At 32.0% G+C, this 72,089-nt stretch overlaps 2 protein-coding genes and 1 pseudogene across 9 annotated transcripts in view; all 3 read right to left on the minus strand.

Moving 5' to 3' along the window:
* ROT3 (Cytochrome P450 superfamily protein) overlaps positions 1 to 2,695 on the minus strand; it is an 11,862-nt gene extending 9,167 nt beyond the window's left edge. For 2 of the 7 annotated variants that reach the window (XM_079031049.1, XM_079031048.1), the window contains exons 1-2: positions 2,332 to 2,695; positions 1,194 to 1,258 (exon numbers count right to left, since the gene is read on the minus strand). The gene's annotated coding sequence lies outside the window, so the exon portion shown is untranslated. The remainder of the gene's footprint in view (positions 1 to 1,193; positions 1,259 to 2,331) is intronic. The other 5 variants (XM_079031053.1, XM_079031052.1, XM_079031051.1 and 2 more) reach the window with 3 other exon arrangements.
* A 3,190-nt stretch (positions 2,696 to 5,885) lies between these two features.
* LOC145093018 (3-epi-6-deoxocathasterone 23-monooxygenase CYP90C1-like) lies at positions 5,886 to 29,990 on the minus strand (annotated as a pseudogene). The gene is made up of 7 exons (XR_013702730.1): positions 29,675 to 29,990; positions 8,294 to 8,633; positions 7,391 to 7,540; positions 7,041 to 7,322; positions 6,857 to 6,946; positions 6,496 to 6,681; positions 5,886 to 6,227 (listed from the first exon to the last, which is right to left on the minus strand). The product of XR_013702730.1 is annotated as a 3-epi-6-deoxocathasterone 23-monooxygenase CYP90C1-like (transcript).
* A 9,495-nt stretch (positions 29,991 to 39,485) lies between these two features.
* On the minus strand, positions 39,486 to 42,844 carry LOC145093019 (Methylthiotransferase). The gene is made up of 3 exons (XM_079031056.1): positions 42,470 to 42,844; positions 41,122 to 42,179; positions 39,486 to 40,111 (listed from the first exon to the last, which is right to left on the minus strand). Exons 1-3 carry the CDS (start codon positions 42,763 to 42,765, stop codon positions 39,603 to 39,605), a joined length of 1,863 nt encoding a protein of 620 aa, XP_078887182.1. The 5' UTR covers positions 42,766 to 42,844; the 3' UTR covers positions 39,486 to 39,602.
* Between the last annotated feature and the right edge of the window lie 29,245 nt (positions 42,845 to 72,089).

The following is a 72,089-nucleotide window of genomic DNA, read 5'->3' on the forward strand; positions in this document are numbered from 1 at the left end:
GATCCTCGGGGCTTCCTTCGGGTGCTAGGGGGTTTACCTAGGCTTTAGGGGGGGTTTGGGAGGCTAGAGAGAGAAAGTGAATTTGGGAGGTGTGAAGAAGAGGCTAGACCCGGCACCTCTATTTATAGTGAAAATATCTGATGGACTCGCTGAGTAGGGGGACCTAATCGCCGAGTTGGTGCATGTGGTGGCCTTCTGGTGGTGCCACAACTCAGAACAAAATTGGAATCCGAATCAATTGTGTCTCTGTTGGCAATGGCAAAGGCCAAGAAAGGTATAATAATCATACCTAATCGATGGAGAAGAAGCGAAATTGGAGGTGTGATCGTTGATGGAGAAGAATCAGTCCGTGTAAATAAGGGCAATTAAGGAACGTGAAAGAATTTACCGCGTCCACACCTTTTATTCTGAGGACTAAATCAGGAGAAAACCCCCGACTGAATCCAATTCTTCAGACCGAGTCAAAAGAAATGCACCAAACAAACACACGGACTGAAGATTGTGGACCGAGTCCAAGCTTCTGGCCCAATTAGAAGGCTTATAAAAAAGGTATGGTTCTTAGGCTGATTTCAATTTTCGCCATAGTTACAGGGAACACAATTTTGATGATTCCTTTTTCCAAATAGAATTTGAAATATCCAAAATTAGCAGGCGCTAATCCTGGAAACTATTATTCTCAAACAAAATTGGATATTGGAAGTAAAATTGTAACTGGGTAGGCACTATGTTTTGATACAAAAATGAATGAACTTGTAATTTAATATAGTAGTTTGGTATGTTAATGAAATATTTAACATGTATGGAAATTAATATTTTCATGTGAATATGTATATATATAAAAAAAATATGTACCTAATAAATATGTCATATATAGCATGTAGGAAAATGACTTGTCAAGGTAATTACCTTTTTGTCCTGTTTATGTTTAGGTAACATTTTTTTTGGTACACATTTGACCATGTAAAACACTCAATCTAACATGGCCTTATCACACATCACACATCAAACAGATAAGAAACTAGCATGCATATATCCTAGATTCACTTACACATAAAGCAATACAAGATCCATGACACAATACTCAACACCAAATGGGGCACATACATTCTAGGTAACTAGGTTCATCCCATTCCATCTAAAGATATATGGGATTCTCCTAACAATGTGCTTTAAAAACCAGAAAATTAAATTACCTTTGCCAAAAACGTGTCCTCTCTACTCTTCAAATATTGTATGAACTGAGGTATCAAACCCTTACCTAGTGAAACACAAATAAATAAATTACTAGAAGGTTACATGAGCCAATAATAACATTTTACTACCCAAACATGCAAATTGGTCATTAAGCTAAATTTTCAAATTTTTACCTGAAACAACAGCCTGTTCAAGGCCACTTTAGCACCACTTAAACATGTAAAAATTTCAAATTTATTCCATATTAAGGTAGCTCATATGTTTAGCTTTAAAAGTACAACTCGCACATATCCAACTGATTTTTCTACAATTTTCTATGAATTTTACAAAACAACATATTTGTGCAGCTAATTTCCGACCAGTCAGTGAAAAAGACGATTTTCACCTTGGTTAGGGACAATATCAGGTCTTGGAAAAAATCATCGACAAACTAGACTCAAAATTCAAACTTTCAAAGTTTACGGATCCCAAAACCGACTGCTGATGATTTTTCTAGATTTTTTTCAAAACAAGGACTGATTGGTAATTTTTCAGAATTTCACAGCATTGCATTTTAATGGTTAATTGACAACTTAACTCATTAAGCCATAACCAAAATCAACCATAAAGATGGAAATTGATTTTTTAACAGTAGCAACATGTCAAGAAGTTAAAATAACAATTTAAACCCCAAGCCATGATTCAAAGTAAATTGTTTTTATGGGAAAAACAAAGTACATTGTTAAAAGAGAAAACATCATTAAGGCTTGAGTTTCCGGTTTCCTCCACCACCAAGCCTCATGTTAAGATCTTTTGGACTGTTTTCAAGAACTTTTGGACATCTCAAAACATGGTCTTTATGAATCAACACACTACATATGAAATCACTAGAATTTGAGATAAAAAGAACATGAATTCTAGCAACAAAAAGGAAGACATTGATTCCATAGTTTTGAGCACTTCATAGACATGAACAATAATACTCTTGAGGGTGTTCATAAAAAGATTTTGACAGCAATTAGAGAGTTTAATCCTATGAACATTCAATGATTATAAGGAGAAAGAAGGTATGATTATTAACACCAAATAGAAAGAAATTGGCAAAGTAATCAATCAATTGGAAAGGAATTGACACGAAAGGGAAAACCTTAGACTTACAAATAAGAAGAATCAATCATAACACTTCAAATTGCACAGAAAATCCCGTCAATTGTCACAACCTCCTGCCTTGCGTTGCCGATGAGTTCTTTCCCACCCTCCTGCGATCGTTTCTGCTGCCCGACACCCCCTACATGTTCGATCTTTTTTTTTCTTCTTCTACTCCCTGATCGATGCACAAAGAAACGGTAATAGCCTGAGTCGATGGTGGGCAACCCCTTAATTCATACGTGATAAAAACATATCTGAAGAATAATCGATCCAAAGCCTTGTAAGTTATAGCCGAATTTCACCCATACTCCCTCAAGTTTCGTCTTTAAACCGCCGTCCGACCTAACCCTAGACACGTTGACAGACCCTCAACGCCATTTACACCGGTTAATGAATTATATTAACCCTAATAATTCCATAAATCAATCTAATTGGATTATATTCCACATGTTTATTGATTACTTTGTTTAGATATTAATTTAATATCTTTTTTTAATTATTCCTTTTTAATACTAGTATAATCAATATTGCTTTATTATGTATACTATTTGTGAGACCCATATATTATACGGGTTGATTAAAACAAAATGTTAATTACGAACGATTAAATAGAAATTTTATTTGAATTTGAAATTGAAATAAGTGAAAATTATGAGAAAAAACATACAAAAATAAATAAATTGAAATTATGTGTTTATTGTGTAGTAAACGGGTTAATTATAACAAAATGTTAAACATAAAGGTTTAAACTGTAAATTTATTTGAAATTTAAAATTTAAAATTTAAAATTTGAAATTAATGGTAGGTTTAATTTATGGAAACTAAATTAATGATATATTGAAAATGAAAATTAAAGTAATGACAAGTGGAAAATAAATATATCTCAAATAATGACAAAATGACATGTGTTTAGTGTGTATTAAACGGGTTAATTATAACAAAATATTAAACATAAAGGTTTTAACTGTAAATTTATTTGGAATTAAATTTGAAATTTAAAATTTAAAATTTGATAATCATTATGGTAGGTTTAATTTAAGGAAAGTAATTAATGATATATTGAAAATGAAAATTAAAATAATGACAAGTGGAAAATAAATATATTTCAAATTATGACAAAATGACATGTGGCTAATCTTATAAGAGAATGACATGTGTCAAAGTCATTTTCATTTATTAGAGAGGGTATATATTAGATCTCGTGGCTTGTTGGAACAGAAAACTTTTTATTTTTTGGATTGTGTTACTCTTTTTTTTTAGCCTTTTTCCAAATTGTCCTTCTACTTTTCTTTTTTGTGTTTCCGCCACCAGCATTCCAAACTTTTTCTAGTACCACTAATTTTCTCTCTTTTGTCATTATTTCTTGGGATATTTATACATGCTCTTCTTGTAAAATCCCTACTTTATTACCTTTAAATGTATGGATGATCAAGTTAACATGTACTTTGACCTTTTATCTATGTTGAATGTAATACAATTAACATCTAAAGCCTATTTATCCCATGTGGAGCATGGGCTTCTCCTAGTTACAATTAATTCTCGAGTAACAGAAGGTTTGCTTTGTTAACAGAATGATTTTTGGGTTAATACGATTCTCGCCTCCTTAAAATGATCCTGTCCTCAGAATCAGTTACGGCTACGAGCAATTTAGGGTAACAAGCCTTCATATTTTATTTTACCACCCAGCTCACTTGTGACCCGTACCTACGCTTCCTTTGGACTTTAATGAGCTTTACTCGTTTCATCCCCCGATGCTTGGTCTCTCTCTAAGAAAGACATCTACCAACTCTCACATATCGTGCATCAACTAGTCGAATCATGACTTGTCTATCAGCATGACACTCAACGCTTACTTGCCTTGATTGTCAAAACAAATAATTCTCGTCTAATTAGTACTTTTCAATATCCCTCTTCGATAGTCTATAGTTGAAACTCATTAACCACCTCCACAAAAGGTAGTCACTGATTACCTTGAGCTCTCCATTGCACGAGCCAAAGTGTAACGCCCGAATCGTCAGGTAAACCTATCTTGCAACTATTTCATTTAAACCTTGGACTAGGCGAGAGTACATTGGGCGTACACAGGGTAAAAACGGCGTACTCCCTTTTCATGTGCGAATCGGGATAACCCCTACGTACATTGGGCGTACGCATGACGTACTCAAGCCAGAGGTAAACCCTAATTTTTAGGGTTTGCACCCTATTTAAGATAATTACGTCCTTCAAGCTCATCACCTTATCAGCCTCCTTTGCCTCTTGAGTCATATCTCGAAACCCTAATCCATTTTCTCTAAACTTTGAGCATGTGTGTGTGTGTTTGGGTGTGTGTGGTGCTTAGAGTGGAAGAAGAAGATTTGTAAAGAAACATTGGACCAGAAAGAGCTTGTGGTCCTGAGGTTTCTCATCATTTCTAGCTTATTAAAGGTAAAAAGCTTCTACCTTGATGACTCCATGTGTTAGTTTGTAGTTTAAAGCTAATTTAATCATAAAATGGTCCTTGAGATATTTCTTCACAAGGTTATAATGTTAGATCCTAGTGTTTCCAACATCCCTTGAGCATAAAAACGGAGTCTTGATGGACTAAGTCCAAGCATGCAAGGATTTAAGGTGGTTTGATGAAGATAATGTGGTTTAATCCAAGTTTTTCCCCATCAAGACATGCAAAAGCATAAAGTTGGCAACTTTATTGCTTAATGCACTTTAGTAAACCTAGATCTAAAATTGGACGTTGGGTCTTAACTGATTAAGACCTTAGAACGAGGTTTAGGCCAGCCGCAGCGTACGCCGGGTGTACCCTAGGTCAAAATGAAGGGAGAGGTCAAAATGGTAATAATAACAAAGAGGGATGGAAAATATGAATAATGATAACCAAAATCTTGAGTTTAGTGGGTTGTTATGTGTGTAGACAGCCCTCGGTGGACTCAATTCAACAGCAAATTAAATACCGAGAACAGGGGGCAAAAAATGTCCAATAGAGCAGCAAAGTCTTGGAATACATGAAATGCTTTCTTACTAGAATGGATCTTATTGAAGTTAAAGGTGTTTGGTGAAATTTTCATTTTGATTTTGTATATGAAAGTATTGGTCATTATTTGGCTAAAGATAGATATTAGCTATCATTTCTTATGTTCTATTACAAAAACAAGAATGTCCTCTACTAACTTTTTATTTTAGCAATTATTAATCAAAACAAAAATGTATTATCATATCTCCCCTACACCACACCCATCCACCCACCCACACAATCACGACACCCCTAAACGTATTAAAGATTTTGTGCTTTGATTTTTGTTATTTATCATAAATACATTATATCACCATCAATCATGCATAAAAAATTAAATTAATCTTGATTTACATATAACTTAATTAGGTCATGATATAACCTAGAAAAGAACTTCGCTAAAAGATATAGTGAAATACCCTTGATTTTTCTTGTACGTATCACCAATATCATATTTATCCGTATATGAATATGTCCAAGAATGCATTAACTAAATTAATAGGGTCAAATTGAACACTTATTTTATGTAAAAGAAAAACAGTATAAACCCAAAATTGAAGTTGACCGAAAACAAACCACCAAACGTTTTTTCATCATAATATATACACCTTATGCCCAAACAAATTGTAATAAATTTACCATGACTCATACGATTAATTATTAATCAAATATCTTTTTGTCACCAGTTTCATCTGGGTGTCACCTTGATAGGTAACTTTCTTTTTGTCTTAACCGTTGGAAAATAAACAATCTGATCTTCTTCCGCAACCCAAGTGTAACTCGTGACAAAATGATGAAGGAAAATACTGATTTCTAGCCTTGAGAACTCCAGACCGGGACACAACCGTTGTCCACCACCAAACGGTGTAAACTTGTTGCTGTTGACACTAGCTCCCGTTTTCTACACATAGATACCAATATAATGTAGATTCAGTAAACGTATAAAAATTATTTTACAAAGGGTTATTTTTCTAACAACCTCTAAGCTGACCTACACCACTCTGCACCAAATTAGGTAGACAGTGACCCACTAGGTGACTGACATAAGTCTCAATAGGAGTACACTCCGCACTGGAATTAAAACTTCCAAATTGTGGCTACTGAGACTTGAACCCGTGACCTAACAAAAGGTATAAATATTGTAAACATATAAAGCATCACTTATTTACCTCCCATCTCCATGGATCAAATTCATCGGGGTTTTCATAGTTTTCTTCATCCATATGAACGGAAGTCAATGATGCCAAAACACACCATCCTTTTGGGATCAAGTAGCCTTTGATTTCTACGTCTTCAAGAGCTTTTCTCCAAATCGCATTGATGATATTCGCCATCCGAAGAGTCTCACTTATAACCTATAATAAAATCCAATTTCTTTAGACCTCGTTTTTTACACAGACAAGACAATACAAGTTGTACTGTGTTTGACATGCATTATACCGACCGATGTCAAAAATAACAATATTTATAGTATTTTGCCCAATCCAAAAAGACATAAATACCCTCCCCATCTAAAGACACGAAACTTACGCCTTGAGTAAACGGAAGCGAGACATAATCGGTCCAAGCATACCCTTCGCCCGATTCATCCTTTCGCTTCTTTAATTCATCATTTTCCTCCTACCATTCATTAAAACTCATTCAAATCATAGCTCAAAGTCTCAAACAAGTTGTTGAAAAACATAAATGTATTCATTTCATAGTTGATACGCACCATAAGACAAGAAAGAGCCAGAGGATTATCACTCAAGTATTTGACAGCTAGAGTCATGATCATGGGCACCGAGTCTTCCCCAGGGATCATCATCTCAATAATGTTCCCACTGATGAAATCCAAGGGTAACCGTTGTTGGGTTCCATCTGATTCACCTGTATCTCTTAACAACACATCAATGGCGTCATTTGGTGAGCCTGAATCTTTTGTTTCTTTTTTCTCCATTGCTATTTTCCTATCATTCACAATCTTTCTCACCATCTTTAACATTCTTTCTTTAGCCTGCAATGTTTTGGAGTTACTGATCCACTGAGATTTGGTATTGAATTTATAATGAATGAATTAATTACCTGGAGAGATTTATACATTCTGAAACCTGGAAGTTTGATTGGTAGACAAATTAAGCCTTTGATGACTTCCATGAATTCTCTCTTGAGGAACTCCATATCTTCACCTGGCTCCACACTCATCAACACCCTCACAAGAATTTGGAAAGTAATCTGCGTCAGCAGCCATAAAAAAGTGAGTGCGTCATTGAAAGGGTGAAATTGAGATTCAAAATTGTGTAGACACTTGATGAAATTCTGTTTTGATATGATCACTTTACTCATAACTTCTTGAAAATGATCTATAGGGACAATCTATCGTTTGTAAGAATGAAATTCGGATTATGTTAGTTATTATACAAAGTTTAAATCGTTAGAAAAAGCCGAACTCTGACAACGTGCTTATAGTTTTGTAAATAAATTATAAAAAAGTGAAAATCGAGATGCAAATTTATGTAGATATGGAAAAAGAATGATTACCCACATCAAAACTATATAAAAGGTGATGATTTTAAGTGATCTTGATGAAATTCTATGTTTAGTGATTACCCAAAAAAGTCAAAGATTTCACCATGTTTCCTCTTAGATGTACTTACAGACGTATGAAAAAGAATGATTACCCACATCAGAAATCCAAAAAAAGTAACAGCTTTAGTTATCTTGATGAAGTTTTATGTTAATATGATCACACTAGTCGTAAGTTCTAGAAAACCATCTGCCAGTTTGACCACAAAAGTCAAAGATTTCACCATTTTCGTTTCCTCTTCGAAGTAATCATGTAAACATGGAAAATAACTAGCACCCACATCAAAACTTCATAAAAAGTAACAATTTTTTCGATCTTAAGGAAATTCCATATTGATATGATCACACTAATCATAAGTTCAAGAAAACGATATGTTTGACCACAAAAGTCAAATCGTGTACCTTTTTCGTTTCATCTTAGAGGTAAATAACAGGGTGGTGGGTATTTTTCCGATCGATCCAAGAAGACAATGCGAGCTTCACTGAGTTCTCAATATCTTTAGTGATGCGAGCTTTGAATTGAGGAGACCTCAAGAAACCTCCGATAATCGCATGCAATCTCTTTTGTAATCCGTCATTGATTTGCAGTATCGAAGATTCACCAAGCAACTCAATCACGGATTTTGGATAACTCGGGATGAAAACATTGCCTTGGTTTTGTAAAACCACTTTGTTCACATCCGGATCCGTTGACACAATAATTGGTCTACCCAAAATGTGCGTCTTAAACACCTTCCCATAACTATGAGAAATGAAACATAAATTTCTTAATTAGGTGTATAAAGATAGAGTTTATGTAAAGAAGGGATGATTTATATGTTTGTAAAGTAGTAAGAGAGAGATTATGAAACTAAAGAAGAAGTATTGATTTTATGCTAAATTTGTTATGAGATTGTACTTCAAATTCTACGTGATTAATTTTCATAGCTACTATTTTTCAAAGTAAAATGGTATAAAGGGATAAAGGGAAGCAAAAAGTATAAATCTTTAGTTATATTGTTCATGTAACAGCAGGGGTAAAATCGTCCATAAACTGTTAACAGAGGCATGGAAATGTACTTATGTGATAATCTTCATATCTATACTAATAATCTATACTAATAAATAAAACTCATTTTCTGCCACATGTCATGTTCTCATTGATTTGGACACATGACATTTTAATAGATTTTTAGAATTTATTTATTTCCACATGTAATTTTCTAATTTGTTCCCATATCATAACTTATTTCGGTTATAATATTGAGAGAAATAAATGCTTCCTTGAAAAACAATTGATATATTTATAATGAAATAAATGTCATAATTAATGAGAGCTCTAAAATTGATATTGATATTAAATTTAGTGTTTAAATATTGATATTAAATTTGTATTTTTAATAAACCCGTGTACTACACGGGTCTTACACCTAGTGATGTAATAAAGTAAAATTTTTGAAATGGAATGGGTATAACATATAAGTATTTATTTTGGAAATTTGTAGTTATGGAACCAATCTTTATGTAAGAAAGGTGCAACTGGAATGTTTATCAAGGGACAAAACTGTCATTTTTGTCTTATATGAACTATCATTTTTGTCAAGAGTATAATAACAATGTCGGAAAATTTTTAACTTTGAAAAGCATCAAACTATGATTTCATCAAAATTGTCAATACTATCATGTTAAAAAGCACCAAATGTAGGGGTATTTTAGTCACAAACTTTTAATGATAAAAAATATGTGTCTTTTTACATTAAAATATGTTAATGTTAACCAAAAATCTTTGATTTCAATTGGAACATTAAAAACTAGATACACTGTCCCATTTTATTTAGAAATTGAAATATGAGCAAAAAAAACTTTGCATTCAAAAGTCGAATTTTCCCGATTATCAAATACATAGATTGCAATTATTGAAGGTAGTAATGTGATAACATCGTATGAAAATGTGGTGGGATGAACAAATGCACTTTTATGTATAATTATTATTATTTTTTTGTTGATACAATGATGTTCAATTTCCCATGTTTATTTTATTTTAGATTCTTTTTTACTTTTTAGTAAAATATAACAACCCTTGACTTGCTTTATATTCAATTTGACCCCTTTCGTATCGAGAACTATCAACTATTAGCTATATTATATAGTTTTTAAAATCATTTAATTATCAATGCAATCTAAAAAGTAATATCTGATAATAACAACAAAAAACTATTTTGTACCTTTAGATGATTAGATCCATGACATCAATACTATAATAAAATATTGTTTATATGTTACCTTCAAAATGCTATAATTAAGTTAATAAATTTTCGCTTTTACAACTTGTACATTTGATAACTACAGTAAAAAAAAAATCTATAATTGTCAAATGTCAAAATGAACACAAAATCTTAAGTTCAAAACAACGTACAACTCTAAATGCATAAAATCCAAGCATGCAAATCATATTATTATTATTATTATTATTATTATTATTATTATTATTATTATTATTATTATTATTATTATTATTATTATTATTATTATCAGTAAATACCAATTTCTCAAAGAAAGAAGATAAGAGTTCACTTACAGAGACTTCCGTTTTTCCATGAAACTGATAGGACGAGAAGTGAATCCAGACGCAATGAATTCAATTGTTTCTCCGATCAACGGCCAACCTGAGCTGCCTCGTGGTGGTTGCAGGCGGCTCCGGCGGCGCTCCTCCTCTTGGTTATCTCCCAAACCTCATTTTCTGACAATCAGATACTTGTAAAATAACCATCCAAGAACAATCGATATGCAAATTAATTCCCAATTTCCAAACACCCATTTCATTTCCTCCATTCTTAATCCAAAAAAGCTTGAATCTGTGAATTCGGATATGAAACGGCGAACAACTCCTCTGTTCTTGAGGTGGGTGTTGTGTTTTGTGAAGAATGTTTTCTTTCTATGACGTTTGTAGTGAATTGGGAAGATTTTGAAATCTAAATAGAGCAGAAAAAGCAAGAGGCTTTCGAGTAATAAATATGAGAGAGAGAGAGAGAGGAGGATGGGTGTAAATGATTTTGACTTTCTCAAAACTTTCTCGATTTTGTCTTTGATTCAACTTGTTTTTTACATGGGATTCAATTCCTTTAAGAAAAATGATAAATCCTAGAAAATCCCTAACTGATTATTGTCAAAAAAATTTAACTGCCGATTGTTATTATAGTTACATGGGATTCACTTTTCCAGTTTTTCTCAAATCCAATTTTGCTACTTAGTTAATTTTGCTACAGATTTTAATTGTGTTCAGTAGAGTTTTTTTTGTTTGTTCTTTAGAATAGTAATACAGAATATCTTCATTCTTCAATCTGTTTGTTATTAGAGTTTTAATTCATTAGCTTTATAACTAATGTATATATTGCTTTTTTTTAAATTGATTCGATTGATGATTATGAGTTTATAATATAATTTTTTATTCCAGGAATAATGATAAGCTTTTAAAATAATAATAATATTAATAATAATAAGTAATAAATAAATAAACCAAGTTCTTATAAAAAGAATGATCTATCCAATAAAATAAATAAATTTTCTTGTGAGACATATATAGAATAAATGTTTAATATAGTATTAACAATGATATATTTGAGGTTGCTTTTGAAATATGAAAACTTGTTGTGAGCAACTGTAAGAAAATTTTAAAAAATATTGAGTTATTAAGATTAAAGTGTTTTTTTTAATTTAAATAAATAATTAGATAAATAAATAAAAGAAACTAATGAGGTTTTAATTTAAAATTTTTAAAGTTAAAAGGAAAGTCATTTAATAAAATAAATATATAAATTTATTATTACATTTATTGCAATTATTACATTTAAATAATATGTGGAATTTAATTAAATGTAAAAAAAACATAAAATATCATGTGGAAAAATTTTAATTAAAAATAACAAGTAGCCAAATCAATAAGAATGTAACATGTGGCAAAAATATTTTCATTTATTAGAGTATTAGTTATGAGACCCTTATACTATACGGGTTAGGTAAAACAAAAAATTAAATATGAAGGTTTAAACAAAAATTTATTTAAATTTGTAATTTAAACTTTAAAATTTGAATTTTAAAGGAAACATACTAAATACAGAACTGAGTAATAATATGTAATTTATTAACTATTTTTAATTAAGGCAATTATTAATTAAGATGTAAATATCATGTGTTAATTAAGTAAAGATAAAAAGAAAATGAGAAAATAACAAATGGAAAAACATTTATTCAAAAATATTAAATAATGTCATGTGTCCAAATGATGGGGAGATGATTTGTACACAATCTATACTAATAATCTATACTAATAAATAAAACTCATTTTCTGCCACATGTCATGTTCTCATTGATTTGGACACATGGCATTTTAATAGATTTTTAGAATTTATTTATTTCCACATGTAATTTTCTGATTTGTTCTCATATCATAACTTATTTCGGTTATAATATTGAGAGAAATAAATGCTTCCTTGAAAAACAATTGATATATTTATAATGAAATAAATGTCATAATTAATGAGAGCTCTAAAATTGATATTGATATTAAATTTAGTGTTAAAATATTGATATTAAATTTGTATTTTTAATAAACCCGTGTACTACACGGGTCTTACACCTAGTGATGTAATAAAGTAAAATTTTTGAAATGGAATGGGTATAACGTATAAGTATTTATTTTGGAAATTTGTAGTTATGGAACCAATCTTTATGTAAGAAAGGTGCAACTGGAATGTTTATCAAGGGACAAAACTGTCATTTTTGTCTTATATGAACTATCATTTTTGTCAAGAGTATAATAACAATGCCGGAAAATTTTAACTTTGAAAAACATCAAACTATGATGTCATCAAAATTGTCAATACTACCATGTTAAAAAGCACCAAATGTAGGGGTATTTTAGTCACAAACTTTTAATGATAAAAAATATGTATCTTTTTACACTAAAATATGTTAATGTCAACCAAAAATCTTTGATTTCAATTGGAACATTAAAAACTAGATACACTGTCCCATTTTATTTAGAAATTGAAATATGAGCAAAAAATACTTTGCATTCAAAAGTCGAATTTTCCCGATTATCAAATACATAGATTGCAATTATTGAAGGTAGTAATGTGATAACATCGTATGAAAATGTGGTGGGATGAACAAATGCACTTTTATGTATAATTATTATTTTTTTTGTTGATACAATGATGTTCAATTTCCCATGTTTATTTTATTTTAGATTCTTTTTTACTTTTTAGTAAAATATAACAACCCTTGACTTGCTTTATATTCAATTTGACCCCTTTCGTATCGAGAACTATCAACTATTAGCTATATTATATAATTTTTAAAATCATTTAATTATCAATGCAATCTAAAAAGTAATATATGATAATAACAACAAAAAACTATTTTGTACCTTTAGATGATTAGATCCATGACATCAATACTATAATAAAATATTGTTTATATGTTACCTTCAAAATGCTATAATTAAGTTAATAAATTTTCGCTTTTACAACTTGTACATTTGATAACTACAGTAAAAAAAAAATCTATAATTGTCAAATGTCAAAATGAACACAAAATCTTAAGTTCAAAACAACGTACAACTCTAAATGCATAAAATCCAAGCATGCAAAACATATTATTATTATTATTATTATTATTATTATTATTATTATTATTATTATTATTATTATTATTATTATTATTATTATCAGTAAATACCAATTTCTCAAAGAAAGAAGATAAGAGTTCACTTACAGAGACTTCCGTTTTTCCATGAAACTGACAGGACGAGAAGTGAATCCAGACGCAATGAATTCAATTGTTTCTCCGATCAACGGCTAACCTGAGCTGCCTCGTGGTGGTTGCAGGCGGCTCCGGCGGCGCTCCTCCTCTTGGTTATCTCCCAGACCCCATTTTCTGACAATCAGATACTTGTAAAATAACCATCCAAGAACAATCGATATGCAAATTAATTCCCAATTTCCAAACACCCATTTCATTTCCTCCATTCTTAATCCAAAAAAGCTTGAATCTGTGAATTCGGATATGAAATGGCGAACAACTCCTCTGTTCTTGAGGTGGGTGTTGTGTTTTGTGAGGAATGTTTTCTTTCTATGACGTTTGTAGTGAATTGGGAAGATTTTGAAATCTAAATAGACCAGAAAAAGCAAGAGGCTTTCGAGTAATAAATATGAGAGAGAGAGAGAGAGAGTGGAGGAGGATGGGTGTAAATGATATTGACTTTCTCAAAACTTTCTCGATTCGATTCTCTCTTGATTCAACTTGTTTTTTACATGGGATTCAATTCCTTTAAGAAAAATGATAAATCCCAGAAAATCCCCAACTTATTATTGTTTCGCTACCGACTCTTATAGTTACATTGGATTCACTTTTCCAGTTTTTGTCAAATCCAATTTTGCTACTTAGTTAATTTTGCTACAGATTTTAATTGTGTTCAGTAGAGTTTTTTTTTTGTTTGTTCTTTTGAATAGTAATACAGAATATCTTCATTCTTCAATCTGTTTGTTATTAGAGTTTTAATTCATTAGCTTTATAACTAATGTATATATTATTTTTTTTTAAATTGATTCGATTGATGATTATGAGTTTATAATATAATTTTTTATTCCAGGAATAATGATAAGCTTTTAAAAAAATAATAATAATAATAAGTAATAAATAAATAAACCAAGTTCTTATAAAAAGAATGATCTGTCCAATAAAATAAATAAATTTTCTTGTGAGACATATATAGAATAAATGTTTAATATAGTATTAACAATGATATATTTGAGGTTGCTTTTGAAATATGAAAACTTGTGGTGAGCAACTGTAAGAAAATTTTAAAAAATATTGAGTTATTAAGATTAAAGTGTTTTTTTTTAATTTAAATAAATAATTCAAATAAATAAATAAAAGAAACTAATGAGGTTTTAATTTAAAATTTTTAAAGTTAAAAGGAAAGTCGTTTAATAAAATAAATATATAAATTTATTATTACATTTATTGCAATTATTACATTTAAATAATATGTGGAATTTAATTAAATGTAAAAAAAACATAAAATGTCATGTGGAAAAATTTTAATTAAAAATAACAAGTAGCCAAATCAATAAGAATGTAACATGTGGCAAAAATATTTTCATTTATTAGAGTATTAGTTATGAGACCCTTATACTATACGGGTTAGGTAAAACAAAAAATTAAATATGAAGGTTTAAACAAAAATTTATTTAAATTTGTAATTTAAACTTTAAAATTTGAATTTTAAAGGAAACATACTAAATACAATACTGAGTAATAATATGTAATTTATTAACTATTTTTAATTAAGGCAATTATTAATTAAGATGTAAATATCATGTGTTAATTAAGTAAAGATAAAAAGAAAATGAGAAAATAACAAATGGAAAAACATTTATTCAAAAATATTAAATAATGTCATGTGTCCAAATGATGGGGAGATGATTTGTACACAATCTATACTAATAATCTATACTAATAAATAAAACTCATTTTCTGCCACATGTCATGTTCTCATTGATTTGGACACATGGCATTTTAATAGATTTTTATAATTTATTTATTTCCACATGTAATTTTCTGATTTGTTCCCATATCATAACTTATTTCGGTTATAATATTGAGAGAAATAAATGCTTCCTTGAAAAACAATTGATATATTTATAATGAAATAAATGTCATAATTAATGAGAGCTCTAAAATTGATATTGATATTAAATTTAGTGTTAAAATATTGATATTAAATTTGTATTTTTAATAAACCCGTGTACTACACGGGTCTTACACCTAGTGATGTAATAAAGTAAAATTTTTGAAATGGAATGGGTATAACGTATAAGTATTTATTTTGGAAATTTGTAGTTATGGAACCAATCTTTATGTAAGAAAGGTGCAACTGGAATGTTTATCAAGGGACAAAACTGTCATTTTTGTCTTACATGAACTATCATTTTTGTCAAGAGTATAATAACAATGCCGGAAAATTTTAACTTTGAAAAGCATCAAACTATGATGTCATCAAAATTGTCAATACTACCATGTTAAAAAGCACCAAATGTAGGGGTATTTTAGTCACAAACTTTTAATGATAAAAAATATGTGTCTTTTTACATTAAAATATGTTAATGTCAATCAAAAACTTTGATTTCAATTGGAACATTAAAAACTAGATACACTGTCCCATTTTATTTAGAAATTGAAATATGAGCAAAAAATACTTTGCATTCAAAAGTCGAATTTTCCCGATTATCAAATACATAGATTGCAATTATTGAAGGTAGTAATGTGATAACATCGTATGAAAATGTGGTGGGATGAACAAATGCACTTTTATGTATAATTATTATTATTTTTTTGTTGATACAATGATGTTCAATTTCCCATGTTTATTTTATTTTAGATTCTTTTTTACTTTTTAGTAAAATATAACAACCCTTGACTTGCTTTATATTCAATTTGACCCCTTTCGTATCGAGAACTATCAACTATTAGCTATATTATATAATTTTTAAAATCATTTAATTATCAATGCAATCTAAAAAGTAATATATGATAATAACAACAAAAAACTATTTTGTACCTTTAGATGATTAGATCCATGACATCAATACTATAATAAAATATTGTTTATATGTTACCTTCAAAATGCTATAATTAAGTTAATAAATTTTCGCTTTTACAACTTGTACATTTGATAACTACAGTAAAAAAAAAATCTATAATTGTCAAATGTCAAAATGAACACAAAATCTTAAGTTCAAAACAACGTACAACTCTAAATGCATAAAATCCAAGCATGCAAAACATATTATTATTATTATTATTATTATTATTATTATTATTATTATTATTATTATTATTATTATTATTATTATTATTATTATTATCAGTAAATACCAATTTCTCAAAGAAAGAAGATAAGAGTTCACTTACAGAGACTTCCGTTTTTCCATGAAACTGACAGGACGAGAAGTGAATCCAGACGCAATGAATTCAATTGTTTCTCCGATCAACGGCTAACCTGAGCTGCCTCGCGGTGGTTACAGGCGGCTCCGGCGGCGCTCCTCCTCTTGGTTATCTCCCAGACCCCATTTTCTGACAATCAGATACTTGTAAAATAACCATCCAAGAACAATCGATATGCAAATTAATTCCCAATTTCCAAACACCCATTTCATTTCCTCCATTCTTAATCCAAAAAAGCTTGAATCTGTGAATTCGGATATGAAATGGCGAACAACTCCTCTGTTCTTGAGGTGGGTGTTGTGTTTTGTGAGGAATGTTATCTTTCTATGACGTTTGTAGTGAATTGGGAAGATTTTGAAATCTAAATAGACCAGAAAAAGCAAGAGGCTTTCGAGTAATAAATATGAGAGAGAGAGAGAGTGGAGGAGGATGGGTGTAAATGATATTGACTTTCTCAAAACTTTCTCGATTCGATTCTCTCTTGATTCAACTTGTTTTTTACATGGGATTCAATTCCTTTAAGAAAAATGATAAATCCCAGAAAATCCCCAACTTATTATTGTTTCGCTACCGACTCTTATAGTTACATTGGATTCACTTTTCCAGTTTTTCTCAAATCCAATTTTGCTACTTAGTTAATTTTGCTACAGATTTTAATTGTGTTCAGTAGAGTTTTTTTTTTGTTTGTTCTTTTGAATAGTAATACAGAATATCTTCATTCTTCAATTTGTTTGTTATTAGAGTTTTAATTCATTAGCTTTATAACTAATGTATATATTGTTTTTTTTTAAATTGATTCGATTGATGATTATGAGTTTATAATATAATTTTTTATTCCAGGAATAATGATAAGCTTTTAAAATAATAATAATAATAATAAGTAATAAATAAATAAACCAAGTTCTTATAAAAAGAATGATTTGTCCAATAAAATAAATAAATTTTCTTGTGAGACATATATAGAATAAATGTTTAATATAGTATTAACAATGATATATTTGAGGTTGCTTTTGAAATATGAAAACTTGTGGTGAGCAACTGTAAGAAAATTTTAAAAAATATTGAGTTATTAAGATTAAAGTGTTTTTTTTTTAATTTAAATAAATAATTCAGATAAATAAATAAAAGAAACTAATGAGGTTTTAATTTAAAATTTTTAAAGTTAAAAGGAAAGTTGTTTAATAAAATAAATATATAAATTTATTATTACATTTATTGCAATTATTACATTTAAATAATATGTGGAATTTAATTAAATGTAAAAAAAACATAAAATGTCATGTGGAAAAATTTTAATTAAAAATAACAAGTAGCCAAATCAATAAGAATGTAACATGTGGCAAAAATATTTTCATTTATTAGAGTATTAGTTATGAGACCCTTATACTATACGGGTTAGGTAAAACAAAAAATTAAATATGAAGGTTTAAACAAAAATTTATTTAAATTTGTAATTTAAACTTTAAAATTTGAATTTTAAAGGAAACATACTAAATACAATACTGAGTAATAATATGTAATTTATTAACTATTTTTAATTAAGGCAATTATTAATTAAGATGTAAATATCATGTGTTAATTAAGTAAAGATAAAAAGAAAATGAGAAAATAACAAATGAAAAAACATTTATTCAAAAATATTAAATAATGTCATGTGTCCAAATGATGGGGAGATGATTTGTACACAATCTATACTAATAATCTATACTAATAAATAAAACTCATTTTCTGCCACATGTCATGTTCTCATTGATTTGGACACATGGCATTTTAATAGATTTTTATAATTTATTTATTTCCACATGTAATTTTCTGATTTGTTCCCATATCATAACTTATTTCGGTTATAATATTGAGAGAAATAAATGCTTCCTTGAAAAACAATTGATATATTTATAATGAAATAAATGTCATAATTAATGAGAGCTCTAAAATTGATATTGATATTAAATTTAGTGTTAAAATATTGATATTAAATTTGTATTTTTAATAAACCCGTGTACTACACGGGTCTTACACCTAGTGATGTAATAAAGTAAAATTTTTGAAATGGAATGGGTATAACGTATAAGTATTTATTTTGGAAATTTGTAGTTATGGAACCAATCTTTATGTAAGAAAGGTGCAACTGGAATGTTTATCAAGGGACAAAACTGTCATTTTTGTCTTACATGAACTATCATTTTTGTCAAGAGTATAATAACAATGCCGGAAAATTTTAACTTTGAAAAGCATCAAACTATGATGTCATCAAAATTGTCAATACTACCATGTTAAAAAGCACCAAATGTAGGGGTATTTTAGTCACAAACTTTTAATGATAAAAAATATGTGTCTTTTTACATTAAAATATGTTAATGTCAACCAAAAACTTTGATTTCAATTGGAACATTAAAAACTAGATACACTGTCCCATTTTATTTAGAAATTGAAATATGAGCAAAAAATACTTTGCATTCAAAAGTCGAATTTTCCCGATTATCAAATACATAGATTGCAATTATTGAAGGTAGTAATGTGATAACATCGTATGAAAATGTGGTGGGATGAACAAATGCACTTTTATGTATAATTATTATTATTTTTTTGTTGATACAATGATGTTCAATTTCCCATGTTTATTTTATTTTAGATTCTTTTTTACTTTTTAGTAAAATATAACAACCCTTGACTTGCTTTATATTCAATTTGACCCCTTTCGTATCGAGAACTATCAACTATTAGCTATATTATATAATTTTTAAAATCATTTAATTATCAATGCAATCTAAAAAGTAATATATGATAATAACAACAAAAAACTATTTTGTACCTTTAGATGATTAGATCCATGACATCAATACTATAATAAAATATTGTTTATATGTTACCTTCAAAATGCTATAATTAAGTTAATAAATTTTCGCTTTTACAACTTGTACATTTGATAACTACAGTAAAAAAAAATCTATAATTGTCAAATGTCAAAATGAACACAAAATCTTAAGTTCAAAACAACGTACAACTCTAAATGCATAAAATCCAAGCATGCAAAACATATTATTATTATTATTATTATTATTATTATTATTATTATTATTATTATTATTATTATTATTATTATCAGTAAATACCAATTTCTCAAAGAAAGAAGATAAGAGTTCACTTACAGAGACTTCCGTTTTTCCATGAAACTGACAGGACGAGAAGTGAATCCAGACGCAATGAATTCAATTGTTTCTCCGATCAACGGCTAACCTGAGCTGCCTCGCGGTGGTTACAGGCGGCTCCGGCGGCGCTCCTCCTCTTGGTTATCTCCCAGACCCCATTTTCTGACAATCAGATACTTGTAAAATAACCATCCAAGAACAATCGATATGCAAATTAATTCCCAATTTCCAAACACCCATTTCATTTCCTCCATTCTTAATCCAAAAAAGCTTGAATCTGTGAATTCGGATATGAAATGGCGAACAACTCCTCTGTTCTTGAGGTGGGTGTTGTGTTTTGTGAGGAATGTTATCTTTCTATGACGTTTGTAGTGAATTGGGAAGATTTTGAAATCTAAATAGACCAGAAAAAGCAAGAGGCTTTCGAGTAATAAATATGAGAGAGAGAGAGAGAGTGGAGGAGGATGGGTGTAAATGATATTGACTTTCTCAAAACTTTCTCGATTCGATTCTCTCTTGATTCAACTTGTTTTTTACATGGGATTCAATTCCTTTAAGAAAAATGATAAATCCCAGAAAATCCCCAACTTATTATTGTTTCGCTACCGACTCTTATAGTTACATTGGATTCACTTTTCCAGTTTTTCTCAAATCCAATTTTGCTACTTAGTTAATTTTGCTACAGATTTTAATTGTGTTCAGTAGAGTTTTTTTTTTGTTTGTTCTTTTGAATAGTAATACAGAATATCTTCATTCTTCAATCTGTTTGTTATTAGAGTTTTAATTCATTAGCTTTATAACTAATGTATATATTGTTTTTTTTTAAATTGATTCGATTGATGATTATGAGTTTATAATATAATTTTTTATTCCAGGAATAATGATAAGCTTTTAAAAAAATAATAATAATAATAAGTAATAAATAAATAAACCAAGTTCTTATAAAAAGAATGATTTGTCCAATAAAATAAATAAATTTTCTTGTGAGACATATATAGAATAAATGTTTAATATAGTATTAACAATGATATATTTGAGGTTGCTTTTGAAATATGAAAACTTGTGGTGAGCAACTGTAAGAAAATTTTAAAAAATATTGAGTTATTAAGATTAAAGTGTTTTTTTTTTAATTTAAATAAATAATTCAGATAAATAAATAAAAGAAACTAATGAGGTTTTAATTTAAAATTTTTAAAGTTAAAAGGAAAGTTGTTTAATAAAATAAATATATAAATTTATTATTACATTTATTGCAATTATTACATTTAAATAATATGTGGAATTTAATTAAATGTAAAAAAAACATAAAATGTCATGTGGAAAAATTTTAATTAAAAATAACAAGTAGCCAAATCAATAAGAATGTAACATGTGGCAAAAATATTTTCATTTATTAGAGTATTAGTTATGAGACCCTTATACTATACGGGTTAGGTAAAACAAAAAATTAAATATGAAGGTTTAAACAAAAATTTATTTAAATTTGTAATTTAAACTTTAAAATTTGAATTTTAAAGGAAACATACTAAATACAATACTGAGTAATAATATGTAATTTATTAACTATTTTTAATTAAGGCAATTATTAATTAAGATGTAAATATCATGTGTTAATTAAGTAAAGATAAAAAGAAAATGAGAAAATAACAAATGGAAAAACATTTATTCAAAAATATTAAATAATGTCATGTGTCCAAATGATGGGGAGATGATTTGTACACAATCTATACTAATAATCTATACTAATAAATAAAACTCATTTTCTGCCACATGTCATGTTCTCATTGATTTGGACACATGGCATTTTAATAGATTTTTAGAATTTATTTATTTCCACATGTAATTTTCTGATTTGTTCCCATATCATAACTTATTTCGGTTATAATATTGAGAGAAATAAATGCTTCATTGAAAAACAATTGATATATTTATAATGAAATAAATGTCATAATTAATGAGAGCTCTAAAATTGATATTGATATTAAATTTAGTGTTAAAATATTGATATTAAATTTGTATTTTTAATAAACCCGTGTACTACACGGGTCTTACACCTAGTGATGTAATAAAGTAAAATTTTTGAAATGGAATGGGTATAACGTATAAGTATTTATTTTGGAAATTTGTAGTTATGGAACCAATCTTTATGTAAGAAAGGTGCAACTGGAATGTTTATCAAGGGACAAAACTGTCATTTTTGTCTTATATGAACTATCATTTTTGTCAAGAGTATAATAACAATGCCGGAAAATTTTAACTTTGAAAAGCATCAAACTATGATGTCATCAAAATTGTCAATACTACCATGTTAAAAAGCACCAAATGTAGGGGTATTTTAGTCACAAACTTTTAATGATAAAAAATATGTGTCTTTTTACATTAAAATATGTTAATGTCAACCAAAAACTTTGATTTCAATTGGAACATTAAAAACTAGATACACTGTCCCATTTTATTTAGAAATTGAAATATGAGCAAAAAAAACTTTGCATTCAAAAGTCGAATTTTCCCGATTATCAAATACATAGATTGCAATTATTGAAGGTAGTAATGTGATAACATCGTATGAAAATGTGGTGGGATGAACAAATGCACTTTTATGTATAATTATTATTTTTTTTGTTGATACAATGATGTTCAATTTCCCATGTTTATTTTATTTTAGATTCTTTTTTACTTTTTAGTAAAATATAACAACCCTTGACTTGCTTTATATTCAATTTGACCCCTTTCGTATCGAGAACTATCAACTATTAGCTATATTATATAATTTTTAAAATCATTTAATTATCAATGCAATCTAAAAAGTAATATATGATAATAACAACAAAAAACTATTTTGTACCTTTAGATGATTAGATCCATGACATCAATACTATAATAAAATATTGTTTATATGTTACCTTCAAAATGCTATAATTAAGTTAATAAATTTTCGCTTTTACAACTTGTACATTTGATAACTACAGTAAAAAAAAAATCTATAATTGTCAAATGTCAAAATGAACACAAAATCTTAAGTTCAAAACAACGTACAACTCTAAATGCATAAAATCCAAGCATGCAAAACATATTATTATTATTATTATTATTATTATTATTATTATTATTATTATTATTATTATTATTATTATTATTATTATTATTATTATTATTATTATTATTATTATCAGTAAATACCAATTTCTCAAAGAAAGAAGATAAGAGTTCACTTACAGAGACTTCCGTTTTTCCATGAAACTGACAGGACGAGAAGTGAATCCAGACGCAATGAATTCAATTGTTTCTCCGATCAACGGCTAACCTGAGCTGCCTCGCGGTGGTTACAGGCGGCTCCGGCGGCGCTCCTCCTCTTGGTTATCTCCCAGACCCCATTTTCTGACAATCAGATACTTGTAAAATAACCATCCAAGAACAATCGATATGCAAATTAATTCCCAATTTCCAAACACCCATTTCATTTCCTCCATTCTTAATCCAAAAAAGCTTGAATCTGTGAATTCGGATATGAAATGGCGAACAACTCCTCTGTTCTTGAGGTGGGTGTTGTGTTTTGTGAGGAATGTTATCTTTCTATGACGTTTGTAGTGAATTGGGAAGATTTTGAAATCTAAATAGACCAGAAAAAGCAAGAGGCTTTCGAGTAATAAATATGAGAGAGAGAGAGAGAGAGTGGAGGAGGATGGGTGTAAATGATATTGACTTTCTCAAAACTTTCTCGATTCGATTCTCTCTTGATTCAACTTGTTTTTTACATGGGATTCAATTCCTTTAAGAAAAATGATAAATCCCAGAAAATCCCCAACTTATTATTGTTTCGCTACCGACTCTTATAGTTACATTGGATTCACTTTTCCAGTTTTTCTCAAATCCAATTTTGCTACTTAGTTAATTTTGCTACAGATTTTAATTGTGTTCAGTAGAGTTTTTTTTTTGTTTGTTCTTTTGAATAGTAATACAGAATATCTTCATTCTTCAATCTGTTTGTTATTAGAGTTTTAATTCATTAGCTTTATAACTAATGTATATATTGTTTTTTTTTAAATTGATTCGATTGATGATTATGAGTTTATAATATAATTTTTTATTCCAGGAATAATGATAAGCTTTTAAAAAAATAATAATAATAATAAGTAATAAATAAATAAACCAAGTTCTTATAAAAAGAATGATCTGTCCAATAAAATAAATAAATTTTCTTGTGAGACATATATAGAATAAATGTTTAATATAGTATTAACAATGATATATTTGAGGTTGCTTTTGAAATATGAAAACTTGTGGTGAGCAACTGTAAGAAAATTTTAAAAAATATTGAGTTATTAAGATTAAAGTGTTTTTTTTTAATTTAAATAAATAATTCAGATAAATAAATAAAAGAAACTAATGAGGTTTTAATTTAAAATTTTTAAAGTTAAAAGGAAAGTCGTTTAATAAAATAAATATATAAATTTATTATTACATTTATTGCAATTATTACATTTAAATAATATGTGGAATTTAATTAAATGTAAAAAAAACATAAAATGTCATGTGGAAAAATTTTAATTAAAAATAACAAGTAGCCAAATCAATAAGAATGTAACATGTGGCAAAAATATTTTCATTTATTAGAGTATTAGTTATGAGACCCTTATACTATACGGGTTAGGTAAAACAAAAAATTAAATATGAAGGTTTAAACAAAAATTTATTTAAATTTGTAATTTAAAATTTAAAATTTGAATTTTAAAGGAAACATACTAAATACAATACTGAGTAATAATATGTAATTTATTAACTATTTTTAATTAAGGCAATTATTAATTAAGATGTAAATATCATGTGTTAATTAAGTAAAGATAAAAAGAAAATGAGAAAATAACAAATGGAAAAACATTTATTCAAAAATATTAAATAATGTCATGTGTCCAAATGATGGGGAGATGATTTGTACACAATCTATACTAATAATCTATACTAATAAATAAAACTCATTTTCTGCCACATGTCATGTTCTCATTGATTTGGACACATGGCATTTTAATAGATTTTTAGAATTTATTTATTTCCACATGTAATTTTCTGATTTGTTCCCATATCATAACTTATTTCGGTTATAATATTGAGAGAAATAAATGCTTCCTTGAAAAACAATTGATATATTTATAATGAAATAAATGTCATAATTAATGAGAGCTCTAAAATTGATATTGATATTAAATTTAGTGTTAAAATATTGATATTAAATTTGTATTTTTAATAAACCCGTGTACTACACGGGTCTTACACCTAGTGATGTAATAAAGTAAAATTTTTGAAATGGAATGGGTATAACGTATAAGTATTTATTTTGGAAATTTGTAGTTATGGAACAAATCTTTATGTAAAAAAGGTGCAACTGGAATGTTTATCAAGGGACAAAACTGTCATTTTTGTTTTATATGAACTATCATTTTTGTCAAGAGTATAATAACAATGCCGGAAAATTTTAACTTTGAAAAGCATCAAACTATGATTTCATCAAAATTGTCAATACTACCATGTTAAAAAGCACCAAATGTAGGGGTATTTTAGTCACAAACTTTTAATGATAAAAAATATGTGTCTTTTTACATTAAAATATGTTAATGTTAACCAAAAATCTTTGATTTCAATTGGAACATTAAAAACTAGATACACTGTCCCATTTTATTTAGAAATTGAAATATGAGCAAAAAAAACTTTGCATTCAAAAGTCGAATTTTCCCGATTATCAAATACATAGATTGCAATTATTGAAGGTAGTAATGTGATAACATCGTATGAAAATGTGGTGGGATGAACAAATGCACTTTTATGTATAATTATTATTTTTTTTGTTGATACAATGATGTTCAATTTCCCATGTTTATTTTATTTTAGATTCTTTTTTACTTTTTAGTAAAATATAACAACCCTTGACTTGCTTTATATTCAATTTGACCCCTTTCGTATCGAGAACTATCAACTATTAGCTATATTATATAATTTTTAAAATCATTTAATTATCAATGCAATCTAAAAAGTAATATATGATAATAACAACAAAAAACTATTTTGTACCTTTAGATGATTAGATCCATGACATCAATACTATAATAAAATATTGTTTATATGTTACCTTCAAAATGCTATAATTAAGTTAATAAATTTTCGCTTTTACAACTTGTACATTTGATAACTACAGTAAAAAAAAAATCTATAATTGTCAAATGTCAAAATGAACACAAAATCTTAAGTTCAAAACAACGTACAACTCTAAATGCATAAAATCCAAGCATGCAAAACATATTATTATTATTATTATTATTATTATTATTATTATTATTATTATTATTATTATTATTATTATTATTATTATTATTATTATTATTATTATTATTATTATTATCAGTAAATACCAATTTCTCAAAGAAAGAAGATAAGAGTTCACTTACAGAGACTTCCGTTTTTCCATGAAACTGACAGGACGAGAAGTGAATCCAGACGCAATGAATTCAATTGTTTCTCCGATCAACGGCTAACCTGAGCTGCCTCGCGGTGGTTACAGGCGGCTCCGGCGGCGCTCCTCCTCTTGGTTATCTCCCAGACCCCATTTTCTGACAATCAGATACTTGTAAAATAACCATCCAAGAACAATCGATATGCAAATTAATTCCCAATTTCCAAACACCCATTTCATTTCCTCCATTCTTAATCCAAAAAAGCTTGAATCTGTGAATTCGGATATGAAATGGCGAACAACTCCTCTGTTCTTGAGGTGGGTGTTGTGTTTTGTGAGGAATGTTTTCTTTCTATGACGTTTGTAGTGAATTGGGAAGATTTTGAAATCTAAATAGACCAGAAAAAGCAAGAGGCTTTCGAGTAATAAATATGAGAGAGAGAGAGAGAGTGGAGGAGGATGGGTGTAAATGATATTGACTTTCTCAAAACTTTCTCGATTCGATTCTCTCTTGATTCAACTTGTTTTTTACATGGGATTCAATTCCTTTAAGAAAAATGATAAATCCCAGAAAATCCCCAACTTATTATTGTTTCGCTACCGACTCTTATAGTTACATTGGATTCACTTTTCCAGTTTTTCTCAAATCCAATTTTGCTACTTAGTTAATTTTGCTACAGATTTTAATTGTGTTCAGTAGAGTTTTTTTTTTGTTTGTTCTTTTGAATAGTAATACAGAATATCTTCATTCTTCAATCTGTTTGTTATTAGAGTTTTAATTCATTAGCTTTATAACTAATGTATATATTGTTTTTTTTTAAATTGATTCGATTGATGATTATGAGTTTATAATATAATTTTTTATTCCAGGAATAATGATAAGCTTTTAAAATAATAATAATAATAATAAGTAATAAATAAATAAACCAAGTTCTTATAAAAAGAATGATCTGTCCAATAAAATAAATAAATTTTCTTGTGAGACATATATAGAATAAATGTTTAATATAGTATTAACAATGATTTATTTGAGGTTGCTTTTGAAATATGAAAACTTGTGGTGAGCAACTGTAAGAAAATTTTAAAAAATATTGAGTTATTAAGATTAAAGTGTTTTTTTTTAATTTAAATAAATAATTCAGATAAATAAATAAAAGAAACTAATGAGGTTTTAATTTAAAATTTTTAAAGTTAAAAGGAAAGTCGTTTAATAAAATAAATATATAAATTTATTATTACATTTATTGCAATTATTACATTTAAATAATATGTGGAATTTAATTAAATGTAAAAAAAACATAAAATGTCATGTGGAAAAATTTTAATTAAAAATAACAAGTAGCCAAATCAATAAGAATGTAACATGTGGCAAAAATATTTTCATTTATTAGAGTATTAGTTATGAGACCCTTATACTATACGGGTTAGGTAAAACAAAAAATTAAATATGAAGGTTTAAACAAAAATTTATTTAAATTTGTAATTTAAACTTTAAAATTTGAATTTTAAAGGAAACATACTAAATACAATACTGAGTAATAATATGTAATTTATTAACTATTTTTAATTAAGGCAATTATTAATTAAGATGTAAATATCATGTGTTAATTAAGTAAAGATAAAAAGAAAATGAGAAAATAACAAATGGAAAAACATTTATTCAAAAATATTAAATAATGTCATGTGTCCAAATGATGGGGAGATGATTTGTACACAATCTATACTAATAATCTATACTAATAAATAAAACTCATTTTCTGCCACATGTCATGTTCTCATTGATTTGGACACATGGCATTTTAATAGATTTTTAGAATTTATTTATTTCCACATGTAATTTTCTGATTTGTTCCCATATCATAACTTATTTCGGTTATAATATTGAGAGAAATAAATGCTTCCTTGAAAAACAATTGATATATTTATAATGAAATAAATGTTATAATTAATGAGAGCTCTAAAATTGATATTGATATTAAATTTAGTGTTAAAATATTGATATTAAATTTGTATTTTTAATAAACCCGTGTACTACACGGGTCTTACACCTAGTGATGTAATAAAGTAAAATTTTTGAAATGGAATGGGTATAACGTATAAGTATTTATTTTGGAAATTTGTAGTTATGGAACCAATCTTTATGTAAAAAAGGTGCAACTGGAATGTTTATCAAGGGACAAAACTGTCATTTTTGTCTTATATGAACTATCATTTTTGTCAAGAGTATAATAACAATGCCGGAAAATTTTAACTTTGAAAAGCATCAAACTATGATTTCATCAAAATTGTCAATACTACCATGTTAAAAAGCACCAAATGTAGGGGTATTTTAGTCACAAACTTTTAATGATAAAAAATATGTGTCTTTTTACATTAAAATATGTTAATGTTAACCAAAAATCTTTGATTTCAATTGGAACATTAAAAACTAGATACACTGTCCCATTTTATTTAGAAATTGAAATATGAGCAAAAAAAACTTTGCATTCAAAAGTCGAATTTTCCCGATTATCAAATACATAGATTGCAATTATTGAAGGTAGTAATGTGATAACATCGTATGAAAATGTGGTGGGATGAACAAATGCACTTTTATGTATAATTATTATTATTTTTTTGTTGATACAATGATGTTCAATTTCCCATGTTTATTTTATTTTAGATTTTTTTTTACTTTTTAGTAAAATATAACAACCCTTGACTTGCTTTATATTCAATTTGACCCCTTTCGTATCGAGAACTATCAACTATTAGCTATATTATATAGTTTTTAAAATCATTTAATTATCAATGCAATCTAAAAAGTAATATCTGATAATAACAACAAAAAACTATTTTGTACCTTTAGATGATTAGATCCATGACATCAATACTATAATAAAATATTGTTTATATGTTACCTTCAAAATGCTATAATTAAGTTAATAAATTTTCGCTTTTACAACTTGTACATTTGATAACTACAGTAAAAAAAAAATCTATAATTGTCAAATGTCAAAATGAACACAAAATCTTAAGTTCAAAACAACGTACAACTCTAAATGCATAAAATCCAAGCATGCAAATCATATTATTATTATTATTATTATTATTATTATTATTATTATTATTATTATTATTATTATTATTATTATTATTATTATTATTATTATTATTATCAGTAAATACCAATTTCTCAAAGAAAGAAGATAAGAGTTCACTTACAGAGACTTCCGTTTCTCCATGAAACTGACAGGACGAGAAGTGAATCCAGACGCAATGAATTCAATTGTTTCTCCGATCAACGGCCAACCTGAGCTGCCTCGTGGTGGTTGCAGGCGGCTCCGGCGGCGCTCCTCCTCTTGGTTATCTCCCAAACCCCATTTTCTGACAATCAGATACTTGTAAAATAACCATCCAAGAACAATCGATATGCAAATTAATTCCCAATTTCCAAACACCCATTTCATTTCCTCCATTCTTAATCCAAAAAAGCTTGAATCTGTGAATTCGGATATGAAACGGCGAACAACTCCTCTGTTCTTGAGGTGGGTGTTGTGTTTTGTGAAGAATGTTTTCTTTCTATGACGTTTGTAGTGAATTGGGAAGATTTTGAAATCTAAATAGACCAGAAAAAGCAAGAGGCTTTCGAGTAATAAATATGAGAGAGAGAGAGAGGAGGATGGGTGTAAATGATATTGACTTTCTCAAAACTTTCTCGATTCGATTCTCTCTTGATTCAACTTGTTTTTTACATGGGATTCAATTCCTTTAAGAAAAATGATAAATCCCAGAAAATCCCCAACTTATTATTGTTTCACTACCGATTGTTATAGTTACATTGGATTCACTTTTCCAGTTTTTCTCAAATCCAATTTTGCTACTTAGTTAATTTTGCTACACATTTTAATTGTGTTCACTAGAGTTTTTTTTGTTTGTTCTTTAGAATAGTAATACAGAATATCTTCATTCTTCAATCTGTTTGTTATTAGAGTTTTAATTCATTAGCTTTATAACTAATGTATATATTGCTTTTTTTTAAATTGATTTGATTGATGATTATGAGTTTATAATATAATTTTTTATTCCAGGAATAATGATAAGCTTTTAAAATAATAATAATAATAATAAGTAATAAATAAATAAACCAAGTTCTTATAAAAAGAATGATCTGTCCAATAAAATAAATAAATTTTCTTGTGAGACATATATAGAATAAATGTTTAATATAGTATTAACAATGATATATTTGAGGTTGCTTTTGAAATATGAAAACTTGTTGTGAGCAACTGTAAGAAAATTTTAAAAAATATTGAGTTATTAAGATTAAAGTGTTTTTTTTTAATTTAAATAAATAATTTAGATAAATAAATAAAAGAAACTAATGAGGTTTTAATTTAAAATTTTTAAAGTTAAAAGGAAAGTCGTTTAATAAAATAAATATATAAATTTATTATTACATTTATTGCAATTATTACATTTAAATAATATGTGGAATTTAATTAAATGTAAAAAAAACATAAAATGTCATGTGGAAAAATTTTAATTAAAAATAACAAGTAGCCAAATCAATAAGAATGTAACATGTGGCAAAAATATTTTCATTTATTAGAGTATTAGTTATGAGACCCTTATACTATACGGGTTAGGTAAAACAAAAAATTAAATATGAAGGTTTAAACAAAAATTTATTTAAATTTGTAATTTAAAATTTAAAATTTGAATTTTAAAGGAAACATACTAAATACAATACTGAGTAATAATATGTAATTTATTAACTATTTTTAATTAAGGCAATTATTAATTAAGATGTAAATATCATGTGTTAATTAAGTAAAGATAAAAAGAAAATGAGAAAATAACAAATGAAAAAACATTTATTCAAAAATATTAAATAATGTCATGTGTCCAAATGATGGGGAGATGATTTGTACACAATCTATACTAATAATCTATACTAATAAATAAAACTCATTTTCTGCCACATGTCATGTTCTCATTGATTTGGACACATGGCATTTTAATAGATTTTTATAATTTATTTATTTCCACATGTAATTTTCTGATTTGTTCCCATATCATAACTTATTTCGGTTATAATATTGAGAGAAATAAATGCTTCCTTGAAAAACAATTGATATATTTATAATGAAATAAATGTCATAATTAATGAGAGCTCTAAAATTGATATTGTTATTAAATTTAGTGTTAAAATATTGATATTAAATTTGTATTTTTAATAAACCCGTGTACTACACGGGTCTTACACCTAGTGATGTAATAAAGTAAAATTTTTGAAATGGAATGGGTATAACGTATAAGTATTTATTTTGGAAATTTGTAGTTATGGAACCAATCTTTATGTAAGAAAGGTGCAACTGGAATGTTTATCAAGGGACAAAACTGTCATTTTTGTCTTATATGAACTATCATTTTTGTCAAGAGTATAATAACAATGCCGGAAAATTTTAACTTTGAAAAGCATCAAACTATGATGTCATCAAAATTGTCAATACTACCATGTTAAAAAGCACCAAATGTAGGGGTATTTTAGTCACAAACTTTTAATGATAAAAAATATGTGTCTTTTTACATTAAAATATGTTAATGTCAACCAAAAATCTTTGATTTCAATTGGAACATTAAAAACTAGATACACTGTCCCATTTTATTTAGAAATTGAAATATGAGCAAAAAATACTTTGCATTCAAAAGTCGAATTTTCCCGATTATCAAATACATAGATTGCAATTATTGAAGGTAGTAATGTGATAACATCGTATGAAAATGTGGTGGGATGAACAAATGCACTTTTATGTATAATTATTTTTTTTTTGTTGATACAATGATGTTCAATTTCCCATGTTTATTTTATTTTAGATTCTTTTTTACTTTTTAGTAAAATATAACAACCCTTGACTTGCTTTATATTCAATTTGACCCCTTTCGTATCGAGAACTATCAACTATTAGCTATATTATATAATTTTTAAAATCATTTAATTATCAATGCAATCTAAAAAGTAATATATGATAATAACAACAAAAAACTATTTTGTACCTTTAGATGATTAGATCCATGACATCAATACTATAATAAAATATTGTTTATATGTTACCTTCAAAATGCTATAATTAAGTTAATAAATTTTCGCTTTTACAACTTGTACATTTGATAACTACAGTAAAAAAAAAATTCTATAATTGTCAAATGTCAAAATGAACACAAAATCTTAAGTTCAAAACAACGTACAACTCTAAATGCATAAAATCCAAGCATGCAAAACATATTATTATTATTATTATTATTATTATTATTATTATTATTATTATTATTATTATTATTATTATTATTATTATTATTATTATCAGTAAATACCAATTTCTCAAAGAAAGAAGATAAGAGTTCACTTACAGAGACTTCCGTTTTTCCATGAAACTGACAGGACGAGAAGTGAATCCAGACGCAATGAATTCAATTGTTTCTCCGATCAACGGCTAACCTGAGCTGCCTCGCGGTGGTTACAGGCGGCTCCGGCGGCGCTCCTCCTCTTGGTTATCTCCCAGACCCCATTTTCTGACAATCAGATACTTGTAAAATAACCATCCAAGAACAATCGATATGCAAATTAATTCCCAATTTCCAAACACCCATTTCATTTCCTCCATTCTTAATCCAAAAAAGCTTGAATCTGTGAATTCGGATATGAAATGGCGAACAACTCCTCTGTTCTTGAGGTGGGTGTTGTGTTTTGTGAGGAATGTTTTCTTTCTATGACGTTTGTAGTGAATTGGGAAGATTTTGAAATCTAAATAGACCAGAAAAAGCAAGAGGCTTTCGAGTAATAAATATGAGAGAGAGAGAGAGAGAGTGGAGGAGGATGGGTGTAAATGATATTGACTTTCTCAAAACTTTCTCGATTCGATTCTCTCTTGATTCAACTTGTTTTTTACATGGGATTCAATTCCTTTAAGAAAAATGATAAATCCCAGAAAATCCCCAACTTATTATTGTTTCCCTACCGACTATTATAGTTACATTGGATTCACTTTTCCAGTTTTTCTCAAATCCAATTTTGCTACTTAGTTAATTTTGCTACAGATTTTAATTGTGTTCAGTAGAGTTTTTTTTGTTTGTTCTTTAGAATAGTAATACAGAATATCTTCATTCTTCAATCTGTTTGTTATTAGAATTTTAATTCATTAGCTTTATAACTAATGTATATATTGCTTTTTTTTAAATTGATTTGATTGATGATTTTGAGTTTATAATATAATTTTTTATTCCAGGAATAATGATAAGCTTTTAAAAAAAATAATAATAATAAGTAATAAATAAATAAACCAAGTTCTTATAAAAAGAATGATTTGTCCAATAAAATAAATAAATTTTCTTGTGAGACATATATAGAATAAATGTTTAATATAGTATTAACAATGATATATTTGAGGTTGCTTTTGAAAATGAATGATTAGGGCAACACATATTTGAACCAATGAAAACATGACAACACATCACTTCCACAATACATTACTTGTGAAGAAAGAAATGGACACGTGTCATTTGATTAAGGTAGATGTTGCCCTAGTTATTTGTTTTCCATAGAACTCATTCATATATATATATATATATATATATATATATATATATATATATATATATATATATATATATATAGGCTCTATGGAAAACAAAAAACCCTAAAAATTATAAAAATGCATTAAAAAAATACGTAGAGATCACAAATCATTTTTTTTGAATTTATATTATTTAAAACCAAACTTTTTTATATAAATTCGCTGAATTTTTTTTTTTGAAAAAAAATCAAAAAAATAAATAAATAAATAAATATAAAAATAAAATAATAAAAAAGCGATTTTTTAATTTTTTTTTCAGCGAATTTAAAAAACAGCTGCAATTTTTAAGAATATAAAGTTAAAAGAAGATTTGTGATCTCTAAGTATTTTTTATGCATTTTTAGGGTTTTTTATTTTCCATATAACCCTTCCATATATATATATATATATATATATATATATATATATATATATATATATATATATATATATATATATATATATATATATATATATATATATAGAGAGAGAGAGAGAGAGAGAGAGAGAGCTAGGTTCATATGTTTCTTACATTCATTGTGTGCTACAATACACCAATAATAATTTAGTAAAATTAAATAATTGTTTAATTAAATAGAGATAGATATTAAATGATTTCCATAATTATATGTATATTAAATGATATCCATAATTATAATTATATTTTTGTGGAAACTAATTAAATTCGTTATTAATGTCAGCAATAACATTCTATCAGAATGAATTCACTTCTAGGTTTTCATGTATGTGTTCGTGTTTTGTTTATGCGCACACTCACTTAAAATACAACAAGTTGCACGAAATATGAATAACGATAGTGTATTATACTAGAATACACTTTTATTCTGTTAGAATATACTCTTATTTTCTAGAATAAACTCTCATTTTGTTAAAATACACTCTCGTTCTCCATGTTTCATGCAACTTTGTTGTATTTTGAGTGACTGTGTCATAAAACAAAATACAAACCCATACATGAAAACTTAAATATAAATGTACTATTCTTGATATTAATGGAATTTAATTAGTTTCCATAAAAAATGAATTATAATTATGGATATCATTTTATATATATATATATATATATATATATATATATATATATATATATATATATATATATATATATATATATATATATATATATATATATATATATATATATATAGAGGTAGGTTCAAATGTTTTGCACATCTATTGTGTGCTAGAATGCACCAATAAGAATTGAGTAAACATTAAATGTATATTAAATGATATCCATATTTATAATTCCTTTTTATGGAGACTAATTTAATTCGTCATTAATGTCAATAATAATATTCTTTCAGAATAATTTCGTATATAAAATAATAAGAGTGTATTCTAGGAGAACGAGAGTATATTCTACTAGAATACACCCTCATTCTTCATATTCCATATAATTTTATTATATTTTAAGTGAGTGAGTCCTGAAATAATGTTATTGCTTACATACAAACCTAGATATGAATTCATTCTGAAAGAATGTTATTGCTGACATTAATGACGAATTTAATTAATTTCCATAAAGAGAAAATTATAATTGTTGATATCATTTAATATACATACAATTATGGAAACCATTTAATATCTAGCATTATTTAATTAAATAATAATATAATTTTACTAAATTCCTATTGGTGCATTCTAGCACACAATAAATGTAAAAAAACACTTTAACCAAGCCTTATATATATATATATATATATATATATATATATATATATATATATATATATATATATATATATATCCTTCATAATAAATCAAAACCTTTTTGCTACATTTCGTTCTCTCCATCATTTGGGGAAGTGATTCGTACACAACCGTTTTTTACTATACACAACCATTTTGCATTATAGAGTTGTACATTACAACATTTTAAAGCATCAATTGTTGTGTATGAAGAAAGATTATTGTGTACAAATCATCTCCCCATCATTTGGACACATGACATTATCTAATATTTTTGAATAAATGTTTTTCCATTTGTTATTTTCTTATTTTCTTTTTATCTTTACTTAATTAACACATGATATTTACATTTTAATTAATAATTGCCTTAATTAAAAATAGTCAATAGATTACATATTACTACTCAGTATTGTATTTAGTATGTTTCCTTTAAAATTCAAATTTTAAATTTTAAATTACAAATTTAAATAAGTTTTTGTTTAAACCTTCATATTTAATTTTTTGTTTTACCTAACCCGTATAGCACACAAATAATAACATTCATAGAGATAATTTGTTGTACTCCTGGTTCAGTAATTACATCAAACACATGGTGGGCATTGATGAATTCTAACAAATTTGTACTAGACATTTCAGTTGTCCATGGGAATTGGGAGTATTTCCTGCAAATTGCTAAAAGAAAATAGATTCAATATTCAAATATACCTGTACGAATTGAGAGCGTCGCATATTGATTAGGATTATGTGAGATCAAGAATCGATCGTCAGGAGGGAAGAAAAGGGGTCGTGCGTTTCTCTTCTCCATCTCGTGTGAGCGCATCAGAAAAAAATGAAGAAGCGATTGACTCCTTCTATCTGTTATGTCTGTCGACTGGAAGAAGAAAGAAGAAATCAAGGTCTTGATCGGTTGTGTTGTGGGGTGTCGGTCATTCATCTTGGTAATTCCTTGAATATAAGACACGATGCAAGAGAGAGACTAGGTCAAAATTATTGATTTTATTTCCTTAATTGCAGGATTTCAATTAAATGATTCCTTAATTAAAAGGTACAAAATGTCCATAATACCCTTAAATGATTTATTTAATTGTTTATTATTTCTTGAATTCTCATTGGTGCATTTAGGCACACAATACTTGCTAAAAACATTTGAACCTAGCTCTCTCTCTCTCTCTCTCTCTCTATATATATATATATATATATATATATATATATATATATATATATATATAGAGAGAGAGAGAGAGAGAGAGAGAGAGAGAGAGAGAAATTAAATATCATCCTACCTTTTTGTCATACTTTTCTTCCTATCTATTTAAGATGATGACAAGTGTACAAATTCAAAATCTCAATCAAATTTAAATTAAATTTAATGACACTTGTCTCCATCTAAAATAGATAGAAGGATATTAGGAAGAAAAAGTAGGAGGCTATTTAATTTCTCATATATATATATATATATATATATATATATATATATATATATATATATATATATATATATATATAGTTTTGGAAATTATTTAATATGTTTCTTTCTTTGATTAAATAATATTTTAATTTTTAATAAATTCTTATTGGTAGATTCTGACACACAATAGATGTGAGAAATATTTGAACCTCTCTCTCTCTCTCTCTTTATATATATATATATATATATATATATATATATATATATATACTATCTTATAAAACAAATCCCACTATTTCTAAAAATAGATTAAATAAAATAATAATATTTTTTTAAGACGTTCAAATCATTAAGCTAATTGTACAACTAATCACTAATAAAATAATATTAAAATTTAAACAAACTCCTATAAATCTTCTCTTTCAAGGTTTTGACCAGATCTTTTTTCATTCAAATAAATACTCAACACCTTATAATTTGGTCATTTCATTAATTTTCTTTATTTTTAGTAAGACATGTTTCCTAAAACAAACTAATGATTGAATTGAAAATAATCATTCTCCATCGAAAGGAAATTAATTGTCGAAACAAACTATTTGTCGCCCGCCGCTTTGCGCGGGTAAACGGCTAGTATATATATATGAAGTAAACATGCCGTATATTGTAAGTGAATATTTTTTATTGTTGAACTTTATTGGAAATTCTATGCTTTTCAGATATGATATGATTTTAATGTTTTCTGCATTACTTGTGTCTAAAATATATGTATCGCACGAGATGTTTTCCTCTTACATACTATTTTGTGACATGTATTTTGAAGCACGGGTTTTACTTAGCACCATATGAAAATGTTAGGTGACTTTATCACACAAGATTCATGATCAAGTCATCCTTCTTGAAACAACTTGTGACATCGACATTCCACTAGTGGTTAGGTGACCTATTGCCCACGAGCAAATCTGAAAACCACATAAACATTATAAGAAAAAACTAAGTGACCAGGTGACCCTGTGTCACAAAGACTGTACAAATGACGAGCGAGTGTTCTTCAAAAGGGATGGGAACTCTCTTCAGCTCTAAATGATTTCAATAACGTTTCTTGTTTTGAAAACCAGCCACTTCACTCATGTTTCAAACGCTTTCAACTCATCATGTCCAAGTTGTCCAAAGTTAGGAAAACCAAGTCTTACTTGGAAATCAATCTGAAATTTCTTGAAGGTCAGGGTGATAATTGGAAACAATCAAAATGATTATCCAAGGATCAGGAAACCCCGAGAGATTTTCTCTATTTGATCTTTCTGATCTTCGTGCAAAAGAATCTATTATTTTTAAAAGAACCTCAAGAATAGATGGTCCTTTGGCGTGGTATCAAGATGATGAGGCTTTGGAAGCTAAAAACAATCTTTTTTATAAAACAATTTATAAACGACAAACAAGTGAATTTAAAAATAACTAGTTTGTTTTTAAACCTTTTTAACAAAACTACCAAGAGGATCCAAATACATGAACTAAAAATATAATAACAACACATAGAATGTTAAGAAGACAACTTTTGGAGCCTTTGATCTCTTTTGGAAATGAGGAGTTGATGAAGATAACAAAAACTCAAAATTAGAAATTTTCTACAATTTATCTATCATCAATAATAAGACACTTTGCAATGCTAGTATCCATAATGTATGAAGTACTTCGTAAGCCTTAAGTGGTTAACATATTTAAACACTAAAGGAGAAGCATAAATAAACACCACAACTTGCAACACTCTTCAAAAGAAAGCGACAAAGGAGGAAGAGAGATGCTTAAACTATGGATATAGTACCACCCGTTGTAGTTGTATTGTTAATGATAATTTTCTCCATTTGTTTTTGGGTTGATTATTGTTTATGGGTTTATCAGGTTTGTCCAAAGATCGATCATGCTAAAATTTCGATAGAAATGTTAAAACTTTTATTGACATTGGACATGGTTGGCTCTGATCGTTCTTGGTTGCAACCAGAACATGCTTTACCCTATCTTGTCATTGTACTAAATATGGATATACGAAGTGGGGTGTTACAAGTTGGTATCAAAGACATAATTAAGGGTCGAGACCCAAACATATGCTTACACTGTGTGAGGCTTAAGTGAAAATACAAACATAATGCGACATTGTAAGAAAAAAAGTAAAGACTACAATACCAACAAGAAACAAGTCCTAAACCAAGGTCCTAATTAGTCTATGTTGATTGCTTAAAATTTCATCACCCATGCCTAGGGTTGACATTCTACTTCTATCATCTATATGGCTATTGTGGCTTACTTTAAGAAAACATGCACCTCTTTAACCAAAATAAGAAAGCATGTTCATATAATTTCTTACATATTTATACTTTGTCTCTAAATAAATATATAAATAAGATTAAAAACAACTCAAATTTCAGCTACTTTTTCCACACACAACACCTTGTTGTTGTCCCACATTATAAAACTCACTCATTGTAGTAATCCCAATGGCAACCCCAAACAAAGACGCCTTTGAAGATTTCAAAACCCTAACTTTTACAAAATCCCCAACTCTCGGATTCCTATCACCACGACATTCCACCCAATCCGGGACCTCCAAGTTTGCAAAAATTACCCTATGGCCCCTATCACTTTTCCCAATAAGCTCTGTCTCAGGAGCTCTTTTATTTGGTCCTTCAACTAACACAAGTTGAATACTACCAATTTGGGAGTCAAAACATTGACCTGTGCTTTCACGAAAAGCTTCAATGAGTTGTGTGAGTCTTTTTTGTTTGATTTCTTCAGGGACATTATCCGAATAATTTCTATGTGCATGAGTTTTCTCTCTCATGCTATATGCAAACATGTATGCCATGTCATAACCCACGGACTTAACTAGAGTTAAAGTGTCATTGTGTTCTTCCTCCGTCTCATCACAGAACCCTACAAGAAATAGCAATGTACTTTCATTTATTTGTGTTTTATTATTTATAGCATAATAATTATATTTCTTATTATTAAATTAAAGAACTTCAAGATAATAGTGTAAATTAAAGGGTGAAATGTGTTTTATTTATTTGTGTGTTCTTATAATTTATAGCATAATATTATCATTTCTTTCTATTACAGCATTGGACTTTTTTTATTTTTCGCATGCAGAATAAAATTACTCAACTTCAAGATAATAGAATAAAATAAAGGGTTAATATCATAAAAATATTGGGTTTTTTCCGGATTAAACCTCAACTTAATTTATTTTCTTGAAAAAGATCTTGCATTTTTTAGTTTTTAATTTTTTTTTATTAGGCCCTTTTAGCAATTTTTCCCAAAAAAAGCTGGTCAAATGTGAGGGCTTTTTCAGAAAAAAAGAATAAAAAGTTGAGGGTTTTTTTCGGAAAAAATAAGAGGATGAGGGTTTTATTGGAAAAAAAATAAAAAGTTGAGGTTTAATCCAGAAAAAAAAAAACCCAATATATGAGGTCTTTTATGATATTTAACCCTAAAATAAAGGGCAAAATGCAAGAAATAAAATATTTTTTTGATAAAGTCCTAAATTTTTTTTTGAACAAAAACGTCCCAATTATTTAATATTTTGCCCAAATTAACGAAAAATTCCTTATTTTTATTTTTACAGGAAATGACAGACTATCGTGTGAAATTAAATAATCAGGACTTTTCTGTTAAAAAAAAAAACTTAGGACTTTTATCAAAAAATTTCCCAAAATAATGGAACTTTCTGCATAAAACCCTTTATTTATGCATCATTTTTTGTATCACAGCATTGTACTTCAAGCAATAGAAATATTCTTTCAAGAAATGAAAGTACAATGCCATAATAAATAAATCAATGAAAACACATTGCCAATTCTTGCTTTTAACCCTTGAAAAACACAAAAATAGTAAAAAATACCAAAAAGAATTAACAAAAAACACAAAAGTTTAAAGATTCTTACCACATATGAAATCACTTGTCAACCCAACATCAGGAATTATACTCCTTATTTTGTGCACAAGTTCTAAGTAAGCTTCTCTTGTATACCCTCTTCTCATTCTTTCAAGCATATTACTATTCCCAGATTGAGCAGGAAGATGAATATTTTTACAAATATTATGTCTATCCCTCATTATATATAACAATTCATCTGGAAAATCTTTAGGGTGTGGTGAAGTGTACCTAAACCTCATCTCAGGAAACTCCATTGAAAGCCTATCCAAAAGATCAGCAAATCTCAACCCTACTTTCTTCACCTTACACTTACTAGAAAATCCATCACTTAATTTCCAATTTACCCCTCCTTCAATCTCTTCTTCATCACCTCCTTCATCGTTGTAACTGTTGACATTTTGACCTAGAAGTGTCACCTCTTTCACTCCTTCCTTTTGAAGCTCTGCAACTTCTTTGACTATGGATTCAACAGGTCTTGACCTTTCTCTACCTCTTGTAAATGGCACGATGCAGAAAGAACACATGTTGTTGCAACCTCTCATTACAGAAACAAAAGCAGAGATGGAGTCTTTGGAGATTCGAACAGGGCTGATGTCAGCATAGGTTTCTTCTAAAGAGAGAAGAGTGTTGATACCTTTTTGACCATTTTCAACTTCTTCTAGTAAACGTGGTAAGTCCCTGTAAGCATCTGGTCCACAAACAACATCAACCATTTTGTCTGAATCTAGAATCTTGTCTTTTAACCTTTCTGCCATGCAACCGAGGACTACTACTTTTGGGGGGTGTAGAGAATGTGAGCGACCTGTGGCTACATTGCTTTTCCAATGGCGTTTTAAGAACCAGAAGTAGTTGAGTCTTTGCCATACTCTTTGTTCTGCGTTATCTCTGATAGCACAAGTGTTGATGAAGATGATCTCTGCACTTTCAGGTTCGGTTACAATTTCATCGTATCCGGCTTTTTTCATCACGGATAAGACGATTTCCATGTCGTTGACGTTCATTTGGCATCCGTAGGTTTCCTGATAGATGCGACCTCTTGGAAGGACTTCAGAGGATGGAACATCACTAGAAAGAGTAGAAGACAAGTATATGAGTTCTAAAGGAAAGCTACATTTTGACTACGAATGTCATACATCTAAATTTTCATTTTCGTAATTGATATGGGTTCTAAAACTGTGTTTGATTTCTAAGAAAATCCATATCAAAATTTGATCTCGAAAGTATCATAATAGCTGTTTGGAGGAACATAAGGAGTTGTAATTATATGGAATTGTTCAAAATTCATTCACTATGTTATAAGTAAATATCGTCGATCGAAATTGAAACGGAAAAAATTGGAATCCATATAGACTTACTCGGTTTCAGTAGCATCGGAAGCAGTGAGAGCAGTGGCTTGAGCTTGGGCGAGAAAATGGTGAAAGCTTGGGTTACTGTTCTTCTTATCATCATTGAATATGGAGTTAATTGAGAAACTTCTTGATAACTTGAGGGAGAAAGGCCTAATGAAACGGCGTTTTGGGGGTAGACGGGGTGAAATAATGAAGAATTGTTGGGGGTTTGAAGACGCGGAGGAGGAAATAATCCTGGGATTGAAGGAATGTCTATGAAGTTTGATGCGAAGGGCGGAGATAGATGAGAGAGATGCCGCCATGGAAAGCGAGTGTGTTTTCCGGTGAGGTTTGGATAGGGGAAGAACGTGGCTGCAACTGTAAGCCCTCGTATCCGCAGCCCGCAGGGATATGTCATAGACCGGCCCGACCCGACCCGACCCAACCCGACGCTACTCGACTTAATAGATTATTTGACAAAATCTAAATTTTAACAACCTAACAAATAAAATGAAAAGGTGTGACATTTTTAAATAGCATTGAATTACTAAATTTTAAAATATAACAATATATTTTCTATGACTTAAAATAGTTATTTATCCATTAATTATAACCAAATCTTCTCTTGGACAAGAGAATTTTTACACAATGTACTTATCAAAACAAGGATCTTGAACTCCCAAAGTCGAAACCGGTTGAAAAATGGTGAATCGCATCCCCTGTTAGGTCGAGCCCATCATGTGAAGAGTATTCGTAAAGCCAAACAATATTTTGAATGTATTATTTTTAAATTTGGATCTACTTTATGAAATATCACATTTCAATAGGGTTGTGTATGGGTCGGTTTTGACCTAAAACCGAACCCAAACCAAAAATAATCGGTTTTTGAAAATTCAAACCCAAACCGAAACCTAAACCAATGGGTTCGGTTTTCGGTTTTAAACTTCGGTTTCACGGTTCGGTTTCGGTTTTATAACTCCAACCAAATCTGAAACTTATTTCTTAATCTCACCTCAACCATCAACTATATAATGGAGAGGTCAAGAGATATTTAGATATCCCAAGCGATGTGGGACTCAATCAAAGTTAGAGATAATAGAAAGAAAGAGGGTGACGAGCTTATATAGAAGTGAATATTGGCTGAGTTTAGTAATGGGGGCGATGTGGGATGAAGTTAACTCATTGCCAAAATAAAATCGAGAAAAACGACACTGAAAAGATTCGATCCTGCAACGTTTCAAACAATCACACAACGCGTTACCCAGTGGGGCAATGCTTCAGTTTGTGTTTATAACCCAAGAATTACATATATAACTCACAGAATACATATAATATATGAAATTCGGTTCGATTCGGTTTCTTTCGGTTTTACGAAACCTAAAAACCGAACCCAAACCGAAAATTTCGGTTTTTGAAAATTCTAACCCAAACCGTCGGTTTATGCTTCGGTTTCGGTTTTGTCGGTTTTTCAGTTTCCGGGTTCGGTTTTGCTCACCCCTACATTTCAACCAGTAACTTTCCATAATAAAAACAATCCAAATTAGTATGAAAACGACCTGTGATGAATCATGACTTGTACTTTATTCTATAGTATAATGTGAGGTCAAGCCCTTCACGTGGAGAGTAATCATAAAGACAACTAATAATTTAAGTGTATTATTTTTGAATCTGAATCTATTTTATGAAATATCACATCTCAACCAGTAATTTTGTTGGATTAGTGTCTAAGTCCATAACTATATTTGGTATATACTTGACCCGGTTGTAGCATGGTCTTTTTGGGTTGCCTTCACCGTAACAACTTAACTGGATGGATAATGGAGAAAGAGGTTATTATGGTTTATTAATTAATATAATATATGAATAATATATTAAAGGAGAAATCATATTTGTTTAATTAATATTAGTAAAGAATTAATTAAGAATTAATTTTGTGATCAAAAGAGATTAATTAAACTGCGGGGACTAAAATTGTAATTATAAGATAATTAGAATTTGGGTTGTGGATCCCTTAAGCAAGGGATGGACGAAATCTTATGGGCGTCCATAAGGATTTCGTCCAAGGGGCTTGATTCTGGAAGATTCTTATGGGCTGCTTAGGGCTTAAGCAACCAGGTTAGGGATTTGACTGAAATCCTAATTCTGCAGCTATATAAAGACCCCTTTTGTAACACCTAAAGTTTTGAAGACCAAGAAAGGAAAGAAAACCCTAAGTTTAGGGGTCGACTCGGCGAGTCCAAGGAGGGACTCGGCGAGTCCGAGTGGGATCCGGGTCGGGGAGTAAGTGACCGACTCGGCGAGTCGGCCAAGGAGACTCGGCGAGTCTGGTCTGTGCAAGGAAAACCCTAATTCTGGGAGTTGTATCCTATTTAAGGGAGTTATGTCCCTCCCTCAGCCTCCATATCATCCTAGAGAACCTGTAAACCCTATATTTCATGGGAGCCTCCATCATTTGAGAGAAATAGCTTTGGAGGAAGGAAATTGAAGATCAAGAAGGTTGCTTCAAAGGAGAGGTGTAGATCCGAGATCTACTTCAGTTTGTGTTCTTCTTGGAGGTATTAAGCTGCCATTTTTCCCTTCTTTGCATCTAGATCTATTTTGTTATGAGATTTGGGGATTTTATGCCATGCTTAAGAACTATTTCGAGTTAGAAGCCTAGATCTGAAGTTGCTACTTCAAATCTGAGTGTATCTTGGCTTAGAAAGTCATAAAGCATCTGTTATTGGGTTGATAGTGAAGCCTCTTTGTCTTAAACCCTAGTTTGGATTGTTTTAAGCCTAGATCTCTTGATCTACACGTAAAGTTGGCCACTTTACGTGGGGGATAAGCCTTAGAAGTATGGATCTATGAGTTGGAAGCCCTGTTTGGCTCGAAAAGCCACTGCATGGATTAAGGACTGAATAGACTCGGCGAGTCCTTTGAGTGGACTCGGCGAGTAGTATGAAGATGGAGATGAACTCGATGAGTTGGATGAACAACTCGGCGAGTCTGTTGAAGATTGCCTTGGACTCAACGAGTCTGTTCATGGACTCGGCGAGTCAAGTCGCGAAACCCCAAACCCTTCGAGTCAAGGCTCAGATTAGTGAGTTGTGTGGAGACTCAACGAGTTGGACAGGTCAGGACTCGGGAATAGTTGACTCGGCGAGTCATGGATTGACTCGGCGAGTCGAGTCGCGAATAGAAAGACCCTGAGCATATGAACTTGGCGAGTCATTAGGTGGACTCGGCGAGTAGGGTTGACCTGGAAGGTTGACTTTGACCAGAGTTGACTTAGCTGACCTTTGGAGGTCAATTGGACTAAGTGTTATATTGATATTGGTAGCTCGAGGAGCTAGTGGAGCAGCAATTCGGAGTCAGAGGTCAGGTAGCAGTCAAAGGGTTTAGCAGCAGCAGTTCAGCAGTATCAGGTGAGTTTCCTTCCAGTAGGAACGGGTCTAAGGCCACAATGCCGGCCCGTTCAGTTACCAGTAGTTTCCGGACTTCGGTCCGATGTAGTAGTTAGTATGTTTGATGCCTTCGTGGCTCAGACAGGATTTATGTGTTATGTGTTATGTGTTATGTGTTATGTGTTCCGGGCAACAGCCCGATGCAGTATGCAGTATATGTGTTTATGCTAGTTGATATGTTATGCTATGCTATGTTCAGTCAGTTTCCGGACTTCGGTCCGATGTAGGGGGCAAGGCCCCAGTTAGTCCGGACTTCGGTTCGATGCAGGGGACAAGGTCCCAGTCAGTTTCCGGACTTCGGTCCGATGCAGGGGGCAAGGCCCCAGTTAGTCCGGACTTCGGTCCGATGCAGGGGACAAGGTCCCAGTCAGTTTCCGGACTTCGGTCCGATGCAGGGGGCAAGGCCCCAGTTAGTCCGGACCTCGGTCCGATGCAGTGGGCAAGGCCCAGTATGTGCTTTATATGTTATTGCATGGTATGTGGTAGATTGGGGGAGCTCACTAAGCTTCGTGCTTACGGTTTTCAGTTTTGGTTTCAGGTACTCAGTTTTCAAAAGAGGAGCTCGGGAAGATTGCAGTGCACACACCATAGACAGTTAGCCTGGGAATGTTTGACTCTGATAATGAGATTATGTTTTGAATTCAATACTCGAAAGTTATGTTATGACGTATGATACGTTTTTATAAATATGGTTTTATTAATGTTTTAAAAAGAAATTTTTAGTCTTGATTTTTGGGTCGTTGCACCTTTGGCATCCAAAAAATCGGCCACTTGAACCCTAGAGATCAAAGAGCCGATTTTGAGCCTCCATTCCTTTCTCTCCATCATTCTCCAATTGTTTTGGTGTTTGTGATCTATTAGAGGCACAACATTTGAGGTGCTAAGGTTATCAAAGGCTCCAGATTTCCAAGTAACAATCAAAGATACCATCTTAACTCTTCATTAGATGTAGATTTGATTTTATTGTATGGTAGATTAGGGTTTGCTTGTCTTGGACAATTGTCGCATGTACAAATAGAAAAACTAGATCCAAGCATTAGGCTTTGCATGAACACCATATGAATGTTGTTTTGCTCATAACCCAACAGTGGTATCAGAGACTAGATCGTTTCTCTTTTGTATTTGATGCATAGATAATTTTTTCAAACTCAAAAGCCGAAATTTTCAGCCTCTGACTAATGGACTCATCGAGTCACCAGATGAACTCGACGAATCAGGGCTATTTGACGAGTCCAGTTTTGTGACTCGGCGAGTCGACTCGTTTGGTGGCTGATTTTTCAGGATTTTGACTAAAATTGAATTGAGATAATTACTAAAAACAATTTTGACTGATAAAACTAAATTTTTTCAATATGGTATTGATTATCCTAATTCAATTAAAGGATAATTGTTAAAAATAAGATAATTACTTGTTTTATAAGATAAATTTAATTATTTGTATTTTTTATTTGAATTATCTTGTAAAGAAAAAAATTAGGTTAAATCATAAGATAAATATTAATAATATGATTAATTAATAGTTTTTCAAATTTGGTCTAAAAGATGTTTTGAAAAGTTTCAAAACTTGCCCTCAAGTTTTGGAATTTAAATATTTTGATTAAAAGTTTAATTTTGAAACATTTAAATTCTAAACCCTAGAATTTTACAAGTTTAAAATTCGACCCTTATACTATTATAATATTATAAGATATATATATATATATATATATATATATATATATATATATATATATATATATATATATATATAAGATTAAGCTAGTCTTACCGTTAGTAGGCCTCATTCACGAAGCTGATCTACAAGGAGGAGGGAGGTATAAAGTTGCTGCCTATAAAATGACAGTTTAATGGGTGTCCACTCTCACTAGCCACTTCCTTGATTGGTGGAGGGTTGTTAGCCGAACGGGTGAGATAAGGCAACTAATTCCTCATTAAAAGTGTAATGATTATATAAAGTAACTAAATGTTTTTATAAATTCCTAATCTTAGTTACTTTAGGAAAAATGTGAAAATGATGTTATACCATGGAATTACACTTTTTGCCTTGCCAAGTCGTTAGTGGAGCATGTGTGGTTAACCGACATACTAATTTGGACTAGCAAAGGTGGCAAAGGGTAGCTTGATGTTTATCATAGATCAATGGAGCGTATGTGGCTAACCGACACATTAATTAGGTGATTTGTAACATCGGGAGTACCAAGTACATTTGCATGGTTATTCACACCTTGTTTGTGATCCTCGATATCCCAATCACAAACTTGTAGGGTAACATGCCGCTACTGTACCTGCCACCATACCTGCTACTGTACCTGTTGTTTTCCCTAATAACCCTGAACAAACTAAGCCCTATGTTGGTACCCTCCCTAAATGCAACAAGTGTAATTTTCCCCACAACAGAAATTATCGAGAAATGCAGTGTCGTAACTGCAACGGGAAAGGGCATACTGCCCGATTCTGTAGAACACCACCCCAACCGATTAACCAAGTACCTGCCATTGGATTAGGTCAAGCATGCTACCAGTGCGGTGATGTGGGGCATTTCAAGAGAGATTGTCCAAAAGCTGGAAATGTCAGTGGCGTTGGGAGGATTCTAGCACTGGGTCACGACGAAGCAGTGGCAGACCCTGCGGTAGTCATGGGTACGTTCCTTCTCAACAATACTTATGCATGCATTCTATTTGATTGTTGTGCTGAGAGGAGCTTCGTGAGCCATAATTTTAAACATCTACTAAATCAAAACTCCCAACCACTAAATGAAACTTTCACAGTCGAGAAGGTTAACGGGAAATCCGAATCCACCAACGATATATACATAGGATGTACTCTTACCTTGAATGACTTGTGTTTCTCAATAGACCTTATGTCGGTCTCTATCAAAAGTTTTGACGTCATAATAGGTATGGATTGGTTGTGCCCTAACCATGTCGACATCCTATGCTATGAAAGAGTTATTCGCTTGAACTTGCAAACTAATGAAACTCTAATTATTTACGGCGACAAACCCGGAACGAACCTTCAGATCATTTCTTGCATCAAGGCATAAAAATACCTTCGCAAGGAGTACTGTGCATTCTTAGCTCACATGCTGAACAAAAAGCAAGAAGTGAAGGACATCGTAAGCATTCCTGAGGTCTGTAACGTTCCCGATATATTTCCAGATGATCTTCCAGGAGTGCCTCCCGAACGACAAGTCGAATTCAGAATCGACTTAATCCTTGGGGCTACCCCTGTAGCCAAATCCCCCTATCGCCTTGCACCTTCTGAAATGCAGGAATTATCTAGCCAGCTTAACGAACTCCTAATCAAAGGTTTCATAAGACCAAGCTTCTCATCTTGGGGAGCACCGGTTTTGTGCGTAAAGAAGAAGGATGGATCATTTCGCATGTGCATAGACTACCGCAAGCTGAATAAACTTACTATCAAGAATCGATATCCTCTACCTCGCATTGACGATCTGTTCAACCAACTTCAAGGTGCGAACTACTTTTCGAAAATAGACTTAAGATATGGGTACCACCAGTTACGGATTTTGGAGGAAAACATTCCCAAAACTGCATTCAGAACTCGTTATGGTCATTACGAGTTCGTAGTGATGCCATTCGGATTGACGAATGCACCTGGTGTGTTCATGGATCTAATGAACAGAGTGTGTCGTCCATTCCTGGACATATTTGACATGGTCTTCATTGACGACATCCTTATCTATTCAAGAAGTGAAGAAGAACATGGCCAACATCTTCGTCAAGTATTGCAAACTCTTAGATCAAAGAAGCTCTATGCAAAGTTTTCAAAGTGTGAATTTTGGATCAGGAAGGTTGATTTCCTAGGTCACGTGGTCAGTTCAGAAGGAATACACGTCGACCCTTCCAAAATAAAGGCAATTGAAAACTGGTCAGCACCCAAAACACCTACAGAAATGTGTCAATTCTTAGGTCTTGCTGGCTATTATTGCAGATTCATCCAAAATTTCTCTCGAATAGCTAACCTCTTACCACCTTGACCCAAAAGGGTGTAACCTTTAGCTGGGGAGAAAAGAAAGAAATAGCATTCCAAACACTGAAGCGAGCTTTGTGTAGTGCACCGATCCTGTCTCTTCCTGAAGGGACAAAGGATTTCGTAGTGTACTGTGATGCTTCTAATCAAGGGCTTGGATGTGTTCTCATGCAAAGAGGAAAGGTTATATCCTATACCTCAAGACAGCTAAAGGCACATGAAGTCAACTCTATAACACATGACCTTGAATTAGGAGCAGTGGTATTTGCTCTAAAGATCTGGAGACATTACTTATATGGCACAAAATGCACAATATTCACGGACCATAAAAGTCTCCAGCATATCTTCGATCAGAAAGAGCTGAACATGATACAACGATGATGGGTGGAGCTACCGAATGATTACGAATGTTAAATTCTTTATCACCCTGGTAAAGCAAACGTAGTAGCTGATGCCCTTAGTGGAAAAGAATACTCGGGACAACGGGTAAAGTCGTTGACCATGACAATCCGTTCACATCTGTCCACACAGATCAAAGAAGCTCAACTTGAAGCCTTGAAACCCGAAAACGTGGCAAGTGAAACCCTGAGAGGAATGGATAAGAATTTCGAAGCCATGGATGATGGGGTCTATTATTTCATGAACCAGATCTAGACACCAAAGTTCGGTGGTTACAGAGATGTGGTTATGAATGAAGCACACAAAACCCGATACTCCATTCATCCAGGTTCAGACAAGATGTATCTGGACCTCAAGAAACTATACCGGTGGCCTAACATGAAGGCCGAAATCGCTACCTTTGTGGGCAAGTGTCTTACATGTGCCAAAGTCAAGGTAGAGTACCAAAAACCTCCAGGTTTATTACAACAACCTGAAATCCCTAAATGGAAGTGGGAGCGGATTATAATGGATTTCATAACTAAGTTACCCAAGACATCGGCTGGTTATGATACTATTTGGGTAATCGTCGATAAATTAACCAAATTTGCACGCTTCTTGCCAATAAAAGAAACCGACAAGATGGAGAAACTAACAAGAACTTACCTCAAGAAGATTGTTAGACTACATGGTGTGCCAATATCTATTATTTCATTTAGTTTAAATACCCTTTGTAACCTATTGAGCAAGGGGTTACATTCAAAAATAGTTAATACCAATTCAGAAAGTACATATAAATTATAATAGGTATAATTTATGATACATAGAACATTAATTCATGATTCAAGTATACTATAATACACCGTTTTACAAGAAACAAAGGTTTGATTCAAAACAAATCAAGGGTATACAACTTTCTAATACATTTTAAAAATACTAATTCAGGAATATACAATCAATCATTATTTCAGGATGATTGGGTTTTCATAACTATTATACATGTAACGTTTATATGCTTTTTATGAGTCATTCGATTCAGGCTGTTTAATTCATTTAAACAACATAGTTAAAGTCCTGATATTATAACCAGAATCTCCTGTCAGGGGATCGAAACAAGTAGTGTGTAGATCTATATTGGGACTGACAACCCCTCATTTAGGCTGTTAGCTACAGTCAGGCATACACGCCAAGGAGTGACAATTGTTATCAACAATTTTAAACGCCTTCAAAGCGTTTGTTTCAGGCCATCTAATCTCAGTATGGTTATAATAACTCATTAAAAAGATATTAACAATACGTTAGTGTATAACGAATAAACCATAAGTACATTTTCAAAGTACTAGTTTTACAAGATACAATTTACAGTATTACATTACAGTTTACAATAACAGCTGGTGGAACCAGGCTCACTCACAGTTACTAGTTTTACATAAAGGAATACAAATACAGAACATTGGTTTACAAATAAGAACAGTTTTATGAGATTAAAACTACTTTTCATATACACCAGAAAATATAGGATTTTCTGAAACAGCTTACAAATTCATGGAACAGAAAACATACTTTTATACATAAATACTTATGCACTCACTCAACTTTATGTTGATACTCTCTTTTCAAATTACTTGTATTCTCAGGGAAACAATAAACAGGTACTCCCCGAGCTTTTTGAGAAGATGGAGCTATTTTTTGTTTTCAATATACAACGATTGAACACATGTAAATACTTATACTTTTAAATAAAATGGTTGTTTGTACTTTGATTACTATGTTGTTGTACTACAAATGAAGTCCTCCACCCCCGAACGTTTACACCGTCTGGTTTGGGGGTGTGACAACCGCCTCCGTCTTGGTTATTAGGAAAGGAAACGGAAAGAAGAGGAAGACTCCTTCAAAGAGCCACCGCAAGGGAAAGTCCCAAGAGGGTACCTCTTCTAGTGGAACCAAGGCTGGTCCCGCTGCTTCCTCTTCAAACCCTAAAGATGCAAACTGCTTCTACTACCACAACGGGCATTGGAAACGAAGTTGCCCGAAATATTTGCAAGATATTAAGGATAGGAAGATAAAGTCGTCCTTCGCAAGTATTTATACTATTCATTCAAATAACTCATCACATGCTATGTCTTGGGTCCTCAATACAGGATGTGGTTTTCACATTTGTTTTGATTTGCATGGTCTAAGAAGAAGTAGGGATGTGGAGCAAAGGAAGATAAACTTGATCATGGGGAATAGGAAAGCGTCGCCTGTCACTAGGATTGGAGTTTACTCTTTAGTGCTTAGTAGTGGGATAGGTTTGGATTTGAATAATTGTTGTTACTCGTCAGAAATGACACGAAAAATTATTTCTTTTCATGGTTTGTATAAACAAGGTTTTAGATTTTGGTTTGATAATGAAAAAGGTTCAATTAATGCGATCTTTAATGGTACTTTCTATTTTGAAGCATTGCCTTGTAATGAAATATATGAAACCGTGATGGTTGTAGACAACTTAGGAAATGATGTGTTGCATATCAATTCTCTCAATAGTTTGGATAAAGCATGCTTATGGCATTGTTGTCTTGGACATGTCAACAAGAAGCGCATAGCCCAACTCCAAAAGGAAGGAGTGTTGGAGTCATTCGACCTTAGGGACGATGACGTGTGCGAGTCTTGTTTACTTGGGAAGATGACCAAGTCACCCTTCACTGGTACTTGTGAAAGGGGTGAGGGTTTATTGGATCTCATACACACCAATGTGTGTGGTCCCTTTAGATCTACCACAAGGGATGAGAACCGTTTCTATGTGACTTTCACTGATGATTATAGCAGATATGGGTATACCTACTTAATCAAGCACAAAGTCAGAAACCTTTGAAAAATTCAAAGATTTTAAGAATGAAGTGGAGAATCAGTTGGACAGGAAACTCAAGATGCTTCGATCTGATCGAGGTGGTGAGTACCTTAGTCTTGAATTCTATGACTACCCAAAGGAATGTGGAATTGTTTCGCAATTGACGCCACCTAGGACACCGCAGCTGAATGGTGTGGCTGAGAGGCGCAATCGGACCTTGTTCACTACAAGAAAAAGACCCTTTTACGACGCCCAAACCACGACACTCGTTGATTTATGTTACGCAAAGGAGAGTGACATTAAAAAAACGTCATCTCTTCAAAAAATTTAAGGATAGAAGACACGCATTATTGTGTGCCCTTAAATTAGTGTTTAAAAAAAACACGGAGGGCACCTATAATAAAATGTGCGTCGTCTAAGGATGTTGCTTTATATTTTTTAATGGAACGCGCGTTCCATAGTTGGGGAAAGGGGGAAATGAAATTCTGAAAAAATTAAAAACCCCGCCTTCTTTTTTTTCTCCTTTCCCTCTTGCCTAAATTATGAACGCTCCTTCCTTACTTCCACCTACTTCTTCCCCCACTTACTTCTACCCACTAGAACCAGCATATCTCCTATTCGATGTTGAAATTGTTAGAAAAAGCCCTAATTATATTCTCAAGTCTCAATATTAGGAATGTGAATCTTGATTCTCGTTTGTTTTAGATTCCCCACAAATAAATCGAAAAACACATAGATGAAGAACCGTAACTTTGCTCCATTAGCTTCCCGATTGCATCTCGTCATCACCTTTGGAACTTCTGCGTTAGAGACCCAGGTAATCAATTTATTTTTCATTTCTTCACATATCTTTTTCTAGTTTTGAATGATTTGTTGCTGTTTGGGAAGGAATAACGAATTCATCCTCTCCACCAGCCGAGAACCTTCACTCTCTCCTTCTCCTTTTCTCTGTAAACCCTAATCCGCCTCCATTACTACCGAATCCCTTTTGTTTATCCTAAAGGAATAACGCAACCAAGCTCGTATCTCAGATCAAGTACTCTTGTGTGGAGTTAAGAATTGAGGGCCCACTTTAGGCTTACATCCTCGTTGACGTACATCACGTGATATTCCTCTAGTGTGGAGTTAAGAATTTGGGGGTTTCTTTCAAGAAGCAAGTAAAATGTACAGCAGCTAAAGTTTACTTGGTCTCAAATTCTTCTTGCCCAGGTTGTTTTTCTTCCCTCATTGTACTTTTAGCTTTCCCGCATCTTCTTATAGTTCCAAGATGCTTTCCATGTGCTTATAAGCTTGCTGGTGTTTACAAACTTATTGGCACACATAAACTCATTTATATCTTGTAATCAACTTCATGTTTAATAAGAATATATATTGCGCATTTTGATTGTAGTCTGAGGCTTGTAAGGTTTTCAGGTCATATTGAATAAAAACTGCATAGGCTAAGTTGATGAACTGTTGTGAAGTGTATGTTGCTTTACGCTAATATATGTTTATGTTTTCAGGTTCCAATGGCTCCAAAACAGCCAAACACGGGACTCTTTGTGGGTCTAAACAAAGGGCATGTTGTCACTAAGAAGGAATTAGCACCTCGTCCTTCCGACAGAAAAGGGGTAAGTAACAAATCATGATATCTAAATTGTGTTGAGTTTCTTTTGGTTAAATTAATGGTTGTGTTTCTTTGGATTATATATAGAAAACAAGCATAAGATCACACTTCGTGAGAAACCTTATCATGTATATTTGAGATCTTTTGTCTTTAAAATAAAGGGCTTTGAATTCTAAGACCAAAAGCAGTTTTTTCTACCTACCAAGATTAATAACACACTGCCTAAATTCGTCAACTTCAGAAAACTCAAAACTACATGTCTGATAGAACCCTGAGTGTATTTTACTGGAGCTTAAAGAACGTGACATTTTAATTGATATGGATAATGATTCAGAATTTGTCTAACTACCTGTTAAACCTAGCAAAACGATTCTTTGTCTTTCAGGCCAGCAATGCATCTATATCGATATAGATTTTGCTTAATTATTTTGTACTAGTAATTTTAATAGTTTTTTCAGATGATGGTTTATAAAGAAGATATAGTAAACTACACTTCTGGCCCTGAGTGCAGCTAGTTTTTTTTAGTTTGGTCCCAAAATGTCCTCTTTCACTTGCTAAAGATTTAGGCTTCCAGCTACTCTCTGATGATATTGATATCACAATGCTAGTAAAAAATGTTCAACCTGATGATCATAAGCTGGAAGAACTTGTGGTTCGCGAGGTATATCAGACATTCAAGGAATGGTAAGGCGTAGATGGCATTTGTATTTTCATTTGGTATAACTTTCTGTTTAGCTCCTTTTACCTGTTTACTTTTTTTTTCTGTCAACTCATTGGTTTTTATTCTTCTTTTACCCAGTTCCAATGATCTACATGATGGATTGCACAGAAAATGACTGTAGTTCACTACTCAAGTCATCAACTAAGGTACTTGATATCCCTTGATTTTGGCTAGTGTATGTATTTGTAAATTCAATTAAAAGTTTTGATATGTGTATATCATGTTCCATGTTAGAGGCATGGGATATCATGTTTACATCTATGAAATGTTGACTACATGTTCATCTCAATGGTTTACTTAGATTTCATGTCTTGTATCTGTATCAGTTCTTAGTAGAACTTTTTTTTAACAATGGAGAAGGATGGATAAGGCAAAAAGGAATCACGGGTGGCTATGATTCTGTTTTCCATTAGATCTATAGTCATATTGTAAAAATCATACCTTGAGCTATAGAACTCAAACGGACCCCAAACCAGTTCCCAAAGTTCACAAATTGAGTTGGCTAACTTTCTTAAGCAGGTCAACCTCAATGGTAAGGACTTTATCTATGTGCAAGAATGGAATCTTTGCTGTTAGGTCTGATCCGGGTCTGTTCTGATATGTCATTTTGTTTTCATCATTTATAAGGCTTGGAAAAGGATCCAGAGTGATTCCAAGTTTCGATATGTTCCTGATATTATGAATTTAAGATCTGGAGCAGATGGGGTGTTATTTCCAATTATAAATTGGTTAGAATTGATCCAGACTCCAGATCAGTGGGCAGTCACCAGCTTTTACTAGTGTTGTGATTGTCCACAATGTGAATTTTATATCCGGAGCTTGGGAAATGCTTTTCATTCAATTCCAACTCTGAGACTTTCATTTGTATGTCCTTTACTTCTCTGAATTTTGGTATGGACGAATTGTACTCACAAGTTGGGTAGAATTGGCCAACCTCACTTGACTGTCTTGTTGGAGATAGAAGTGATACACCTTTTTGTAAAATTCATATTTAATTCATCCTTTGGAGTTAGAAGGAGTTCTTTATAGTTCTGGAATCCTGAACAATCATAGTTTTCTATAAAATTTAGTTAAAGCTATGTTTCTGTTTTAGATTTTGGAGTAAATCCGTTTTGAACAGCAGGTCTGTTTTAGAGACCTTGCTGTGATTACTCTTTTCTCAACTCATAGCTTCATTACTTCTCCTTTCTAACCTTTAGTCCTTCTAAGATGGGTTTTAAAAGTTTAAAATTTTTGCAAGTGTGCTATTGAAAATGAAGATAAACCCAATTGTGCTGCTGAAAATGAAGAGCTTGTTCAGGTATCTCAATTTCCAGACATACCCTTTTGGGTTTTTCACTTTCCTGAAATACCCTTTTTGATCTTTTACAATTTCCAAAAATACCCTTCTTGGTGCCTGGGAGTTACAGGGTTACCAGTTGCAGTTGTAATATATATATATATATATATATATATATATATATATATACCCTTTATGAGATTTTTAATGTATTATTTAATTTGAAAATTAGTAAATCTATAAATAATATTTTTTTTAAACATTTAAAATTATGATACGAAAAAATGTGTGTCATCTTCATTTATGACATGGCCTTTCTTGACAGTGGCTTTCTTGATACGCATTGCGTGTCATTAACACGCGCGTCGTAAGGTTACGACACGTGAATGCGTATCATCTTCCTTTATGACAGGGCCTTCCTTGATACGCATTGCGTGTCGTAAACGCGCGTCGTAAATGAGCGTCGTAAATGTGCGTCGTCTTTCTTTATGACTGGGCCTTCCTTGACGCGCATTTGCGCGTCGTCTGAGCCTTTTACGATGCGCAATGAGCGTCGTAAAAGGCTGTTTTTCTAGTAGTGGTTGGACATGGTTCGTTCCATGATGATTCAAGCTTCGTTACTTATCTCATTCTGTGGGTATGCCTTAGAGACTGCCACCCATATCCTTAATCTAGTCCCTACTAAGAAGGTTTCCAAAACACTTCACGAGATGTGGACAGGAAAAGCTCCCTCGTTGGCACATATCAAGGTTTGGGGTTGTGAAACTTTCATAAGACGAGAGACTCACGGACAAGCTCAAACCTCGTAGTGAGCGGTGTATTTTCATCGACTATTCGGAAAAGTCCTTTAGCTATTTCTTCTATAGACTGAGTGACAATGTTGTCTTCGTTGTGAGGAGAGGAGTTTTCCGAGAGCGAGAACTCATAAGCCAAGAGGACAGTGGGAGGCCAATTGATCTTGAAGAGCTTCAAGAATCAAACGATGAAGGAACCTCTAACGCTGGCGTTCAACTCGAGGAGGAAACTCATGTTGAACTGATTAACGATTCCTTACCTCATAGACGTTCCAGTAGAGTTAGTGTTCTACCTATGTTATATGGTTTTCATATAACAAGTTAGGGTGATACGTTTATTAGTGATAGTACACTAGTAAATTTTGATGAACCTAACAGCTACAAGGAAGCCATAGCAGGCACGCAATCTGTAAAGTGGAAAGAGACTATGGACAGCGAGATTCAGTCCATGTATGACAATGAAGTTTGGAACTTGGTTGACAATGTGCTAGGTCGTAAGACGGTCGGGTGAAAATGGATATTTAAGAAGAAGATTGACATAGATGGGAAGGCACACACTTATAAGGCACGATTGGTTGCGAAGGGCTTTACTTAAACTCTTGGAGTTGACTATGATGAGACTTTCTCACCAGTAGCAAAGATAAAGTCTATAAGGGTTATGCTAGCCATAGCTGCGTTTCATGATTATGAAATATGGCAGATGGATGTCAAAACCGCTTTCCTTAATGTGAAGTTGGCTGAAGATGCTTACATGAGTCAACCAGAGGGTTTTGTAGATGCAAAATACCCTAATAGAGTGTGTAAGCTTGAGAAATCCATCTATGGATTGAAACAAGCGTCTCGTAGATAGAATCTTTGTTTTGATGAGAAAGTCAAAGAGTTTGGTTTCTTGCGAAGCGAGGATGAGTCCTGTAAATATGTCAAAGCCAGTGGGAGTATAGTTAGCTTTCTCGTTTTGTATGTCGATGACATACTACTCATAAGAAACGACATCCCAACCCTGCAGGAGGTTAAGTCCTGGATTGGGAAGTGCTTCGCTATGAAGGACCTCAGAGAAGCTACTTATATTCTTGGGATAAGGATAGTGAGAAAGAAGAATAAAAGAATAATAGGACTTAGTCAGATTACTTACTTGGATAAGGTACTAAAGCGTTTTAGTATGGAAAATTCCAAGAAAGGGGAGTTGCCAATCCAAAGCAATACCAAGTTGAGTAAGACTCAAATCCCGAGTACCGAAGCCAATATATCAGAAATGAATCGAGTACCTTATGCTTCCGCAGTTAGCTCGATCATGTATGCTATAACTTGTACTCTCCCTGATGTGGCGTTCGCCTTGAGCATGGTCAGCAGATATCAAGGGAACCCTGGTAGATCACGTTAGACCGCAGACAAGAATATTCTTAAGTACCTTCGAAGGACTAAGGAATGGTTTCTTATCCTCAGTGGGAGTGATGACTTAAGGGTGCAAGGGTATAGTAACGCCAGTTTTCAGACCAACCGAGACAACTTCTGCTCTCAATCAGGCTGGGTCTTTACCCTGACTGAAGGAGCAGTGACTTGGAAAAGTTCCAAGCAGGAAACCGTAGTTGATTCAATGTGTGAATCAGAGTACATAGCAACAAGCGAACCGTCGAAAGAGGAAATATGGTTGAAGAACTTCATCGGAGACCTTGGAGTTGTGCCAGCCATAAAGGAGCCTATGGAGATTTTCTGTGATAACGAAGGCACAGTTGCCTTAACCAAGGAACAGAGGGATCATGGCAGATCCAATCATATCGACAGAAAATATCACTTCATTAGACATCGAGTAGAAGAGGGACACCTTGTAGTGAAGAGGGTATTGTCAGAAGAGAACCCAACAGATCCCCTTACGAAGGGACTGAGTAGGGTTAAGCACTTGTAGCATGCTAGGAGCACTGGACTGAAGGACGATATTAGTTTTAGTGATTAGATAGCTTTTAGAAACTTGTAATAAATAAATTGTAATTAACATTTTATGATTAAATAAATGTGTTTTATTTATGAGTAAAGTTATTGTCTTGTGTTAATTATTTACTATTGTTTCAATTTTGCATGTTTTGACTTCCTAAATAATAAGGTTATTTAAACCATCCACAGTCGCTCATATGTTGGAAGTAGGTATGAATGAAGACTGTCATGAATTGGCTTTAGACCGTCTAAGTGTTTAGACATGGCAAAAGTTTGATGGAACGTTCATGAGTGCTCTTGAAATAAGATTTGAGTATTGGATTAAACCCATGCTCACTTGAATCATTTCATGGAATTAATCACGAGTGATTGTGAGATGATAATATCATATAGTCTTTAACCCCAGATATATGGTTTATTGTTTGCAAGTTGGTTGTGCATTGATAATGCGTGAACACATCAGTAACTCGATGTTATAAAACGTGTTGTTTGTGTATGATTTGATGAGTAAATAGTAAAAGCATATAAGTCGAAGTTTATCTGTTCCTTTTATCCTACGAGGGTAAAAGCGATATCTTAGGCCCTTCGATGATTTTGTTTGACTTATGTGTCGGGCCCGGTCAGGACTGAAACAAACTGCTGGACAATAAGTATGACTATGTTCCATGTAATTGTCCACATGATATATTAATAACGAAGGACTATACGATCCCTTATCTAAAGGATGTGTCAAAGTTCGAAAACAGCTTTTGAGAGCTATGATTGCTAATTGGATTTTGAAGTCGTATTTGCATTTATAGTTATTAGACTTATCCAAGTGGGAGACTATTGGATTAGTGTCTAAGTCCATAACTATATTTGGTATGTACTTGACCTGGTTGTAGCATGCTCCTTTTGGGTTGCCTTCACCGATGCAACTTGACTGGATGGATAATGGAGAAAGAGGTTATTATGGTTTATTAATATATTATATGAATAATATATTAAAGGAGAAATCATATTTGTTTAATTAATATTGGTCAAAAATTAATTAAGAGTTAATTTTGTGATCAAAAGAGATTAATTAAACTGCGGGGACTGAAATTGTAATTATAAGATAATTGGAATTTGGGTTGTGGATCCCTTGAGCAAGGGATGGACGAAATCTTATGGGATCCCATAAGGATTTCGTCCAAAGGGCTTGATTCTGGAAGATTCCTATGGGCCGCTTCGGGCTTAAGCAACCAGGTTAGGGCTAAGCAACCACGTGAGCCTTTATTCTCATGACGTGAGAGAGCCAAAATCAGCCTATAAATAGCAATCGAGACCCATTCTTTCATTATACCTTCTATTTTCATTCTCTCTGGTTTTCCAAAGGCCATTTCCGTGTTCCGAGCCCAACGATCACGAACCGCCGAACCATTTCTAGTTAGATTCTATCAACTCACGCTACTAAAGTGATTGCATAGTTACTTTCATCTTACACATAGATATTAATTATTTTATATAAATTATGTGCTATGTGTAAATATTATATGTTTACCTGATATCTTTGTTGGATGAACGTTTTATACATGTTTTAAATGATTTAAACTGTATATATGTATTTTATATCTACAAATATATTGGGGTAAAACATGGCTAGATGAAATAGTTGGGGTATGATGAAATAAAATGATTAGAGGCCTCGATGTTGACGATAATCCAGTCATCTAGTAGAGTATAGATGACGACCACAGACTTTTCTAGACAATCTAGTGGAACGTTGACAAGCTCGCAACCTGTAGGTGTCTGTAAACGATATGTTCACCGATGTACTCCATCCCCTTCATGGTTGCCTTACGGACATATATGTATGAGGAGCCCTCTTAGCAGTATTGTCCATCCCGATGAAAATCCTTAGGATAAGTCCCTTACTTTAGATGCTCTAGGGACAGAAAGTGAGGATAACGGGAACGGGTAATCGAGCTGTTTGATTTGATGAAATTAATAAACTTAATTATTGTGGGTTGAAAACCCTATGTGCTTACCAGGCTCCTAAGCCTGACCCACTCAGTTTTCTCGTATACAGGTAGTGGAAAGAGAGCACATAAGTGATGATCTGATGAGAGATCAATGGATTATAAGCCATTAGAATAAATAGATATTATAAGGCCTATGTTGTTTATATTTATGCTTTTGATCTGTATTAACAATGATATCTCAAGGTTTTTAATATAATACATTTCTTTGGAAATGCTTTGATAAATTATTTATCATATTTTTTGGAACAAATTCCGCAACATATTTCATTAAAAATATACTCTGATTTTCAAATAAAGCATAAATAAATCGGTTTTTATGGCCGTGAAGTTGGATATGTCACAATAGAGCTGGGGGATCGGGCTGCTACAAGTGCAGCAAGACTGGGCACTTTAGCAAGAATTGCACAACCCCTACCCCCACCATTTAGACATCAGACCATATTTGCTTTCATTGTAATCATAGGGGACATAAAAAGGCCAAATGCCCGAGATTGACATCAGGAGTGCCAGGGGCGGCGCCAACTCCAGTGATCATGCGAATTATAGATGGCCGACAGGGCAAGATAAATGCTCCAGTGGTGAGGAGTCGAGCCTTCCATTTGACCGCCAAGGAGGCGTGTGCCACACCGGATGTGGTGACGGGTATGTTTCTTCTCCCTAACTTTTATTACATGTCAGTTTTGATATTTATATTCTATATGTTTTGTTTAGGATCGTTCCATGTAAACGGCATCCCAGTGCAGGTGCTATTTGACTCGGGGACTACTCGATCATTCATATCTCTTGCACTCAACAGGAGGTTTGCTGAGTCTTCAGGTTTGTTGGACTGTCCTTTAGAGGTCAATATTATGGACAACCGATTCGTCCGAGCATCAGAGGTTTACAAGAATTGTGTCTTGAGGATGTATGACGAGCGTTACCTCGTGGATTTGGTTCCCATACCTTTGCATGGGAACAAAGTCATCATAGGCATGGATTGGTTGAGCCCCAATGGGGCGGTGATCGATTGTGAGCAACAGTTGGTTCGTGTCAGGACCCCAAGTGGTGGAGAGCTGGTGATACAGGGCGAGAGGTCGCAACGATGCCGACTTTGTGTTCAGCGGCAAGGGCTAGGTGTTACCTTCAGCAGGGTAGCGCAGGTTATGTCGCCTACGTTATGGATACCTCGGAGGCGGGTAAGGAGACTGATGGGTTTTATACAAAAAAACATTTTATGTGCTCATGTAAATCCTAAAGCTTGGATCTAGGTTTCTCTATTGTACATGCAATTCATCCAAGACTTACAAACCCTAATCTAGCATATGCATATCGAAATTATCACATAAAAGCAGATCTAAATGATTACCTTTTCAAGAATGGCTTGAATCTTCTTGTCTTGGAGCTTAGAGTCACAAGCAAGAGAATGACTTATGAGAAGGAGGAGGAGCATCAAAAACCGTCCTAGGGTTCTTCCAAAAGAGTTCCTCACGTTTTTGGGGCTATAGGGATCTTTATATAGTGAGGCCATTAGTGTTATCAGCTAGGAAACCCTAATTTGACTACTTAGGCCCTAAGCAACCCATGGACTCCCTTTAGAACAGCCCTTGGACGAATTCCTTATGGGCTTCCCATAAAATCCGTCCAACCTATATTCCAAGGTGATCCGTAGCCCAATTGCAACTATCTTATAATTACAATTCCAATCCCCTAAGTTTAATTAATGTCTTTTAGTCACAAAACTAATTATCAATTAATTCTTGACTAGTATTAATTAAACAATATGATTTCTCATTTAATATATTAATCATATAACATATTCATAAATCATAATTAGTTCTCTTTCTCCATAAATCATCATATCAAGTTGCTTTGGTGAAGGCAACCCAAAAGGACCATGCAGAATCGGTTCAAGTACATACCAAATATAGTTACGGGCTTAGACACTAATCCAACAGTCTCCCACTTGGATAAGTCTAGTGACTATAATGTAAGTACAATCTGATTAGAAATCGTAGCTCTCAAAGACGCTGTCGAACTCTGATCTTATCAACAACTTGTCCTTTAGATAAGGGATCATATATTCCTCCATTCTAGATATGGATTATAATCATTCTCTCAGTCTATGTGTTGTTTCCCGATTTCCGATTTGTGACGACTGACAACAGACTACAATTGAACACATCAACTTAGTCCCGAATTGGCCAAGCGCTTAGGGTGTCATCACTAAATCATCGAGGGGCCCACAGATATCGCTTTTATCCCAATTTGGGTAAAAGGAACGGATAAACTTCGACTCAATGCTCGCATGTACTCACTCACCGAATCACATACAACAATATGTTTTATAACACCAAGTTACTGGTGCATTTACATATTATCAATGTGTAACCGACTCGTAAGATACAACTCACACATCTCAATTTCAAGAATATAAGATATTATCGTCTCACCAATCACTCATGATAAAATCCATGAAGCGATCCAAGTGAGCGTGGGTTTAATCCAATACTCTAATCTTATAGCAGCACTCATGAACTCTATAGCAAACTAGTGCTATGACTAAACGCTTTAGTCAATCTACAAACGGATTCATGACAGTCTTCTTTCATTCCTACTTCCAAAGAATGAGCGACTGTGTAGGGTTTGAAGAATCTTATTATTCGGGAAGTCAAAACATGCAAAGTGAAACACAAGAATAATACTAATCCTATATGGTCCCAAACCTTTGAGTATAAATACGAACATTTTATTTAATCGCCATATTGATTAATCATTATTTGTTGTTTTGGGTAATTAACTTCTTACTTGAATTATAACAATAATTGTCCCATGCTCTTAGCATGCACACTATGTTTACCTATGGTCCTTACTTTGTGAAATAGATCAAATGAACATATTTCCAATGATGCTCATTTCACAATTCCTAATCCATTAGTGTAAGAATGCAAAATTCTCACCACTACTAGAATATGTTAGATTCTAACATTTTATGCAACAGTGCTTTCGTAATATCACAGCACCAAAGTCACCAAGACTTTGCCAATGAAATTACAAAGTGCTCTATTGGAGATTGTTACAAGATAATTCCATAGATGTGAAGTCTCACATTCAAATTACATTCCTTTGAACATCCTTCTTGCATAAAAGTTTCTAATCTAGACATTGATTCTCGATATCCAAATCCCAATATGGAAACATTTCCATACTTTCCATATGACAACTCATTCTAAATAGAATCTTATCTATTCATAATAATGTCAGTATGGTCCATCCATGACTATACTTCCAACTGTCCACAAGCGACCAATCCTTGGCGAACCTTATATTGTCCTTGATAGTTGTTTAATTATTTTAGTAAAAAACCGGTTCTATTTCCTTTTTCCCTCTAAATGCCCTAGGCACTTCGAAAATTTAGAATGGTCGAATATTACAACATATGCAATCGATCTTATACTCGAAGTGTATGGAATACGATTCATAATGAAAAACGTGATACTTTACCAGTTTCTTGCTATAGTATTTCTAGTTGCAGTGTTCTCAAAATTCGAACTATGAAAATGGATGTCGTAATCATAATCGAACTTTAAGAATGCAAATAATAAATATACCCTTGACTAAATTCAATTAAAATTTCTTGATCTAAGCTTTTAGATTGGAAATGAAGTGTACCATTCTCTCCCTTAATTATAGCAAAACATCTTTTCAACCCCTGCAACTTTGCAAAGTGAAACTTTTGTTTTTCTATAATTAATATTTCCAACTTGCAGTACTTAAAATAATAATCATGCTCCCACTAACATGATGATTATATCCATTCCAGCATAACATTTATGCTCCCACTAGCTTTGACACGTATTCAGAAAATAGTTGGACTTCTAGAAGACAATACTTATTGACTTCCAAAGTTCATATTTCCAATACGATGTGCTTTGATAAGTATTTATCTAAGCTTCTCAAACTCACACACCTTTCCTTAGACAGCTCACATGTGTGTCTAAACTAATTCATAACTTATATTACTAAGTCCCAAATGTTCAGACCAATTGCCAAATCTCACAATTCGAACTATAAAGAGGGATGCTGTAATCATAATCGAATTTGAGAATGCAATTTACATAATCGCTATCTCCTTAAAATCCTTCTTAGTGAAAGCGTTTCCTTACAATCATTTTCATGAAGGAGAGAAACCTTATGACACTTAGATTTTATGGTGAATTTGTTCCTATCCATGTGAATTTGTCATAACCATAATCATAAGATAATGTTCGTGGCAAATCCAAACTCTTATGGACAGAACTTGTTCATTCTTAGTTTCTTGCCATCAAGGGTCCTACCATTGCTTCCAAGTTATTTAGCAGCTCACCTATGCCAGTTAATGTAGTTTCATTGAACAAGGTGTTTGCTCTTATGCAACCTATTAAGAACTCATAGAACTCATATGCATAATCAACTCAACTAGATTGGCACAGAAACAAGAATACGTCCGATAGGTTACAAACCTCAAGTCGTGTGCTAGTGTTTAATAATAGGTTTACTCTTGGTTAGTTTTTGAAACTTTTCAAGATCATTTAGACTCCCACTGACCTCTTGACATATAAGATTCTCTTGTCAAGAAAACATTTCTTGACAAACAAATATTCAAGAGTTAGTGCGAATTCTTATCAAGACAAACACTGCACACAAATGGTGTTAGTTGGTCTTTGTCTTATCCAAGACATCACAATTTACCAATTTCAAACGTGCAAGAGTAAGAAAAACAATTTTCTACTTCACATTTGATGAGTGTGTTAGAACTTCTTAAGATGTGTCACTCACTTCACAATCTTGGAGTATGACTCTAAGACTTGATTTTGGAACGAAGTATGACTCATCCTTTTGATTTAACCATTTCAACAATTTCTGATTCCTCTTCTTAGCCATACTAGTTCACTAAGATGTCCTTAGAGGATCAATTGTGATATGGTTCTTAATCATTAAGACGATCATAAAACCCGATACAAAAGTACTCTCCCTTCTTCTTAGATTGGAGAAACTTTTATCTTTCTGCCTAATTGATTCTTCTTATTCGTTCTGTCATTCATTGAAACTTTTCAATGATTCAGAATTACACTTAATATTGTAAGTATAACCACATTTACTAGACTTTTAGTAAATTATGACGAATAGTCTTATTGTTATTTGTGGTGGACTTGACTAGTGCACAACATTGTGTTCTAGTCCTTTAGTCCTTCACTTGACTCACATACTTGTGTGATCAAGGAATTAGTCTTAATTTCCTAAGTACCAAGATTTCCATACATCACATGATTCAAATCATATGATTCCAAGCTTCTATCTAACTGAAACGTGGGCGATGGGAATCTTTCCTTATTTAAAGAAATTTGACACTTCCATAAATAACATAACTAAGAATCACATCCATTTATAGAAATACACAAACATCAATTTTTCAAAACGATTTCATTGCAAGGATATATATAAATAAGACAAATCAAAATTTTATTTTATTCATAAAAGCAGCGGAAAACATGTCCTTACAATGCAAAATCAACTGAAAAACTATGTAATCAAATATTCCTAACAAATCTATCATAACTTTCTAAGCTCAAAATCTGATCTTCGAATCCATGCGATCGTGATCCATTTCTCCGTGATCAGACTCATCTTGCTCTTCCATTACGCTTCCTCTCTTTTCTCTGATCCTGTAAAACATTCAAATGTAATCTTATCACATTATGCATTAAGAATCAATGAATAGGAACTTAATGGAGTTACTTAGTGGATCTTACCTAAAGTAGAGCCAGATGTCTTGACTTTCCCATTTCTTAGATCTCTCAGGTAGACTGGTCAACTTCGTTTCCAATGCCCCTTCTCTTGGCAATAAAAGCAAATAGTCTCTTTTGGAACAGCACACATAACTACTTCAGACTTTTCCTTTCTCTTATGATAAAACTTTTTGACAATGGGATGCCTTTCATTTCCATTGCCTATGTCCATAGAGGTTTAGAAGGCAGATCCACCAATCAACTTTGCTTCTCCAGTGCGCCAAATCATCGATGATTCAGTAGCAATAAGCAAATAGGTGAGATCGATGAGGGTCACATCGTGGTCTATCATATAGTACTCTCTTACGAACTCACTATATGAGTTAGGAAGCGACTGAAGAACCCAGTCAACAGCCAACTCCTCACAAACAACGACTCCGAACATTCTTAATCTGTCAAAGTGCAGCTTCATTCCTAAGATGTGTGCACATACTGATTTTCCTTCTTCGTGTTTACTTGCCAAAAGGGCTTGAGTAAGCTTGAACTTTTCAAGCCTTTGAACTTGTGGGTCGGGGATAACAATAGGAGGAGGTGGAGGAAGTGAAGCATGATCTCGTGTTCCTCGATCGAATCGTGGAATATCATCTTCATGTGGAAAGCTTGTTCCACAGGATTTAGGAAGACCATAGTTGTCATACTTTGACATCCACAAAACGGGAGAAAATTCAAGTTAGTTGATTGAATGAGTCCTTAATAAATCACCCAAATGAGATATTAAGGCTAGGACCCAACACAATACTCTACAACTTGGGAGAGGGATGTCGTAACCCAAATGAGTCCTGGAATTCTTCACTTCTTTTATATTTACTCTTTGATTTCTTTGAATTCACCACATTTATGTTTTATTTTTATTATCCTCAATTTTTTATTCTTCAGAATTTTGATCTTTGATCTTCATACTTTGATAGCTCCAAAATTCTTACAACTTTTTGGTAATTTCTCTCTTTTTTTTATACATCTCACTTTTTCGCTCAAATCCTACATGCTTAAGCAATGGAACTTAACTTCAATATTTATTGGTTAGAGGTATTAGTGTACGTGCAATGTCTACATAAGCTCTCCTGGATAGATTTCAGGTACACGTTGTAAAACTTATTATGTCATATAAACTACCAGAGTATCTTTCATATCTCATGGCTTTTCAATAGAACTTGGGAAGCCACAAATAGGGAAATCTCTAGAAAAGTCCTAAAATTTTATCTTAATTTATGGAAAAGTCCCAAACTAAAATTTGTTTACGAGAAAGCATGAATTATCGGTAAAAATGGCGATTTTTACCCCTTTTTCCTGGTTTACCGGTTTCGTTACTTAAGTGTTTCATTAAAGTCATTTTACCCGAGTTTACGAATAAGTCCCAAACTAAAATTTAGTAATGCTTTGGCCATTTTCTCCATGTAACATATATTTTAATGTTTCATTGCTGACCTGGACGGCTAGTAATTAAATGAACTGATGAGATGGATATGTTGAGTTATATAATGTTATGTTTACCATAAAACTTGATATCCTGATATATCGTATATTTTTTTGGAATAAAAAATGCATCCAATGAAGACTGCAATAATTACATAAACTAGCAAAATCGCATCATTTTTTACGTTTATAAGAAGTTTTAAATTGTCTATCTAATCTTATGTAACCCAATATATCCAATCATACTAGCATCTCAATGTGTGAAAGCTGTTGGATAAGGTGTCTAAGTCCATAACTTATTTGGTATATACTTGACCCGACCCGACATGGTCCATTGGGGTTACACTTCACCCGAACTATTTATGGATAATTTTATGAGAGTTATACACATATGTTTATTAATATATTATAAGTTATAGTATATTAATATGAAGTTATGTTATTTAATTAGTCTTAGTCTTAAATTAATTATGAATTAATTTAGAGATTAAAAGGAAGACTAATTAGATTGTGGGCTATTGGTTTTATATGGTGTGGGCTAACACTCATTTGTTAATGGGCTAGGCTTATGTGGAAGTCCATGGATGATCCATGGAGCTTTTAACCCATGGATCCTTAGAAAAGGAAAGGTCATGGGTTATTAGGGTTTCACCCTAACCATGCATACTATATAAGCATGCTTATGTTGCATGAAATAGCCACTAGTGTGTGTGCTTGTGTGTGGCCGAAAATTATAAGTGTGTGTACTCTCTCTAAAGTTTTCCAAGTGTTTGTGTTGATTTGTGATTTCCATTTGAGGCATTCACACTATTGGTGCTTGGCTCTCAAACTCCAAGGAATCAAACTCATCAAAAGGTATGTAATCTCATCTAACTCTTTTATGTTTAAAAGTACCCCATGCCATGTTAGATAGGTTATGAACCTTGGAAAATTATTATTTTGCATGTATTTAGACAAACATAGATCCAAGGTTTATTAGGGTTGCATGCACACTTAGGAAGTGTTAGTTTGCTCAAAACCCAACAGTGGTATCAAAGCCTAGGCTTGCTTGTTTGATACTTGATGCAAAATAGTGAAAAAGGTTGAAATTGTTGCTGTCTGGATGATGGACTCGCCGAGTCCATGGGGGGACTCGCCGAGTTCAAGGCAAAATTCATCCTACTCGCCGAGTAGGTTCGTGCACTCGGCGAGTAGAATGATCAGAATGCAGAATTTCGACTTTTGCTGCTGGAAATGGAGTAGAAACATTACCCTAAATTGTTTTGGTGTTTTAAAACTTGTTTTAGTTGGTGTAATGGTGGTTCTAATCCATTTACAATGGCATATATCAAAATTCCATGATTTTATGTGTTCATATAATTCTTGAAATTTTGATGATCATGTTCATGTTCTTATGAATTTAGAAGATGATAGGAATTATTTGCTGAATTGTTTAGAATTAATTCTTGATCATTTATGTGTTTTAATGGAGTCCATAATTTGTCCTCAAGTTATGGATATCCAAAGGTCACTTTTCTTTAACACACACTTAAAACACATAAGTTACATGAAAATGAAGAGTCTTCATTTTATGAACCTTTAATTCATAAGTTATGAAATGAAAAGTTTTGGATAGTTACAAAACTTGCCCTCAAGTTTTGGAATTTGTAAAGTTTCACACACTTTTATAAACTTTAATTCCAACCCTTAGAGTTTTAATTGTTAAAATTCAACCCTTATACTATTTATAACATTAATGGTTAATTATTATATATATGTATAAGAATAAGTCGTTCTACCGTTAGTAGGCCTCATTCACGAAGCCGGTCTATAAGGGGGGTATAAGGTTGTTGCCTATAAAATGGCAGCTTAATGGGTGTCCACTCTCACCCACCGCTTCCTTGATCGGTAGAGGGTCGTTAGCTGAACGGGTAGGACAATGACTTTAAATCCTCATTAAAAGTATAATGATTATTATAAAGTAACTAAAATCTTTTTAATTCCCAATCTTAGTTACTTTAGGAAAATGTGAACATGGTGCTAGTCCATGGAATTCACACTTTGTACCTTACCAAGTCGTTGGTGGAGCGTGTGTGGTTAACAGACACACTAACTTGGACTAGTAAGGATCACGAAGGGTGACTTAATGTTTGTCATAGATCGATGGAGCGTGTGTGGTTAACCGGCACATTGATTAGGTGATAATATTAAGGGTACCAAGTGAATTAGCATGGTTATTCACACCTTGTTTTGTGATCCTCGACATCCTAGTCACAAAACTTGAAGGGCACAATCGAGATTGAAACATGCCATTCAAAAGTTCAATGAATCTCAAAAGAATCTAGGAATTTCAAATCCAATTAAAACCTAATAATTCATTTTGTTTTTCATGGTGGAAATTAGTGAATCGTCATTCACCTACCTTTCAAATATATTATTACTTAGATTACGGCATCCCTCTTCTAAGTATAATATATTGTGATTGGATCCTAGCCTTAATATTACATTTGGGTGTCTTATTAAGGATTCTATATATCTAATCTAAACTTGCTTTCTTCTTTCAGATGTCTTACGACACTAATGCTTCGGGCTCTAACCCAACTGGTTCTTTCTCTCTCATGAATCTTTGTGGGAGAGTCATCTTTGATGGTTCCAACTTCATGGATTGGATTAGGAACATCAGGATGGTTACTCGTTATGAGGACAAGGAATATGTCCTCGATAAGGAGTTAAAAGAGCTTGATGAGTCTACTGCTACTCCTGAGGAGATCGCTGAATTCAGGACACATGAGAGAGATGCTACTAAGGTGGCATGCATCATGTTGGCCACGATGATAGCCGAGCTCCAAAAGTCCTATGAAGACTTCTACCCTTTTGAGATGCACCAAGACCTGATGGAAAGGTACCATCAGAGTTCTCGTCAGGAGCGGTATGAAATAATCTCCTCCATAATAACTACCCGCATGAAGGACGGTGAATCCGTCACGACCCACATGCAAAAGATGCAAAGGTATGTGGACCGTTTGCTGAAGCTGAATGTGAACTTCCCTGAGGAGTTGGCAGTTGACATCATTTTGCACTCCTTACCTTCTTGTTATGACCATTTTCGTATGACATATCATATGAACAAGGAGGAAGTTACCCTCAGCAAGCTTCAAGGACTCTTAAAGACCGCTGAATCCGGTCTTAAGGGCAAGGCGGTTGTTACCTCTACTACTCCTACTCCAATATCTACCCCTGTTTTGGCTATCGGGCAAGGTAAAGGGAAGAAGAGGAAGCACCCTTCGAAGGGTACCAAGGGAAAGTCTCTTGAAGGCTCCTCATCGAAGACCAAGAGTGGTTCTGTCACTCCTTCTGCCATTCCCAAGGATGCTGATTGCTACTATTTCCTGGAGAAGGGGCACTGGAAGCGAAACGTCCCTAGGTACTTGCAAGATCTAAAGGATGGGAAAGTGAAACCCACCCATGCAGG

The sequence above is a fragment of the Lactuca serriola genome, chromosome 3 (genome assembly GCF_051521515.1).
Source record: "Lactuca serriola cultivar US96UC23 chromosome 3, Lser_US96UC23_V15, whole genome shotgun sequence".
Lineage (NCBI taxonomy): Eukaryota > Viridiplantae > Streptophyta > Magnoliopsida > Asterales > Asteraceae > Lactuca > Lactuca serriola.

Excerpts from the sequence above, each read along its gene's own strand:
- LOC145093019 (XM_079031056.1), bottom strand. The coding sequence starts at position 42,765 with ATGGCGGCATCTCTCTCATCTATCTCCGCCCTTCGCATCAAACTTCAT. Across the intron at positions 42,180-42,469 it reads TCCGATGCTACTGAAACCGA|TGATGTTCCATCCTCTGAAG; the intron begins GTAAGTCTATAT and ends TACTCTTTCTAG. Across the intron at positions 40,112-41,121 it reads GACAAGTGATTTCATATGTG|GGTTCTGTGATGAGACGGAG; the intron begins GTAAGAATCTTT and ends TATTTCTTGTAG.